Raw genomic sequence first — 67,590 nt, 5'->3', positions numbered from 1 at the left:
ATTCAAATTAAGATACCACATGATTTGCGGGTAGATTGTGCTACACAATTACTATTAGACAGAGCTATGACTTGGTGGGAGACAGTTCAGTTGAGGAGGGCTACAGAAACCCTATCCTGGGATGATTTCAAGACAGAGTTTGAGAATCAATATTACTCCAAATATCATCGGAAGATGAAGGAACAGGAATTCATAGCCTGGAGATAGGAGGGAATGTCAGTACTCGAGTATGAGATACGATTTCATGACCTCTCACTATTCGCACCACATTATGTTAAGGGATGGCTTCAAACAAGAATTGAAGCAGGGGTTGATTGCTTTACAATTCAAGACAGTAAGGGAACTGATTAAAGCAGCACAGGCCTTAGAGGTTTGTATGGAAGAAGGCCAACAAAGTCATAAGGTGCAGGAAAAGAAAGGATATGGAATTTTTAGGCTAGCCACCGCTTCCAAAGAAAGGTAGAGGCGAATAGTTCCTTCAATTGAAAAATAAAGGGGGGACATCAACTAACTCCCGAAAGGATATCGGTGGGAAGTCGAGAAGTGGTCAGACCCGCTCTAGGTCTATATCTACGAGGGGGCCTAATAAACAGAAGGAAATTGTTTACCCTCAATGTGCTCAGTGTGAACAAAAACACCCCGGGAGTTGCTTGGTTTCTCTTGGACGATGCTACATATGTCGAGGAGAAGGTCATAAGTGGAGAACTTGCTAGTACTTGGGAAGAGGATGTCATCACTGTGGTGAGAAGGGTAATTTTAAAAGGGAATGCCCCCAGTTAAACACTGAACAGCCTCAGAGACATAGGTAACAAAGTCAAAATCATCAGCAGTCCATCACAGTAAATAGATCGGGAAGGTCAACTCAGTTAGGAGTTAACTCAAATAAGGGACGACCCAGAGTGCAAAATGAAAGGGATCGAGGAAGCGTTTTCCATATGACCTAGGAGGATGTCAGAGCAGCATCAGATGTGGTAATAGGTATGCTGCAAATGAATGACTATCAAATGCATGTTTTGTTTGATTCTGGTGCCACTCACTCCTTTATAGCAAATAAAAATGTAACCAAATTGAGTAAGGAAACAAAAAGGGTAGAAAAAGAATTTATTATTGGGAAACCTTTGGGTGAAACTATGGAAACAAATGTTGTATTTGAAGGGGTAGGAATTAACATTAATGGGTGTGAACTAGAAGCAGATTTAATACCCTTAGAATTAGGTGATTCTGATACAATTCTAGGTATGAATTGGTTGGGCAAAAACAAGGCTCGTCTAGACTGCTTTACAAAAACAGTAACCTTCCAAGGGGCTATGGGTGAAACAATGGTCTTTAAGGGGGAGAGAATTTCCAACTTTACAAATATAATCTCGAGTATGGTTGCGAGAAAACTACTAAAGAAAGGTTGTACAGCATACCTTGCCTATGTGATAAATTCAAAAAAGGGTAAAATAGGATTGTCTGACATTCTAATTGTGAGGGAATTTCCGGACGTATTTTTGGAAGAATTGCCAGGACTACCCCTAGAAAGAGAAGTTGAAGTCACCATCGATATATTGCTTGAGGTGTCTCCTATAGCCCAACCACCATATAGAATGGCCCCAAAAGAATTGGATAAGTTGAAAATTCAATTACAGGAGCTTTTAGACAAAGGGTTCATACGACCAAGCAACTCACCTTGGGGGGCACTCGTATTATTTATGAAGAAGAAAGATGGAACATTGAGACTTTGCATAGATTACCATTAGTTGAATAAAGTGATAGTAAAGAACAGATATCCGCTTTCGCGGATAGATGATTTGTTCGATCAGTTGAAGGGTGCTAAAGTATTGTCAAAGATTGATTTAAGATTAGGATACTACCAAATGCCAATCAAAGGGTAAGATGTGCCAAAAACTGCCTTCAGAACTCGCTACGGACACTTCGAGTTCTTGGTGCTACCCTTTGGATTAACTAATGCTCCAACACTTTTTATGGATTTAATGAACCGAGTATTCCAACCATATTGTCGTATTCATCGATGACATCTTGGTTTACTCCAAATCCTATGAGGAGCATGAACAGCGACTGAGACAGACACTATAGACTCTGAGGAGCCGCCAGTTGTATGCCAAGTTGGATAAATGTGACTTCTGGTTAAAAGAAGTTACCTTTTTGGGGCATGTAGTGTCTTCAAAAGGCATTTTTGTGGACCCTCGGAAGGTGGAAGTGGTTTTGAGATGGGGAAGGCCTACTAAGGTAACTAAAATTCGTAGTTTTCTTGGATTGGCAGGGTATTATAGAAGGTTTATCGAAGGGTTTTCAACGATAGCAACTCCATTGACACAACTCACTAGGAAGAACATAAGATGAGAGTAGTCAAAGGAGTGCGATGAGAGCTTTCAAGAATTGAAGAGAAGGCTTACTACTGCCCCCGTACTAATCCTTCCATCCAGAACAAAAGGCTTTGTAGTCTAAGATGAACTTAGATTCATGAGCCTCTCGTAGCAACTTTTGTTTAAGGGCTTTGTTGTTAGGCACATACATACATCGCCCTAACATCACTATTCCATCATCCAGGTAGTACTAAGATGTGCCAGGATCTGAAACAGTAGTACTGGTGGCCAAATATGAGAAAAGAAGTGGTTCACTATGTGGCAAAATGTAGTATTTGCCAACAAGTAAAAGTACAACACTGAAAATCGGCAAGGCTGTTACAACCATTACCAATCCCTAAATGGAAGTGGGAGATGATCATAATGGACTTTGTGTCGGGACTACCCAGAGGAAAGAGGGGAAATGATGCAATCTGGGTCATTGTGGATCGACTAACTAAGTCTGCCCTTTTCCTGCCAATAAAGATGACAGATCCAGTTGACAAGTTGGCTAAGATTTATGTGAACAAAGTTGTAAGGCTTCATAGAGTCCCAACATCAATTGTTTCAGATCAAGATCCAAGATTTACTTCACGTCTCTAACCGAGCATACAATGTGCCTAGGGAACAAATTTGACTATCAATACTGCCTTTTATCCGCAGACTAATGGTCAATCTAAGAGAGTTATTTAGATCTTAGAGGATTTACTAAGGGCATGTGCTTTGGAATTTGATGGAAACTGGGAGGAGCACCTATCACTAGTAGAATTCGCGTACAACAACAGTTATCAAACAACAATTGGAATGGCCCCATTTGAAGCTCTTTATGGCATAAAGTGTAGGACACCCTTGTGCTGGGAAGAAGTTCAAGACAAAAAGCTGTATGGGGCAGAATTAGTACAAATCACTACTGAAAAAGTGAGGATTATTAAGGATCGAATGAAGGTGGCTCAAGATAGACAGAAGAAGTATGCAGATATTTGAAGAAGACCACTTGAATTTTGTCATGGAGATAAGATATTTCTGAAGGTAGCTCTATAGAAGCATATGCTGAGATTCGACATGAAGGGGAAGTTAGCTCCAAGGTTCATCGGACCATTTGAAATCTGAAAACTTATGAGACCTGTAACATATGAAATAAACCTGTCCTCACAGTTGGCCAAGGTTCACAATGTATTTCATGTTTGTTTGCTGTGAAAAGCTGATGTGGACCCTTCGAGAGTGTTACCTCATCAGTGGAGGTAAAAGAAGACTTAACACTTGAGGTAAGACCGATAAAGATACTCAATTGGGATGAGAAAGAACTTCGTAATAAGAAAGTTCCCATCATCAGAGTCTTATGGCGAAGCTCACAAATTGAGGAAGAAACATGGGAGAGAGAATAAAAAATGAGACGAAAATTCCCTAACTTGTTTATAAACTTAGGTACAACACTCAAATTTCGAGGATGAAATTTCTATTAGGAGGGGAGAATGTAAAACCAGGGAAAAAATAAATAAATAAAAGTGAAGAAATTCATACACATGGTTAAATAAAAACAGGAATTCAAAAATTTATGAATATAAATTTTTGATAGGATTGCCGGGAGATGAATTACAAGATTAGCTTCGGCTAATGGCATCCGTGATAGGATTGCCGAGAAATGAATTTCAAGATTAGACTTTGCAAGTTCACCTAGGTCATGCAAGTAAATAAGAGTATTCAAATTAAGAATATGTAAATGAGTGTTAATTAGGTTTAAAAGATTTACAAGCAAGATATAAGTTCTCTGTTATAATTCTTATGGATCCAATAGAAAATTAGTACTTCATTCGTATACATTACATGAGCATATATATATTCTTTATCAACATAATGGTATGTTTATTTATGTAACAGGTCCATCAAATATCCAGGGAAATCATTAGTTTAGGACTCTAATTTTTTAAACTTATTTAAATATTTAACTTAAACAAAAGGGAATTAACGTGTTTATGTAGTATAGTTGTGTAAACCTTGACATATATATATAAAAGTTCAGTTTAGCATGTAGTATTTTAGTTATCATGTAATTAACCCTTTTGAAATGTTTAAGAACACTTATTATGTTGTAAATGCTTTCTTTGCATTTTAGTTTTCCTTTTCTTTTAAATTTTATGATATGATATGTGGACCATGTTCATATTGAACTTACTTAGGATATATATATTGTGTGGATTGTATGAAGCATTGACTTATGATGTTTGATATAAGGTCCGAAATTATAGGACCTTGTGATGATGGGTTGATTGAGTAAATTGATAGTAATCGATAACTTGGGATGTTCTAAATGCAAACGAAACTCTGCCAAATTTTTGGTAAACTAAAAAAGAATTACCCTCAAATTAAGAGGATATGTTGGGATCTTTTAATATTGATCAAGTCGTACAGTCGGACTGTTACATATCAAGTTTATTACACATACACCTCTTCCTTTAGAAAAGACTGATCAAGAGTTGATTGGTTATCCATTTTAAAAACAAAACCTAGGGGTCATGTCGAGGTTGTTCAGGATGAAAACGAAGACACAAGTGTGATAGATGAAGTCTTTCAAGTTAGTGAGTTTATTGAACCATATTGAGTTGCTCCTTCGATTGACTTGGAAGAAAATTTGAATTTTCATGTTTTCGATGATAGTCTTGTTGAGTTGAATGTTATTTTGAACTCTAGTGGACTAGCAAATGTCGATGAAGATGATGATAAGCACATTGAAGAGTGCGATGGAGCTGATAACAATTCAATTGACGACGAAGATGAAAATTCTGACTAAATATGATCAGAACATGAAAGTGTAAAGCCTTTTTTTATAATGTAATATTATGGATGATATTTTGAAACATGAAATATTTATTTTATAATTGTTTACTGTTGTTATTGTGCTGTTCGGTAAGTTTGCAATTTAAGTATATGAGTAGGAGGATAAATAGGCAATACAACAAAAATATGTAAAAGTATGGCAAAAATACCAACATACACACTAACGGAAACCGTTCGCCAATATTTTACCGAGAGTTGCAAAATATTTACTGCATTTTCCACAATCATGAACGACCATACCAAGAATTGCAAAATATTTCCTGCCCATGCCACAATCATCGACATTGTTTCCACGGACAGACCATCGGTATATCATCATAGAGGTGCGTGCGACTGTCAGAGTGCTAGGTCTATCGGTACGGATACCTACGGAATCACCGATGAACACTGCAAATTCCAATGCGCGCGTGCACTGACACCTCTATATCGATGGATGTGCCGACAGACTTCCAAAAATCTGTAAAGATTTTTAAAATTTTAGTGCGAAATTCAAAATATACCAATGGAATTTACCAACGGAAATTTAATGCCACTACCATGAAAATATTATTCAAATGTCCATCGGTAAAGTCGTCGGTAAAATTGTAGTATAAAACCCACCACCCCTTTCATGGTTCATTTTTTTCTTCGTTTCTCAATTAACCTTCTCTTCTCCTCTCCATTTGTGTTTTGTTTTTGCAAGAATTGGTGCGGATTTTAATTGTTTTGATTATAGTTTTCAACATATTAAAAGATATGTATTTTCCTTTCTTTATATTTATCATAGTAATGGTTGTTATGTTATTTTTGTTTTGTTTTCTGTTTTGTGTATTATTCATAGATAAAATCTTGAAATCAACACACTATTAAGGTAAACATTTTTCATTCATAAAGTTTTTAGTTTTTTTCTTTTTATTGTTTGTATTGCCATAATAAATGAAAATTTTGTTAAATTTGAATTGTTATTGTTGAATTTACCTTAAAAATGTTAATTGAAATATAGAATTAAATTGAATTATTTTATCTTAATTTTATTATATTATTGCTTGTTATGTTTTTTATTATTTTTATTAATTTTAATTGTTATTTATGAATTTGTATAGATGTTAGTTGAAAATATATAGATATTAAATTTCTATAGATGTTAGGTTGTATATAAGATTTTGCAATGGAGTAAATTAAATTGGCTTGTGGATATTATCAATATTTGTAGGTATGAAAACTATGGGTAGTTTCTAATATAGGAGAGGTGCTAGCAAATGTTTTCAAAATAATTGAATTTAATTATATAATTATTGGTATAAATTTATGTAAATGTGTTGAATGAAAATTTAATTATTTTATTGTTTGTATTGTAATAATTATCTGAAAATTTTGTTGAATTTTAATTGTTATTATTGATTTTACTTTGAAAATGGTAATTGAAAATGAAGAATTAAATTTAATTATTTTATCTCAATTTTATTCTATTATTGCTTGTTATGTTTTTTATTATTTTGTCATTTATATATTTTTATAGATGTTAGTTGAAAATATATAAATGTTAAATTTCTATAGATGTTAGGTTGTGTATAAGATTTTCCAATGGAGTCAATTGGTTTGTGGTTATTGTAAATATTTGCAGGTTTGAAAATTGTGGGTAGTCTCCAATATAGGGGAGGTGCTACCAAATTGTTTTTAAATAATCAAATTTAATTATGTAATTTTTCATATAAATTTGTGTAGATGCGTAGAATGAAATCAACAAGACATCATTAGCAAACGATTGCAGCTAGTTCTTCTAGCAGCGAGGATGACTTATCCTTAGATGCTAATCAAGAAGAGGCACCTGCACCAACTTGTAATGCTGCCTCTTCTAGCGCGATTTCACAGCGCAGAGGTGTTGTGCCTTCATAGCGGGGTCAATTCACTCACAAGTACCAAGCACATTGGAAGGATGACCTTTCAATGTCAATTTATTTAGGTTTTAGTTTTTTTTATACTTATAACATAATTTATGAACAACTAATTAAAATTTTATTAATTTTATTTAATTTCAGGTTTACAAACATTAAGGATGCCTAGATAATAACATCAGCATTTAAATCGTCGCTGGAGATTCCATTATTTCAATGGAGTCAGGTTTCCAGACATCCTGAGTGGAGACCTAATATCGATGCATGGTTTCGATGATTTCAGGTAGGTGTTAACTTCTATTTTCTAACTTATTTTTAATAAATTATTTTTTTAATTTTATATCTTGTACTTTTTTATTTTAAATGAATTATTTATACACAACACAAATTTGCGTGGGATAGCGTGAACAACAATGTTGTGAGGAGGGTATGGAAGAATCACCCAGCAACTAGGTAACACTGAAAATAATATAATTTTTTGTTTTATAATTTTATGTTCTAAATTCTAATTTGTTACTATAGAAGTAGGTTGTGTAATTTTTTATATGATACAAAAAAAAAGCAAAAAGATATGCGAGAGATAACGGTCTAGAAGACTGGAATACGAGAGATATCTCGGGGGTTAAATGGACGTAATATATTGCGCACGTGATATCTGAGCGGTTCGCATGATGCTCACAGTCTGGTGCCGACAACCAGAACCAACAAATTCATGGTTCGGTGACCACGCTCATCGGCGACTCTGTTTCGTTCAGTGTACATGCGAAGTAGATGGTAAGATTAATTTAAATGAAATATATCGTTAATTGATTTGTTGTTGCTTATAAATATATTTAACTTGCAACATTTTTTTTCTTCCAAGCTACGTCTCTTGGACATGAGCCGAGCCCAATAGAGTTGTTTGTCGAGACGCACGTGCGGAGTGAAGATCGCCAAAAGGGGGTGCAACAGTTCGTGGACAACCATGCTCAACACTTCGTGATATGTTCATTCAATCATTTTATTTCATAAGTTATTATTTTCTTGAATTGAATATGATGATTTTTTAAAAAAATTTCAAAAGACCAATAGTAGCTGGTTGAAGGAGAGATATAGGGACGATCCTTCGAGCCATTTGGATTTCGATCCGGATTTATGGATGGAGGTAGGATCATCTAGTGGACCCAATAAAAATCGGGTCTACAGGCTCTCCAACACTACAGCCGAAAACTTGCGGGCGGCCCATAGTGTCTCAACCATTGGGAGCTCTCCATCAGTATCGAGTACCTAGTCTGGGGAGTTTATGGCCTTGAAACAACAATATGAACGACTCTCAAAGGATTATGAAACAAGTCACATCAAATCAACTTCAACCCGTTTTAATTTGAAACTCAGTCAGGTAATGGGTCTGCACAATGAGTCTTCGATGACATTTTATTAAAATTAATTAATTCAATATATATTTGGGATATTATTTTATCAAGTACCATTAAATTCTTTGTTTGTTTTTGAATGATATTATAATATAGCAAGCACTCTTTTTGTACAATTCTTTGTTTGTATTTCTTCTTTTGCTTGAATTTTATTCGGTTGTTTTCATATGCATCTTTATTTTTATTATTTCATAATTAAAAAAATAGATTAAAAAAAGTTTTTAAACCTAACTGGATCTATGACTTGGATCGTGAGTTTGACGACTTAACTTAGGTAAACGCCAGTTGATTCAAAACATCTTCTAAATGTTTTTTTCAAAAAAATTAAACAAAGTTGTCTTGAATTTTTTTAAGTCAAATTGTGTTTTAACCGAGTTGTGTTTGGACCTACCATGTCAACAGAGTCATATCAAGTCAACTTAAACCTGATTTAATTTAAAACTCGGGTCAAGCAAGGAACCGAGTATAAGGGTCTTTAAATTGCCCTGCAGAGCTAGACTGGATTTGATAAATTAGCCAAAATGTTCTCTGAATAAACACACAATTTTCGTATCATTCTTATATATATTTTTAATGCATTTGTGTTCAAATTATCAAAACTTTAGTTTTTTTTTTTATTTTAAACTTCCTTTTATGATTATGGTGAGGTGTTGTAAAAAAATATTATTATAATAAATGCTAAAAAAAAGGAAGCATGTTAATAAGATAAAGATGTTTTAATTACAAAGATATTTTTTATCCTTCTTTCAAATCTTTCATTTTTTATATTTATTCAATTTTTTTATTTTATTAAATAAAGAATATAGAAAAAAAAGGGAGCAGTTGACTGGGTATCTAATGATGAGGGCATTCAATGCACAATTGCTCAAATCTTTCTCAACACTCAAAGAGTCTCCCCCCATGAGATTGTTGAATCCTACATATTTATTTTCTTATGTTGGCAACTCGAGAGGCTAGGAAATACTTTTCAAGGAAAATCTTCTTCATGTCATTCCAAGTTCCAATGGAACATGTGAGAATAGATAAAAGCCATGTCTTTTCTGCCCTTTTAAAGAGTAAGGGAAAGCTTTCAACTTAACTTGTTCTTTGTCAACTCCGTTTGGTTTGATGCCAACACAAACCATGAGAAACTCTTTGAGATGAGTATAAGGATCTTCTCCGGCAAGTCCATTGAATATTAACAATAAATGTATAAAACCAAACTTGAGCTCGAAGTTGGCATTGTTGTCGATGTTTATGCACAATGGCTGATTCTCCACATTAGGAGCACCAAGCTCCTTGAGTGTCTGTTGTCGTGTAACAACTATAGTGTTGATGCGAGCTTCTTTTCATAACCTATGTAAAGTGTTTTCTATTTCAAGATCTACATGCACTTGTCTCTGGTTAGTAGAACGGGTTACAGGCATAAATTGTTAAGAAAACTCAAAAGAAACCAACCACACACGAGAATTAAAGTAGTGCAAATTGAATGAAAATCCTACGCTAGAACACAAAAATTGCTTAAAAACCCTAGAAAAAAGCCGAATTTGGCCTTAATAGGGTGGAGTTAGTATAGCCACCAGTCTTCTTCAGAACATCGTTTCCCTTAAGGACATAAAAGGCCGAGACCTAATTCCACCAAAAAATTAGTTTTAAGCAGTACCGGTCGTACTGTATAGTACCATCGCAAGCAAAAAAATTTGTTTCTTTTTTTTAACAAAATAAATAACAATCACATCACAAGAATGAATTAAAATCACTTTCCCGACAATGACACCAAAATTTGGTGTGGTGTCGTGGTCGCATAAATTAATTACCTTAGCTTCAATAAACAAGATAGTATAGAGCAAGTAAGGGATCAATCCCATGAGGAAGTTTTAGTTCAGATTTTTATATTATATGATATGCAATTAGGGGGAATTTTGAGATTATCTAGACTATAGCAGAATTAAACAATCAAGCTAAATTAAATAAATAAAAAAATTATCAAGAGAACAAATCTTGGTTTCAAGTAAACATTCACCTACAGAAATCAAAACCGATCATTAAAACAAAACATCAATTTATATTCTGAATCCTTATCTTTTCTTAACATTGGTTAGTTAACAGATTCGCCGTATAACTAACCATAACCATCAAACAATCACGGTGTCCGCACTAGTAATTAAAATTCAATGGCAGCTTTAAGAACTAGATAAGTTGATTAATCTAGACAACATAATTATCCGTCATTCATGTTTGGTTTGATCGAATGTTCTTCTTAAGATTAATAATGTAGATCTGCCATAATTATTAAACTCAGTTGCTTCACAACTTTATATATCATAACTCTGGTTTTGATAGCAAAATTAGCAATAGATTATTCACAAAAATAACTTAGAGTCCGCTCTACAATTAAAATAAATAATCATAGGAAATAAGCATAAGAGAACAAACATATTCATTCATCATATAAACAAAAAAGAAAAGGTAAAATAAATCTCACAGTTCTTGAAATCCGAAGGTTTTTGTGTCCTTGCAACCAAGAAAAAGAGTTTAGCCTTGCATGTCTATTGAACAACTAATCAAAAACGAAGAAGAATGCATGATTTTGTGTTTTTTAGAGGAAGGTGCATTTTTTTCTCTCTTGGTTGGTCGCCCCCTCTTCCTTTCTCTCTTTCTTTTTTATTTGATAGGAAACCATAATATCTCTTTTCTAAAACATAATCCTTACCTAAGTAGACAATTTATATTTAAGTAGTTCAATAACTATTTTCCTAAATAAGGAGAAATAGTCTTGCATAAAATCCTCAAACTTTGATTTTGGACTTATAAGAGTTAAATTGCCGAACTAAAGACTTGGATGTCGGTTTGGATGCTTTGGGAAGTAATTTGGACTTGTTTCTTCACAAAACCTGTTTGCTGGCAGAATTCATATGGCATCTTAGAAAACTCATATGAGCTCATTTTCTAATGAAATTTGGTATGATGATAGGTCTTTGAGTCAGGAATTCAACCAAATTGAGTTTGCATTAAATGAATTTTTCTAACTCAAGATATTCAAGTCGTAATAGCCAAAGATCAACACTGGCAGAATGCAAGATTTGTCTTTGAAGGCTGTGACCTCTATGTAATTTCTCTTTTTATTTTTCTTGCCATATATTTATAGAAAAGTATGGATATTAGCTTTCTAATGCCACTGGAATCACTTCGTTTCAACCTCTAGAGGTCAAGTTCTGTACAAAACATCGATCGAAAGTCAAATCTGCCAATTATCTCCAATTTACTTCTTTTTGAATCTTACATCCAAAAGTGCCTTCAAAACATAAAACAAAAAATATTAAGGCATTTTATATATAAAACATAGGCAAAATACTAGTTAAATATGAGTAAAACTATCAAATAATATGGTTGCATCAAATACCCCCACACATAGCTCTTGCTTGTCCTCGAGAAAGAAGAGAGAGAAAGTTGTTGTTTACACCGATCCCAACAACAAAAATGATTGATCTTCGTGGCAATGGCTTTCATTTGATGAGAGAAGATTGATTTTGGTTGTTTAGAATCTCAATATTTCTTAAAAAATCAGATTGAAGTCGAAGAATTTTTTTTACCCGGTTTTATTGTGTTTTTGGACCTTTTTTGGGTTTCCTAGGTTGATAAATTGATTTCTAGATGTTTTAAGGTTGTTTACAAGGTATTTTTAGGTTAAAATGGGTTGAAATATGAGTTTTTAGGTCAAAAAATACTTTACCCTAATTTCTCAGCTACCACTATGGTGGTCGAAATTTGAGCATCATTTAATTATTATTTTTTATAAAAAAAGGTTGAATGACAAGTCATTTTCCCCTTAATAAGATATATAAAAAAATAAAATCAGGTCTTCGTGCGCACGCCTAAGTTTGAAGGCCCACATGTTTAGGGTTTTTTTTGGCATTTTTTGTTTTATTTTTTAAAAATTTTATTATTTTATCTTTAGGTAAAAAATAAATTTTAGAAAAAACATTATTAAACCTAACTGAGTCTATGACTCGAGTCACAGGTTTGACAGGTTAATCAATAACATTCGGGTCAATTTAATAAATTGTTGTTTCAATATTTAAATATGCCATATTGAAAAAAAAGGCATTTATTTTATTTTGAATTTGTCTTCATGATGTGGTTTGTTTTTCTTTTTCCTATGAAGTTAATTTGTTCAAAATTGCTTTTTATATGATTATTACGGTCTCATGTTCCTTCTCATGGATATAAAAATTTAACTTTGGTTGACCCGGGCTACTTCAATATGTCACAATGTTAATGTTTTTTCTAGAAAAAAAGTCATCTTGCAAATTTATTTTCCTCTATTTTTTTCTTCCATTTTCAAATTTTAGTTTTTTATTTATTATTGTTTATCCTAAACCTAGTGAATTCCATGACCCAGATCGTGGGCTTAAAAGGTTAGGTTGGCCGCATAGCTCGTGTTGATAAAATTTATTTTTAAGCATTTGAGTTATTTTGAATTGATCATTATGATACGTTTCATTTTGATTTTTGTATCATTAATTGATTTTGATATGTTTTTTTTCCTATAATTTAATGACACTGCTTAAAAATTTCCTATAATTTTGATATTTTTTCAAGATTTTAAAAATCTTAGCTCAACCACGGTGAAACACAATTTAATGAACTAATGCATTCTAAAAAACATTTAGAAGGAACATGTTTTGAACCACTAGTGTATCCTAGATAACTTTAGCTAAGATAGATAGCACGAAAACATTTACTACAAGTACTATAGCTTCTCACAAAAATCACTATGGAGTTACAATGTTTCCCTACATTGTTTTTTTTCCCCTTAAACACATGGTTCTTTTTTTTTCCTTTTACTTTTCTTTTTGTTTTTTTTTCTTATGATTTTTTCAAAGATATTTTTGTCAATTTTATTTTTTTAATATTGAGATGGTTTAAAATTTAGCTTTATAATTTTTTTTTCTTTTTATTTTATCTTTCTATGAGGTTAGTATGGTTTGAAAGTTTGTCGAGGTAATCCAAGTTGCCTCGGTTTATGGATTTGGTGGGTTTGTTTTAATTGAACTTGGCTTTTTTATATTCTATTTTTTCTCATATAGTTAAAAAAATAGTTTTAGAGAAAGGTTAAGTTCTTAAATTTTATAAAATAACAAAAATTTGTTTACATGTTCATGTTTCAACATACCATGGCCTCTTGTATGATCCATACTTGTTTATTTTAACATGTAATACATGCCCCCCCCCCTCCTCCATCTCCTTCATGTTTGGATGAAGGCTTTCTCTCCTATTTCACACTCTATTTTCACTTCTATCTACCTAAGAAAAATCCTCAAAAACCTTAATCTAAGAGACAACTTTTGTACAACACTTACCCAATGTATTAGAAATTGTTCTAGGAAGGTTTTAAGTTTATCATAGTTGCGTTTTCTACTCCCTAAAAACTCTTCTCCCTCATATTTTCTTGGTCTCTTTCCACTCCTCCTTTACTGTCGCTAGCCTCTTGCCTTCCTTACCCTCGATTTATTTTGCTTTTGATGCTTTAATCTTCACTCAAACCTCTTAATTTCTCTTATGTGTTTGCTTGCATGTGATTTTCTCCACCTATTCTTTGGAATAAGATGTTGAAGAGAAGAGTGTCTCTTCCTTTTCCCCTCCTCTCTTTTCTGCCATCAGCCCACTTATTCTTCTTAGGGCTAATAGGATTTTTTCTTTTTCTTTTTTCTTTTGTCCCTCATTTGTTTATATATTTTCAGTTTAGTCCCCTCACTCTTTTGTCTTTCTCATATTAAATCCCAATTTCTCCTTATTCACTTATGTGTGTTTCATACTTCAAGTTAGAGCTATTGTCTTTTACCAATAGGTTCTTCTCTATTTACTAAATCTCATGCATTCATGTTTTAGAAGTTCACAAAAAAGTACCCAAAAATGCATGCCTATTTTTTTTGTCTTTTTCTAAGGGTGAAGATATTTTTTTTACTATATTCTAAGAAACAAAAAGACAAACAAAAATATTGGTAAACAATTCTAATTTTTTTTTATATTGGGATAAATAATTCATCTTACTGTGTAAGATAAATATACCCTTTATTAATTTTCTAATAATTAATGAGCCATTAAAATTAGATCGAACTTGTAACACCCTCGATTTAATTTATGCAATACTCGTTGAAAAATTAGGATTTTGTTTTGCATATGAGTGTGTGTGTGTATCATGATCCTTGATCCCTAACTATCCAGACAACAATTTTTAAGCTTATTATTATTATTATTATACTTGCTACTGAAAATTCAGCAGAGTCTCCTCTATAAATTGATCTTTTCAAGTGTCGACATCAACTTAAAACACAATTTATCCTACATAGTTATGATTCAACCATTCTAGAACATCTTGAACAAAAACTGAATTCTCATCACTTCATCCACTTCGACTTATACCTTCACCATTTTCCATTCTAATAGTAGTGTCATATATCTTTTCTCTTCATACATGATGTCATTAAAACAAAGCATATTATAAAGTTAGCTACATGCATACTAAAATTCTTTAATGTCTACACAAAAGAGATTTAATTATCTAAAAAGTGGTATATGACTAAACATTAATTACAAGCCCAAAAGATAACTTCAAATCCTTATGAACTAGAATATTACATAATCCACATACCCAAAATATACCTAGTAAATAACTACCCATAAAAGAAGAGAATCAAGGTTGTCCTGCGGTATGAAAATGACCTATAAGAATGCAACACAATTTATTTAGTAATACTAATTTAATTTATTTACACATATATATAGTTCACACACATTCTTCTTTTTTTCTCAATATAATCTCTAATAAATTTTCTGTAGACATATCCTCTAACTTTGGTTACTTGAGATGACTTCTAGATTACCAAGCTTCATAGTTTGGTTATAAAGTTTACTTCTTTTGACACCATGGTCTCCATCTTAATGGCAACCAAGTAATGACACAAATAATCCAGGTCTTCATCAATTCTTGATCAAATTCATTAGCACCTTAGCCATTTCATATATAGATGACTAAATTCTATATCCACACCTTAGTTTATGTTCATACGGACAACTAAGTCATCTGTCCGTACCACTTTAGCCATGCCTCTGCAAATGGCTAAGTCTAATATTATTCACCTTAGCTTTCCACCACTTTAGAAACTATGTCAAAATCAAATGTTTATATCTCATTAGTTTATGACCATTTAGATAACTAAGTCATACTCGTTATCTTTTATATTAATTCATTTCATTCATCAAATAATTCTTTTCATTCTTAACCATGTGTTTTCATTATTCTCTTACATCTATAACACAGTTCAGTTCTAATAATTATCAAATGTACATAATAAAGACAACCCAAATCACATATAAGAAAACAAAAGAATAACTACAATAACTTTACATAGTTAAAGAGCGAAACACCTACCTGCAGCTCCAAGTGTTCGAGCTCGCTCCACTAAAGTTTCTGCCACAAATTCTCCTCCTATAAATAAAAGGAAGGCATGCTTGTTACAATATTCATATCCAGAATTGAAACAAGTACATAATTTCATTGTCACGTTACATATTTCAACATTACATGTTCCAATAATTTCTCGTCTCAACATTAATTCCATTCATACTAATTAATTCTTCTGTTGGTATCTCTTATCAAAAATACATATTTTCCTAACTTTTTTTTTTATCAAATGTTAGAATTTTATAGATCAAAGAGCAAGATTAGCTGGAAAACCAGCATGACAAAAATACATATGTACAGAACAAGCCAGTGAAAACAGGCTCCCAACAAGCGCAAACAAAAAATACAACCTAGAGAAACAAAACTTCTCATACATAGAGAGAAGGTACCCTCTCTACAGGTGCCAAGAACCCAAAGATATAGGTGCCAAAAATAACCGGGGGAAACAGAAATCCACAAGCCATCAAGACAAAAATGCTTAACTACATTTACCCAAAATTCCAAAAGCCATAGATAGAGACCACAAACAAAAGCAGGTGGACCCGACAACAAAGTGATGCACGTGTAGCCAATCTGCATGAACCATGTATTCACGAAGCAGCATTTCTCTATGGGAAAACCATAACTGAGAGTACTATCTTCAAAATTCCAACACCCAAAAATATGTGAGCGCACAGCCACCCAAAGACAAAGCCTAGTGGGCCAAGAAAGGAGAACCTGATTTGAAGAACAAGCCACAAGAGCAAGCATCAAGGCGACAAGGAGTTAAAACAGCTACAACAGCAACCAATCACTTTAGGAGATACAGAGGACACAAAACAGCAACAGGAGCTCAGAACTAGCCGAGAGCAGCGACAAGCTTTGACTCCTCCATGCAGAGACAGAGGCAGTAGCTAAGAAACAGAAAAACAACACCTCCTCCATGCAGGGATGAAGAAAGATTCGGTTCATCCATGCAGGGACAAAACCCAGTCATCCACGCAAAATGACGACTATGCAAATTAATTCACTAGCAGCCAGGAACAGTGGATAATAGCTATCCATGCAGAGATAAGGGACCGACCAAAAAAGACCAGCACATTAAGCATGCATGGCCAAGGCTTCCCCATGCAGTCACATAGGGGAAGGGAATCGATTAGCCTTGCTCATGCAGCAACGTGGTAAAGAGAGTGGTCTTTTTCATGGAAATGCAAAAGTGTGTAGAAAAGAATTTGGAATCTTCGGAATGTGGCATCTACAGAGGCTGACTTGTGTGCAAAGATGCGGTTGTTTCTTTCATCCCAAATCAAATACACAAGCAGGGCAAGGGACACACGTCTCATTCTTTGCGTCAGCTCTATTCTCCTACCATTGAGACCGCTGATGGCACTGGAAAGTGTAGACATAGGCCGGTTGATTCTTAACCAGCTCTTAGCATGATTCCATAGTAAAGAAGTCCAGTTGCAAATGAAAAAAAGATGGGCATGTGTCTCGTCATCACTATTGCATAAAGAACAAAGAGTCTATGTGGAGAGGTAGCTGAGTCGGTCCCTTGTTCGGAGTCTACCGAGGGCTGCGAGCCAAAGAATGAATTTAGTCCGAGGCAGAGACCATTCCTCCCAAACAACCCTAGTCCACTGGACCCTCTCACCTTTAGACCTAAAGAACTCATGAGCATTAACAAGAAATGTCCCCGAACCAGTATCCCAACTTTCAAGAGTATTGATTGCGGCAAGAACGCCTCCACATTGTTCTACCAGCTGGTTTTTTAGAGTGCAAATGGACTTCCATAGAGGTGATGAAACGCTCCATACACCCACATCCCAGATTATGGTATGAGAAAGGTAATAATGTGCCACCCAATGAATCCACAAAGAGTCTGTTTTAAGGTGAAAGTTCCATAGCTGCTTAACTAAAAAACCTTTGTTATGAGCCAACCTTTGTTATGAGCCTTGATATCTAGGAGAGCCAGGCCTCCTTCCTGTTTGGGAAGACAAACCTGGAATCAGATAACTTAATTTCCCTTAAAATGCATCTTTTATTTTCGGTAGTAAATACCTTCAATCCTCATTGATTTACACTTTTATACTTCAATTATTTCTTTTTGATAACTCCTTAATTAAAATTTTTTTTTGTTTATATGTGATTTACTAAGCATGAAAAAATAACTATGTCATATGATCATCCAAATAAATCCTCACACCATTCCTTATACCTTCATAATTAACTAACTTCATGAACATATAATTTAATACTCTTTCCAATAATTTGCAGTGCAATACATTAATTTCTCTACCTATACATATTAGCATGCATTGACATTAACCATATATTTACTTAACTTTTCCACATATTATGATATCCATATATACAACTTAATCATTTATGCATCAACACACCACAATCACACACAATTATACAAGCTTTAATACATTCCATGTTCATCCTCATTTTTTTTTCAAATGTGACTGCATTGTTGTTTTTCAAAACACCAAATTTTTATCTTCCATCCTTCATTATTTAGCATCATTATCAACCTATCCTATATCACAATGTATCAATTTCAACAATTTCATGTTTTTTTCAAATTATCTCCTAAAAATCCTAATTCAAGAAATCTAAGAACAATGCATTAAATCTATTTCTTTCCACCCAAACATGTTTAAACAACTTTGAACTCATTTCCCAACACTAAAATGAACTTCGAAAGCTAACCTGGTGATGCTTTTTTTTCCTCCCTTCAATTTTTCTTCTTTGCCATGACTTACAACCCCTTTGTCTCCCTTCACCCTCACTTAGTTTTCTTCTTAAATCCTTGCTTGAGGGAGTGATTTGTTGTTTTACCCCTTTTAGATCATTGATTCTACACAATTTCTACTCTTTTACTCAAGGTAAGTTTTTGTTTCAAGCATTTTTCCCTCCTTCTTTTCTCTCCATTCTGTTTTATTCCTCTGTTACCTCTATTTCTGGCGTCAAAAGAAGGGAGAATAAATTGTTGGACTTTGCCAGCTCATCAGATTATTTACAAAACTACCATTGAAGAATTTTATGTTATTTACAATCCGACTATTAGAATTTTTTAAAATATATTTCCGAACTCGGATTGCCCTAAAATTTTAATCGAATGTAGAACTATATGTTTTGAAATTTCTTGTAAAAGTTTAGTTCGATCTAACAGTCGGATTGAACGTTCTGCTCAATAACATAAAACTAGTCAATATGATAAATATTTTATTATTATTATTATTTTAACATTAACCATTCATTTTAATCATTTTCTTTTCAGGCTACAGTAACAATCAATGATAATCTATAAAGTGATACAGTAAAAAAACCCCACACTCAATATATCTTTGGTAATGATATGGATTCGTAGGCACATTTACAATACAAGAAGTTTCAAGGTTCGGACACGTAATCCCTTTGCAGTTTGCAGCTTTGAGAGTACCTTATAAACCATGAAAACATGGCGGGAACTTCTGGCACCATCAAGTGGAAATCCCTGCCATGGGCGAGTCTCTCTCTACTTAATCCCCAAGATCTCTCCCATTTCTCATCTTCTCAACTCACATTTTGTTATCATCTGAACCCTCAAGTCCTCAAAATGCCCCAAGCAAAATTATGAAACAACAACCCTGAAATCAAAGAGCCTTCTCATGAAATCCCCAAGCTCTAACAAAATGGTGTTCACAAAGCCGCTCCAATCCCATCATCTCTCTTGAAAGTGGAAAAGCTATCTGAAAGTGTTGCTTTGCCCTCTAGATGCTCTCTGCTTGCCATTAGCTATGATCTCTCTAGGATTAAGCCAAACCCTCTTCTAGTGTTTTTGTTTTTTGAAGGATGCAGGATTATTTGCAAATTCATGGGTTTTTGTTTCTAATGTTCTGCAGTGCCTCATAGATAGAGGTTCTAGCTAGAGGAAAAGCCCTTATCCTAATAGATTTGAGCATTGCTATAACTAAAGGAACTTATGCTCATATTGGTAAATCTTACTTCGTACCTTTTTATTTATGTTCATAAATGGTTTGGTTTTGTTTATAAAATTGAGTTTTGTTGTTTTAGCACCCAGATCGGGATTGGCATGGAAGCATTCGATTGATGTGGGTGCTGGTGTCATAGATGATGATTACAGAGGCCCTGTTGGAGTTATCTTAGTTAACCAATCTACTGTTGATTTCGAGGTAAAGGTTGGCGATTGAATTGCGTAATTGTTTTTTGAGAAAATTGTAACTTCTGATGTCATGGAAGTTGAGGATTTGGATGCAACTGTGAGAGGTGTTGGAGGGTTTGGATCTACTAGTGTTTGAGCTTCCTGTGATTTGTAATTTTTTTTCTTTAATGTTTCTGTTTCTTGTGTTTAAATTTAGCGAATAGATGGCAGACTAAACATCATGTAAAAATATTCACTATTCCACCAACAAAATCTACCAAAATTAGGATTTCTATACTTATAAAGATCAAATTTCTTCCAAATGAGCCAATTGGTTCAGATATAAAATATATAAAAAAGTCACAATGTTGAATAATAATAATAATAATTTTCATTCTTATTAGGATATATTCTTCAAATAGAAACCAAATAGAAATCAAACCTATAACCTTTATGTAGGAGTTAGATTATCTAGAATATTCTTAAAAATTGATTTTAAATTAATTGAAAAAATCTACTCGATAAATCAAAACAAAAAAACCAATTAGAAGATTTTAAAAAAAAATTGGTTCATTTGATTTTGGTTTTACATTTTAGAAACCAACAAAATTAAACCAAGAAATCACACCCAAAAAACCAAAACTATATATAACGAAGCTAAACAAATCATTTTTTCTCTCAAGGTCTGAGTTTTTTTTTTATTATTATTAACCAAGTGTACCTTTGAGGTAACGTAAAATGCGCTTAACGGCTCGGAGGTGAGCATCACGTGGAGAGTGCATAAATTGGCAGACTTATTAAACAAAATAAGATATATATGGTCGTGTATATGTGAGGTATTGAAGAGCACCACTAGACGTCGATATTCGTGAGGATTAGGTAACAAGTGGCCATTAGACATGGAGAGTTTGTGAACAGAGATGACAGGAGTAGGTTGTGATTTACAATCAAGCATGCTAGCAGACTTAAGTATGGACAATAGATACTTAGTTTGATTGAGCTAAAGTTGAGTGGAGGTGCAATGGACCTCAAGACCAAGGAAGTATTGAATGTCACCAAGGTCTTTCGTATGAAAGCGTTGAGAGAGTTGATTGACGAAGTGGTTAACAAGAGAATATGAAGAACCCATAATAATAATATCATCAACATAGACAAGAAGCAATACAGTGCCAACATAGGAATGATTGGTAAAAAGAGAATTATCAGCCTTGCTAGATTTGAAGCCAAGGAAAGTTAAGGCTTGACTAAAACTCTAAAACCATACTCGTGGTGCTTGACGCAAGCCATAAATTGATCGGTGTAATTTACAAACATGGTTAGGAAAAGAAGAGTGGATGAAACTAGGAGGTTGCGACATATAAACCTCTTTAGTTAAAGCACCATGTAGAAATGTGTTTTTGATGTCAAGCTGTCGAATGCTCCATTGACAAGAGAGACCAAGTGAGAGAAGGATGCGAACTGTTGTGGCTTTAGCAACTGGACTGAAAGTGTTTGTAAAATCAATGCCTTGCTCTTGATTGAAGCCTTTAGCTATAAGACATGATTTGTAACGTTCAACGGAACCATTAGCTCATTCCTTGATTTTGTAAACCCAACAACAACCAACAACGTTCATAGAGGATGTACAAGGCACTAAAGTCCAAGTCTAATTATCAAGGAGTGCATGATACTCATCTGTCATTGCAGAATCCCAATGTGAATCGAGGCTGGCAACTTTGAAAGATGATGGTTCACGGGGTATGGAGGATGTAAGCAGTGCAACATAGCATTGGGGTAAGGGATAATTACTGGCACAAAAAGCACGAGGTTTGCAGACGCCAACTTTTGCATGAGTAATCATGGGATGATGATTGGAAAGTATCGGAGCCGGAGTAACCGGTGGGGAAGTAGGCGGTTGGATGGCAGGCTGGTTGGGTGCAACACAACTATTGGAAGTGGTAGGGGTGAAGGAGCAACATGTGATGTAGATTCCACACATGGGGCAGTAGTTGGTGCTTTAGGAGGTTCAATAGCAGATAGTGAAGGTGGTGATGTAGATTTCACACGTGGGGCAGTAGTTGGTACGTTAAGAGGTTCAACAACAGATAGTGAATGACTAAGCAAGGCTGGCTCAAAGGCCAAAGCCAAGGGTAATTGTGATGGAGGAACATGTAGGGAAACAATAGTGGGTAAAGCAGAAGATAACCCATAAGGAAATTCAATTTCATTGAACACTACATGCCGAGAAATGAAGATACGACCACTATAGGAATCCAAGCAACGATAACCTCTATAGATAGTGCTATACTCAATGAAAATACAACGGCGTGTTTTGGGAGTAAGCTTGTCTTGACCATAGTCACCAAGAAACGGGTAACAAGAACATCCAAAAGTTTAGAGAAAAGTGTAGTCTGGGCGAGCACCAAAAAGAGCCTCATAAGGGGACCGTCCTGAAAGGACCGGAGTTGGCAGCTTATTATTTAGGAATACAGGAGTAAAGAAAGCTTCAAGCTTAAAATGTCACGGTAGCAATGCCTGGTGTAAGAGAGATAAACCAATTTCCCGAATATGACGATGCTTTCTTTCAGCAATACCATTCTGTTGAGAAGTATGGGGCATGAAACTCTTAGAGAAATGCCATTTGTATCTAGAAATGAATGAAAAACTCCTTCAACAAGTTATTTAGCACCATTATACTGAAATAGTTTTAAGCACTGATGAAATTGATTTTCACCCATGTTTTTAAAGGTGATAAAACAGGCAAGACTATCAGAGCGATGCTTCATAGGATAAAGCCAATAGTATCTGTTATAATCATCAACAAAAATAATGTAATAAGGATAAGTAGAAGTAGTAATAGTAAGAGAGGGACCTAAAATATCACAATGCACCAATTCCAAAACATGAGTAGAAAGTCTACTGGATAAATGAAAGGGCAAGTGTTTGCTTTTCCCAGCTTGACAAGCATCACAGAACATCATAGAGGAAATTTTATCTGAAGTACAAATTAATTTATTAGAAACAAACTGTTGCAAGACTTTAGAATTGGGATGGCCAAGTCGGCAATGCCATGTTAAACTAGGAGCAGCCTTAGCAGTGTGAGAAACAAAGGTTGTGTTATTGCAGAGAATTTGGAAAGAGAACAAGAGAGTGCATGACCTGGTATTAGATAGAGGTTGTCTTTAACTGGTCACTTCAAAAGTGTCACCCTGTTGCCAAATCCTTTATAACGAAGTCCCATGGAAAACAAGCAAAAACACAATTGTTATCTTTTGTCAGTTTAGCAATAGAGACAAGATTTTCCTTTAATTGCAGAACCACTAGAATACCATTCAAGAAAGCGATTTGGAGCCCATTTTGATTAAAGAATTACCAATATGTGAAATACAGAGAGAGTCACCATTACCAACATACACACCTTAGGTACTAGTAAAAGGAATAGGTTGTTAAACTAGATCAATGTGAGAAGCCATGTGGTTTGTTGCACCTGTATCTCCAAGCTAAAGAGGTGAGACACAATTTAAGAGAAGTCTTTATTGATGCTGGCGAATCAGATACATGAATGCCCAAACTAAGTAGATATATTATCATTGTGATTTGAATCAGGGCGAATATAATGATAATTGCAATTGGAAGCAAAATGACCTTCCAATTTGCATATTTGACAACAGCCATGGTAACGTGACCTGCCAAACCGAGAACAATTGTATCCATTATTAAATCGGTGTTTACCATTATGCAAACTATTACTAAAAGTTTTATCAGGGAAGCCATCAGGAGGTGAAGAGGTATGAGTAGGATACTGACCAAGTATGCTTGTAGAGGAACTACCAAAATTTTGAGAAGCAGTACCTTGCTTTGGACGATTTGACCGACGAGAGTTTCCATGAGTAGTATTACAGAAAGGTTGATAATGTTGTTGGGCGACCAAAGCATGATGTGAGAGTGGAGTCAATGGTGGAGTTGCACGTCCATGAATACGTTCACGTTCTTGTTCATGAACAAGAAGTCGTGCACGAAGCTCTGTAAAGCAAATTGGAGTATGCCAATTGGTAATGCCTTGAGCAAATGGCTGATACTCAAGTGTATGAGGAAGGCCATGAAGAGTCTTGTTTACTAATTAACTGTCTGGAATCAGTTGGTTAATGGCAGTAAGTTGATCTGCGATACCTTTAATTTTGGCGAGGTATGCTTCAATGGAAAGATCATTTTTGTAAGTGTCAAGAAGGGTATCATGCAAGATATCAACACGAGATAAAGTTTGCTGATGAAAGAGCATTTCTAGTGTCCCAAACATCCTTGGTGACATTTTTTACCTAGGACCTCCATGCAAGTGATTGACAAAAGTGTATTCTTAATACCACCTACAACAAGTTGATCAATCTTAAACCAGCGAGCATATTCTTCAGCGTAGTTTGGATTTGGAGAAGCAGTGCCGTCAACAAGAATGGTTTTTGGAGGGGGCGGATCAGTGCCATCAATATGGCTATAGAGGTCATTGCAGATGAGGAGGGGAGTGATTTGATCACGTCAAAGCAAGTAGTTATCATCATTGAGGTGGGTGGAAAAGTTATTTGTTAAAGCAGTTGGAGAGATGGGAAGGTCGAAGAAGGTGACAGAGACAAAGGAGGGATTTGTAAGGGTGGTCATTGTGTGAGAAAGAGATTTCCTTTAAGAATACGTAGTCAGAGCTCTGATACCATGACAGAATAGAGAGAATATTTTGAAAGAATAGCACAACCCTTAAAGGTTGGGATTTTGTTATATTTATAGTCATCATACAAGGCGATGCAAATTTGCAACAGTTATACAATATCATATTGTTTGTCTAATTTATAGCCTAGATGTTAGCTAAGAGATATAGTCAATTGCCTAAATTATAGCTATACAATCTATCAATATCTTGAATCATATCAATGATAAAATAAAAATATTTGAGATGTAATTTATAATTAAGTAATACAATTGGAGTTAAATTTAAGGTATTTCTAAAACGTATCAAGTTTTAAATTGACTATCGAACTTCAAAAAAAAAAAGTAAAAAAAAGAATGGTATTCTAATATGTTTAAATATGTTTGTAAATGAGTGAGTAATATTATTTATCCAACATTTATTAAAATGAATTCTTTAAAATGCCTTGTTAAATTCCAATCTTTAATATATATATATATATATATATATATATAAACTAATTCTTTAAAGGTGTTTTACTAGTACGCTTTAACACTATGCTTCTCCTCATAAATCCCAACAAATTTCAATAATGCTTTTTTATTATTATTTATTTCATGCAAGTACGCTACAACACAAAATTATTATCATATGAATCAAATAAATATATTGAACAATGAAGTACCAAAATATAATAACAACCACCAACAATAGATTTAAATTGACCCAATGATTCATAAATTAACTTAACCAACTAATAATTCAAACTCTAAGTCAGGTTAGGTTGGATCTCGAATTACATTTAACAACTATATTAAGAACTATATAATCTCTATTATTTTTTTTCTATAATTTTGAAGATGTATTGTTGTTTTATGAAGTGTGTGTTTGAGAGTGTGATATGATAAGTTTTTTTATATATATATAAAACTCGCATAAAAAAAATAGGAAAAAGTATGAAAAACTTGCTTTTAATGATGATGTTTTGTGCATTAAAAGGATTGTGCATTTTAAAAAAAAACTATCACGTCCAACAACACCACCTTTCTAAAAGATACTCAAATTCTTACCTTTAAAGATGGTTTTTTTTTTGGGAGGAAAACAAGTCTAGTACTTAAGGAAGTGCAAAGCTAACCTAAGTTTGGTGAAATTTGGGTTTCAGTTGTTTAATGAGATGTCTTTCTTGCAAGTGAATGACTAATTCATGAAGAGATCTAGACAAGAGACAATTTCTGTTGTTGTTTTGTGTATACAAATCATAGCTCAAACCAATTTTCAGAAGTTTACATAGCAATTCGATCTATGGATTTCACACCAATAACCCTTTGTGAGTCTCAAAAAAGAGGAAACCTTCTTGTCTAAATAAATTTTTTATTCACATAATATATTTTATATATTTGTATTATATAAAAGAATGTTTTAACAATAAATTTTTTTCTTTATTTTAAATTAATTTTTTTAATTTTTTTCCTCTTGAATTTTTTTTTCAAAATAAAAGCATTCAGAAAAATTATAATTCTAATATTGCCATATTAAAGTTGATGGAGCTCTAAATAAATTATTTATTCACATAATATACTTTATATATTTGTATTATATAAGAGAATTTTTTTAACAATGAAATCCATTAAAAGAATTCATAAATAATATAATATAATTGTGAAACCCTAGAAATTTATAATTTAAATATGCAGATGTGTAAAGTTTCATGTAAACGTAAGACTGAAAGTGATATGATCTCAATAAGTGATAAAAACCAAGATAAGAAATAATAGATAAATAATGATATATAATGGAGGGGATGACCTCCATAAAATAAATTTTGGTTTGGAATTCACAAGTATAGAGAAACTGGTAACTAATTTTGATGGATAAAATAATGAGGAAAATGATCTAAGGAATAAGTGAGGTAATAAATAATAAATTATAATAAGGGATGGTGCAATTAAAATGGCAAGACTGAAGGTGCAAGCACCGATTAAAAATCAGGGACGCTACTTTGAAATAAAGGTGGAATTTTAAAATGAATACATTCTAAAATAATAAAATGAGCTTAAAGGTTTAGAAGGATAATTGATATGATTTTATGTGAAAATTAAACAAGAAAATTTGGATCGTTAGTGAAAAGTCATGAATTAATCAATTTTACATTAGAAAGTAGAGCTCTCAATCCAATCATTGGATCGGGATGAAAATTTACATGAAGTCTATTAATATGTTTTCCTATCTTGATTAAAGATTTCATCCCAATCAAAGTTCGATAAAGACTAAAGATTTCATCCCAATCAGATTTCGATAAAGACTAGCGATTTAAGTAGAAACAAACCAAATAGTTTACATGAAAAATAAAATAAAAGACATAAAGGCATAAATGAGGGGGAAAAATTGTAATTAGGGGTAAAAATGCCTCTAAAACAGCAAAGAGGCCACCAGTTAAAAAAAAAGGTGAGAGACAATAGCGAAAATTCAGCTAGAGAGAGAAGTGCAGAATTTAGAGGAGCCAATAATTCTCTGATGGCTATATCTCTGGAATCCATTGTTGGATTATACTGATTTTTGGATATACTGTTCTTATCACACTCCTCTACTAACTGACAGGAGGGATTTTAAGGCACACAATGCGTTTGTCAGAAAGCATTATTTGACATTTCCTAAAAAACAAAAGGAAATAAACCTGTAGGGTAGTTTTGGTTGTCGATTGATTGCTCTCTCTTCCATTGTTGGATCATGTCTATTTTTGGATATGTGGTGCATCTAGATGGTGCCTTCATTCTGGATGGTGGAGATTGGAAACCCACTCTCTGGCAAGGGTTCGTACATGTTTAATAGTAGCTCGTCAATTTTCAATTTAACTCGGTTTTATTCAGATCTAGGGAGCTCCAACCGTTGGATTATTTTGATTTTGAAATATATTATGCACAACTCTAAGCTCTGTGTTCTGACCGTTAGGTTTGGAAATAAAATCTAAGGTGGATGACGTATTGCTTTTTAAATCGATTGCTAGTTTTGGCAAAATTTAGGAAGCTTGATTAAATACATGTTTTGATGAAATGAGAATTGTGTGGGTGTTAGGGGTTATGGAAGATGTAATGGTAAAATATGTTCTTGTTATTTGTATTGTTTAGATTAATTGTGTATTCTTTAAATAAGGGGAACAATTATTATTGTCGCACGTCAACCGCATGGCGTCCGTTTGGCGATTTTTCGTTTCGTTGCTTAATTGGTTCTTGGGAGTCGTCACCTAGTATTTCATTTAGGGTTACTAGGAAACCCGAGTGTACTGGTCTTGTCAGAGATTCACGGGTAAGGGACTAGTTGTGGTTAGGGAAGGTATTAGCACCCCTAACGCACCCTACCTGAGGTAAGCTGCTTCGTGCAAGGTTGTTAAAATCGTGATTCAACTCGTAAAATCATACGTTTTTACGAGTTGAATCAGGCTTTACGTGCTAAATCGTTTGCGAAACTCGGAACCGGGTAAAATCGGGTCAAAATCGGGTAAAATCATTAAAATCGGGTGAAATCGCTTAAAATCGCGATTTCACTGTCGATTCAACGATTTTACCCGCAGGAAATTAAATACAATTCAGGAGCCACGTGTCGACCGCCTATTGGATATGCCAAATCAAATGCAATTCATTAATCTCTCTTCACCGAATCAATCAATCTTCTCTCTTCTCTTCACAGTTCACATTCATTGTTCAAGACTTCAAGTTCATAAATCCCTAAATTGAAAACCCAAAATTCAAAATCCTCATCGAGGATTCCTCAGTGACTCGGTGTCTCGGACTCTCGGACTCTCGGTCTCTTAATCTCTTTCTCTCAACCAACAATCAACCACCATCCACCTCCATAACAACCCTCGCCAGTCGCCCCTGATCTTTTTTAATTTTCCATAATCGACGACCGACATCGTCCATTTCAGCAGCCACCGTGAGAAGCAGAGTCCACACAACAACAACGACGTCTCTGCAGTCTTCACCAGGTAAGTCTTCACCACAACCACTGGTTCTTTTTCCCTGTTTGTGGGTGCTTATTTTTCCAGTGCCAGGGGTGCTTTTTTTTTTCATTTCTCCATTTCTTACTCTGATGTAGTGATGTTAATATTAGTTTGATTGGATTCGCAGGCTCCAACTTTGACTGCAATATTGAGCTGCATCTGCTCAGCCTCCAAATTAACTGCTCAGAACAGAGGTAAGCTTCATTTCTTTACAGTGAGGATTTCAGAACAGAGGTAGCGTGTGTGTGACTCTGTTTTTTCTTGCACTGAATTTGGATGCTGAATTGTGAATTTGTGACAAATGGATTTTATTTGAAGAAAAATGTAATTGTGAGTCTGTTTGGATTTCAGAACAGGGGTGCACTGACTCTGTTTGGATTTCGAAAACAAAGTCTGTGAGTCTGTGATTGTGAATGGTTTGAGAGAAAACTAGGTTCTGATTTTGCAAATGTTTTGTTTATTTTTAGAGCTTACGAGACAGAGAGGAAAACACTACAAAGTTTGTGAACAACAAATAAATTATTTGGAGAAGAAAAACGTAAGTCTTTTTTGATAGCTGGATGTTTAGTATCTAAAATGTTTATGAATTCAGTATTAGTTTCTGAATGCAGTATTAGTTTCCGAATGCAGTATTAGTTTTTTTTTTATAGCTGGATGTTTAATATTAAAATTAATTATAATCATAAAATGTTTGGATTGATTACAGGGTTGATTGAGTTGATCTTTGAATTGTTAAACTTATGGCATCTAGAAAAAATGCTTCTAGTAATAGGCTTGATGTGGGATGGCAGCATGGTATAGATGTTGATAAAAATTCTAGAAAAGTTTTGTGCAAGTATTGTCAAAAAATTATTAGTGGAGGTATATTTCGTTTCAAACAACATTTGGCTTGCACTCGTAAGGATGTTGAGCCATGTCAACAAGTGCCAGAAAATGTTAAGCAGATGATTTTGGGTGTTTTAGTGAAAAATCTAGAGGCAGCTGAAAAGAAAAGAAAGGCCCTTCAATATAGTGGAAATGATGATGATGATGATGAAATAAAAGAAATTAGCTCCAAGGACAAAGGAAAGAGAGTAGCTAGTGGGAGTGGAAGTACACAAACAACTCTAAATCAATTGCTAAAAAATGATATTAGAGAAGAAACATGTCGACAAATTGCTAGGTTTTTCTACACTAGTGCAATTCCATTTAATTGTGTAAAAAACCCTGAGTTTATTAAGGCACTTGAAATGGTTGCAAAGCATGGGCCAGGTTTCAAGCCTCCATCCTACTATGATATTAGAGAGAAGTATTTGAAGCAAGAAGTGGATCAAACAATGAAATTGCTTGAGGAGTACAAGCTAGAATGGAAAAAAACAGGTTGTTCAATAATGTCTGATGGATGGACAGATAAAAAAAGACGTTGTATTTGTAACTTTTTGGTTAATAGTCCTAAAGGGACAATTTTTTTGTCATCGGTGGATACTTCTAATATGTCCAAGACTGCTGATAAGGTATTTGAGATGTTAGATGCCATTGTGGAGAGGATTGGGGAGGAAAATGTTGTTCAAGTAGTCACCGATAATGCTGCAAATTATAAGGCAGCGGGACAATTATTAATGGAAAAAAGAAAGAGTTTGTTTTGGACACCATGTGCTGCCCATTGTATTGACTTGATATCATAAGATTTTGAGAAGAAGTTAGAGGTTCATCAAGTAACTATTGCTAAGGGGAGGAATCACCTCATATATTTATTCAAGAACCATTCTTATTTCCATGCTAAGGCATTTTACGAAAGGAAGGGATTTGATTAGGTCTGCTGCCACTCGGTTTGCTACTGCATCTTTGACTCTAGGATGTTTGAATGATCATAAAATGCAACTGATGACTATGTTTACTTCCAACCAGTGGAGTTCATGTAGGTTTGCAAGAATAGAAGAAGGGAAACGAATTCAAAATTGTGTTCTGGACAGCAGGTTTTGGCATGATGTCACTATATGTATTAAGGCAGCATATCCTTTAATTAAAGTGCTTCGATTAGTTGATTCAGATGAGAAACCATCTATGGGTTTTATATATAAAGCAATGGATGAAGCAAAAGAGAAGATACAAGTGAATTTTGGTTCTGTGAAAAAAAGGTATATATCTTGCTAATTTTTATTTCAAATGTTGTCATCTATTAATATGAATGTTTTTCAATTGAGATATTCCTATATTGTAATGATATTTTTATTGTTTTGTTTTTATAGTTATATACCTATATGGAATATTGTTGATGCAAGATGGGAACTTCAACTCCATAGACCTTTACATGCAGCAACTTATTATTTGAATCCCCATTATCATTATAATCCCAATTTTAAGGTTAATGCCAACATTAAAATTGGATTATATCAATGCTTAGAAAGGATGGTGCCTAATGTAAATGAAAGGTGCAAAATTGACTTACAACTTGAATCATTCAAGGATGCATAAGGGTTGTTTGGCATTGACGCTGCCAAGACAGCAAGAGATAAAAAAAACTCCAGCTCAATGGTGGGATTCTTATGGGGATGAATGTCCAGAATTACAAAGATTTGCAATCCGAGTTCTAAGCTTGACTTGTACTTCATCTGGATGTGAGCGTAATTGGAGTGCATTTGAAATGGTAATTTTTTTTGTTTTTTAGTTTAAATATTGAAATATTTGATAAAAATCTTATAAATTTGAATTGTTTATTTAGGTTCATACAAAACGAAGAAATCGTTTGCACCAGAAAAAAATGAATGACTTGGTATTTGTAATGTGCAATCTGAAATTGAATGATAACCAAGTCAAAAAGCAAGCTGGTGATTTTGGTATAGAAGATGATCTTTCATCTGATGATAATTGGATAACCGAGGGAGAAAAACATCCAAACTTTGATTTGCTTGGTGCTATTGACAGTGCAACACGAAGACAAAATGGTGATGAAGATGAAAGTGATGAAGAAGAAATTCCTAATGATGTTGAAATGGAGATTCATGGTATTGAAGATGATTTGGATATTCAAATTGATGATATTGGTGTTGGTACTAGTAGTAGCACTAATGTTCATAATATTGGTGTTGGTACTAGTAGTGATACTAATAATCCTTTTGATGCTAATGATATTGATGAATGCTTGAGGAATGATAAGGAAGATGAAGGGAATGAAGCTGGTTTTAGTTTACATGACACACCAGCAGATTGTTTGTTTTAAGTTTGTTAATTCTTAGTTAATGAAAAGTTATTTTAAATTATGTATGACTTTTATTTGAACCATGTATTTTAAGATGTTTAAACTATGTATGAATTTTTATTTGAAGGCTTGAAATATGTATGAATTTTTATTTGAAACATGTTTTTTAAGGTGCTTGAACTATGTATAAATTTTTATTTGAAGCATGAATTTTTTTTTAATATATTTTAAAATTCCTTACGATTTTATGATTTTACGATCCGAGTTTGTGTGTAGCTTTCTGTGCCGTGTTAAAATCGTGATTTTAACAACCTTGGCTTCGTGGCTTTGATGTGTTAAAGAAGTTTTAAAAATTTTATCTTTTCATCGGATATTAGAAATATGACTTACGTGTAAGTTCATAATTCTTGACCGTGATCAATTCAAAATATTAAATTCTTCTTTATTCTTTGCAATTTTATCATAAATAAAAAAAATCCATAAAACAAATACAAACACACACATACACTTTTACTATATTTTTTTTTCTTTTTTTCTTACACACTACAAATTATACAAAATTCAAAAATTGAACAAAAATTACATTAAACACTTTAAAAATTACAAAACAAGCCCTAAAACTCCAGGAATTGCAGGAAGGTTCTGTGAAGCCTCAGGGATAGTAGGAACAGTGGTAAGTAGACTTCTGGAGCCGCAAGACAGTTGTGGACCGTTTGCTGCACACGCCACCGCCACTAGCGGCGGGTGGGTCCACACGCCGCCACCAAAAAAAACAGGCAAGCAAGGTTCAGTCACAGCTTGCTCCCTTCTTCACTTTACTGCCGGCGGTGAGTGGGTCCACACGCCGCCACCAGAAAAAACAGGCAAGCAGGGGTCAGTCACAGCTTGCTCCCTTCTTCACTTTACTGCCAGCGGTGAGGATCACCGTCACCTGCAACAAGAGAAAAATGCACAAAGTTGATTTTAATTTTATTTTCTCATTCTCAGATCTGGTTCTGTCAGTTTTTCAGGTCCATCTCATTTCTATTTTCTCTCTTCCTCCGGTGCTAGGTCTGGCGGTTGTCGTCCGTGGCCGCTGAAGCCGCGGTGGAGATGGGCGTGGCTCTCCGATCAGGGGGAAGGGAGAAATGGTGTCTACGGCTGAAGAGGGAGACTGTGGGTCTGTCGCTGATTGAAGAGGGAAGATCTGTTGGTTGTGCGTTGCAAGGTGATGCTCTCGGTGGTTGAGAGAGATGAGGGGATTTTGTTCTGTCAAAGTGAAGGCGCGGCTTCTCTTTGGTCTTGGCTGGATGCTCTAAGTCGGCTGAGGGGGGAAATGACTCTGGTTTTAGAGGGTGAGAGGCTGACAGTAGGGAGAGACAGCCGAGAGAGGGAAGATGACGGGGAGATGGGGGAGTGCAGATGTGGCTGCTCTGGTTTGGGAAAAGAAACTGGAAATGAGGGTTGTGTGTTGATGACCGGGCTTTAGGAGAAGGAAGGAAAATGAGGGCTGGTCTTCTTCTCTGTCGGCTTCAGGGAGAACTAAAGGAAGTGAGGGGTTGGTCTTGGTTTTTTTGGCTGAGGAGAAGGGGCTAGCCGAGAGGTTGTGTGCAGGGAGGAGATGGGGGCTACGACTTTATTTTTTAAAAGGGAGAACGGCGACCTCTTTTCATTTGCTGGGAGAGGGGAGCCTGGTGATGTAGTGTGAGGGAAGAGAGACCGAGGGGCAGCAGTTCTCTTCATTTTTGGCCAAATGGGGGGCGGCCGGGTGTTTTGGAAAAGATGGGTTTGCAGGGTTAGAGTTTTTTCTTGTTTTTTTTTTAATGTTTCAAAATTACCCCCCTCCTCTTGTGTGAATTATACACCCATATTAATAAGTAAAATGTTGCTTGAGCCTCAAAATTGGTCCCTCAACTTTTTTTTTTTGTAAATTTTGATTTTTCTTGTTATTTCTTGTATTTTTGAAAATGAGCAATATCAATGTCAACTCAATGAGGAAAATCAATGCTTTTAAAAATTACGTGTGAAAAGTCGAACGCGTTCTAAACGCATTTGAAAATTTAAATTTTTTTAGACGACGTTGAAAATGCGAAAAACGATGCAAATATATTAAAAACATATTTTTTTGGATTTTCCAAAAATTTTATCAAAAAGGCGGGTCAAAAAATGGTTAACAACAGATGCCCCCTCTTTACAATGCTTACGAAGCGAAACTCCTCAATGTTTTGCATAGTAAGCTTTGTAAAGAAAAGAGAAAAAAATGATCTCATTATCTTGGGCAACCTGCCCCTTTTAAAGAAAAGTGGTCTATTTTCAAGGGCAACCAGCCCACACACTCACACTGATTTATTTTCACGGGCGACCTGCCCCTACAAACTCACACTGGTCTATTTTCACGGGCGACCTACCCACACACACTCACAATGGTCTATTTTCAGGGGCGACCACCCACACACACTTACCCTGGTCTATTTTGTGGGCAGCTGCCCAAGTGAAAAAAAGGAAGAGTGGTCTCATTGTACTGGGTGACCTACCCAGGTGGAAGAATGGCTTCATTGTAATGGGTGACCTACCCAGATAAAAAAAACAAGGAGAATTGGTCGCGTTGTAATGGGTGATCTACCCAGAAAAATGTTGGTCTCATTGTAATGGGTGACCTGCTCAAGAAAAAAGGAATGAATGGTCTCATTATAATGGGTGACCTACCCAAGTGGAAGAATGGCCTCATTGTAATAGGTGACCTACCCAGATAAAAAAAACATGGAGAATTAGTCGCGTCGTAATGGGTGACCTACCCCGAAAAATATTGATCTCATTGTAATGTGTGACCTACCCAGAAAAATATTGGTCTCATTGTAATGGGTGACCTACCCAAGAAAAAAAGGAAAGAGTGGTCTCATTGTAATGGGTGACCTACCCAGATGGAAGAATGGCTTCATTGTAATGGGTGACCTACCCAGATAAAAAAATATGGAGAATTGGTCGCGTTATAATGGGTGACCTACCCATAAAAAATGTTGGTCTCATTGTAATGGGTGACCTACCTAAGGAAAAAAGAAAAAGTTGTCTCATTGTAATGGGTGACCTACCCAAGTGAAAACAACATGGAGAATTGGTCGCGTTGTAATGGGTGACCTACCCAGAAAAATATTGATCTCATTGTAATGGGTGACCTACCCAAGTGAAAGAGTGGTCTCATTGTAATGGGTGACCTACCCAAGTGAAAAAAACATGGTGAAATGGTCGCGTTGTAATGGGTGACCTACCTAGAAAAAATGTTGGTGAGGGCTCAAAGGCGCACTCGAAAGAAGGTAGGGTTAGAAAACGCATTACCTGAGAAGTGAGGGCTCAAAGGCGCAGTTGAAAGGAGGTAGGGTTAGAAAATGCACTACCCTAGAGATGGTGGCTCAAAGGCACACTCCAAATGAGGTAGAGTTAGAAAACGCACTACCTGAGAAGTGAGGGCTCAAAGGCGCACTCAAAAGGAAGTGAGGGCACAAAGGTGCACTCGAAATGAGGTAGGGTTAGAAAACACACTACCCAAAAGGTGATGATGAAACACCGATCAAACAATGTTGAAAGCAATGCATTATGATCAATATGCATGTATACTTACTTGAGAAATATAGGTCCCCATTCCTTCATGGTGTCTTTCTTTTCTCAAAAGTTGGAGTATTAGCAGTAGACTTTGATGGCTTTTTTGCTCTTACTTACTCGAGTCATCTCTTGTGATCTTGACCTCTAGGAAAGACTTGATATCATCATACTTCTTTGTCTTCCGCCCCTTTATCTCAAGGGTTGCCAATTTTGCCCGACATTTTTCTTAGGAAGGGAATCACGGAGCCAACCCTATCAGGAGTTTTTGATTGCCCCCTATAGTGATCATGCCCCCAAGTATTCAATGCGGGTTTAGGGATGAGGCTATGTGAAGGAATGTTTGACAAAGAGTTGTTTACATGTAGAATTTTTGGAATTTCAAAGCTATTCCAGACACAGAAATCATTTTGAAATCAATTCAAAGCAAACTCATTCTGAAGAAATTCAAGTGATTCCTATGAAGAGGTTTTCAAAAGTGATGAAAACTCTTTGTTTTGCTTTTGGTGAAAAATGTGAAGTGACGTTTGGTTGGTCAAAAAATGGTTCAAAATTCAACTTGAGGGTTATAGAGAACCAGTGTTCAAGGCATTCATTTTATTTGCATGAATAATAATTTGGTTTGCATGAGAAAGCACTGCTTACCGATCTAAATTGCTTGCCTTTGATCAGAAAGGGCTTGATTAGGCACGTAATGTAGGCTTGAGCTATTGGTTATGAAGAAAAATGATATTTACAAGCTCAAAAGGTGTTTAAGGGATTTCAAGACTAAGTATCACTTGTGCTTATTTCTTGACCTTTTTGTCATTTGAATGTCTTTCCAAAATGGTCTATCGTGCCCCCAGTGTTGGGCTTAGGTTTTTCATTTGTTTTTTTCTTTCTTCACTTAGTTGAGCATCATTATATCAGTTATTTTTGTGAGAAGCTCAATTCTTTTGGACCCTTTGGTTTTTTTTTTCTTCATGCCCCCAGCTTTGTTTGGACACTTTTAATTATTGAGAATTTTCTTTTATGCCCCCAGTTTGCTTGGACACTTTCAATCATTGAGGTTTTTTTTTGTCTCTTGCACTTGCCCTCAGTGTAGGGTGTGATCCTAGCCAAGGTTATTTTCAAAAACAGTACTAGGCTCAAAAGAGGACCGCGAAGGATATATTTTAGCCTCGTGAAAAGATTATCAAAGATGGTCTTTCTTCATTCCAAATGCATGCATTTAGGATCGGTAAGCCTTGCTTACATGCAAGTATGCAAAGTGATTTCTCATTATTCATTCAAATGAAACTCAACTTTTAAGTCACTTCATGGTGTTTTTTTGTTTTTTTTTTCTCAAATTTTTTTTTTCAGGTTTTCTAGGTGTATGGTTACCTTTCTAAGGAATCACTTGAATTTTCAGAACTTGTTTGTTTGGACAAACACCAATATGATTTCTGTTTTGTACTAAACTTTGAATTCCCAAAAATCCTTGTGAACATGTGTGATCATGCATAGTTTTGGAAGAAAGAGGGAAACACACCAAAAGATTTTTGGCGCAATAGTTTCATGCTTAAAGGTTATGCTCAATGTGTTATTTGCATGAAATAGCAACAAAATGAAGGTATGTTAAGAACACAGGAAAACACATGATTTTATTAACAAGAAAGGCTCATTTGACAGAGAAAGTCTCATTTGATAGAGAAAGTCTTGTGGCATTATGAGCTTACCAATAAGACTGAAACAGGTTGAAACAAAAAACAAGAAGCTTTGAAGACATGATCAAACAGAGGTAGTTTTTTTTTGGACAGAAAAAGAATAGGCTCCATTATGCAAATGTGGTGCAATTCCCCTTCGATCAGCCTTCCCACAAAAGCTTTTGCAGAAGTTTTGGATTGTGTTGAGGCTCTTGACCATGTTTGCCCCCAATTTCTTCAGGTTGAGTCGTTGATGGATTTGAACAAAGATGATAGGTCGATTGGAAAGAACATTCCTTAGAGTTATTTTTCAGTATTTGCTGGAGGAAGCTAGAGGTGAGTCAAGCTTGTCTTCAGAGACTCAAACTCTTCTTGAAAATAGATGTTATGGTGAGCACGCTTTTCATCTTTCATGTTTCTCGCTCAAAGTTGGGTGTTGTAAACTCGTGGGGGACCTATTTTTCATCCCGATACATGGATGATAAATATATGACATGTAATATATATGATAAACTCGCTCTTTGAGGGGTGACATATGATCATAACTATTGCATTATGAAACAAGAATCTTGATTCCTACCCAAACTCTACAATGGAAATTTTTTGAGTGACGATCTTTGTGTTACCCACAAGTCTTAAGTTCAAGATGCTTCAAGAAGGGTTTGCCCTGATGCAAATAAAAATAGCACATACAACCTAAGGACAGGTTTTATTCATTATGTGAACATGGGTAGGTTTTCTACCTGCTCTCAAAAGGGTCTCATATCTGCCTAGTGACGATCTTCGTAAAGACAGTATAGGGGCGTTGCAAGAAATGGTTAAGGCACGTGTACCCACCATTACCAAACAGGCACTCAGATATGAGTTAGGTGTTTCACGCATCTGAACCCTGACCAATAGTTATAGGACAGATCGCTAGTTCCCCACCTAACCTAGAAGCTTGTGTGTGCTTTCAAAAAATAAAAACATATGATGCATGGGACAGTTCTACAAAAATGCATGGAAAATACATTAACAAAAAAGAGACAAAAAAGCAAAAACTTAAACACATCAAATACACAAAGCTTAGTCCAATATTGTCAGAAACAATACCTTCCTCAGTGGAGTCGTCATTTTGTCGCACATCAACCGCGCGGCGTCTATTTGGCGATCTTTTGGTTCGTTGCTTGATTGATTCTTGGGAGTCGCCACCTAGTATTTCATTGAGGGTTACTAGGAAACCCGGGTCTACTAATCTTGTCAGAGATTCACGGGTACGGGACTGGTTGTGGTTATGAAAGGTATTAGCACCCCTAAATGCACCCTACCTGAGGTAAGCTACTTCTTGGCTTTGATGTGTTAAAGAAGTTTTAAAAATTTTGTCTTTTCATCAGATATTAGAAATACAACTTACGTGTAAGTTCATAATTATTGACCGTGATCAAATCAAAATATTAAATTCTTCTTTATTCTTTGCAATTTTATCATAAATAAAAAAAAACATCCATAAAACAAATACAAACACACACATACACTTTTACTATATTTTTTTTTCTTTTTTTTTCTTACATACTACAAATTATACAAAATTCAAAAACTGAACAAAAATTACATTAAACACTTTAAAAATTACAAAAAAGCCCCTAAAACTCCAGGAATTGCAGGAAGGGTTTTGTGAAGCCTCAAGGATAGCAGGAATAGTGGCAGGCAGACTTCTAGAGCTGCAAGACAGTTGTGAAGTGTTTGTTGCACGCGCCACCGCCACTGGCGGTGCGTGGGTCCAGGCGTCGCCACCAGAAAAAACAGGCAAGCAGGGGTCAGTCATGGCTTGCTCCCCTCTTCACTTTACTGCCGGCGGTGCTCTTCTTTTTTGGCCAAATAGGGGGCGACCAGGTGTTTTGGAAAAGATGGGTTTGTAGGGTTAGGGTTTTTTTGTGTTTTTTTTAATGCTTCAAAATTGCCGTTTTTCTTCGATAATTATAATATTTTTCTTCAAATTTATTAACTTAACTTAATAACAATAACAACAAACACAACAACAATTTTACCCTTGAAATCAAATCTATGTTTTTTTTTTCAAAATTATTGATATATTTTTAAAATTATTTAATTATGATATTAATAATATTAATTATAATAAAAACAATAAAATTTATAACACATAATAATATTTTTAATATTAACAATATTGATTATAATACAAATAATAATATTTTTAATATTAATAATATTAAAAATAAAAATAATTTTAATATAAATAATAATATTTTTAATATTAATAATAACAATAAACTTACCTAAGTTTAAGGGAGTCTGACTATAACACCAAGACCAAGAGCTTTGGACCATCTAAAATGAGGGACTCAGAAGCCTTAATCCATTAGAGCTGGGTGAGGATGCAAGATCCAAAAGCATTAGGTCCTAATGCGGACCCGTTAGCCTAAGATCTGACACTTAACCTAATTATCTTGGGTTAGGTAGGGCTGCAATAATCAAGAGCCTTGGGTCTGCCCACTGCTACTCCTTTATATTAAAATCAAGGGCCTTGGGTCAGGTAGGGCTGCAACTTGGTCCTCGCATGTCCTTTCAGCCGCAAGTTAATAATAATGAAAATAATTAATTTTACCCTTCAAATCAAATCTATATTTTTTTTATACTAATAAAATTTGTTTCAAATTTAATAATATTTATGATATTAATAATAAAATCAAACTTAGTTGACCTAAGTTTTTATAGTTTTTAATAACCTCAAATAAAACTTATTTTGTTTCTTCAATTATAATAATAATTTACTTCAAATTTATTAATTTAATAATAATAATAAGAAGAATTTTACTCTTCAAATCAAATATGTTGTTGTTTTTTGAAAATTAATGATATATTTTGAAAATTTCTTAATTATGATATTAATAATATTAATTATAATAAAACAATAAAATTTATAATACAAATAATAATATTTTTAATATTAACAATATTAATTATAATAAAAATAATAATATTTATAATACAAATAATAATACTTTTAATATTAATAATAACAATAAACTTACCCAAATTTAAGTGGATCCGGCTACAATACCAGGTCTAAGAGCTTTGAGCCCCTCTTAAATGGCGGATCCAAAAGCCTTGGGTCTGATTACATTATGAATCCATCAAAGGTGGGTAAAGACGCAAAACCCAAGAGTATTGGATCCTGACGCTGACCCATTAGCCCAGGGTCTGACTACTGACCCAATAATCTTGGGCCAGACAAGACTGCAAGACCTAGGGGACGTGGGTCTGCCCCCTGCCATTCCCAAGCAATGTGGGTCTGGCATGCCCTTTTAGACCCAAGTTAATTAAAATAAAAATATTTGATTTTACCCTTCAAATCACATATATGTTTTTTTTATAGTAACAAAATTTATTTCAAATTTATTAATATGAATGAATTTAAAAATATTTATGATATTCACAATAATATTAAACTTATTTGATTTAAGTTTTTATAGTTTTTAATACCCTCAAATAAAACTTATTGTTTTTATTTGATAATAATAATATTTTTCTTCAAATTTATTAATTTAATGATAATAATAATAATAATAATAATAATAATAATTTAACCCTTGAAATCAAATCTATGTTTGTTTTTCAAAATTAATGATATATTTTCAAAATTTCTTAATTATGATATTAATAATATTAATTATAAAAACAAGAAAATTTATAACACAAATAATAATATTTTTTATATTAAAATTAAAAATATTTTTAATACAAATAATAATATTTTTAATATTAATAATAACAATAAACTTACCCAAGTTGAAGTGAATCCGGCAACAATACCAGGCCAAAGAGCTTCGGGCACCTCTTAAACGAGGAACTAAAAAGCCTTGAGTTTGGCTGCATTCTGAACCCATTATATTTTGGTAAGGATTTAAGACCTAAGAGCATTGGATGTTGAGGTGAACGCATTAGCCTAGGGTCTGACTCTTAATCTAATTGTCTTGAGCCAAGTAGGGCTACAAAATTCAAGGGACTTAGGTCTAGCATGCTCTTCCATACCTAAGTTAATAGTAATAAAAATAATTGATTTTACCCTTCAAATCACATATATGTTTTTTTTGATAGTAGTAAAATTTATTTCAAATTTAATAATATTTATGATATTAATAATAATATTAAATTTATCTTACCTAAGTTTTTATAGTTTTTAATCCCCTCAAATAAAACTTATTGTTTTTTTTCGATAATAATAATATTATTCTTCAAATTTATTAATTTAATAATAATAATAATAATAATAATAATAATAATAATAATAATAATTTTACCATTGAAATCAAATCTATGTTTTTTTTTCAAAATGAATGATATATTTTTAAAATTTCTTAATTATGATATTAATAATATTAATTATAATAAAAACAAGAAAATTTATAACACAAATAATAATTTTTTTAATATTAAAAATATTAAAATTAAAAAAAAATATTACAAATAATAATATTTTTTATATTAATAATAACAATAACCTTACACAAATTTAAGTGGGTCCGACTGTAACACAAGGCTCAAGAGCTTTGGGTACCTCTTAAATGAGGGACTTAAATGTCTTGGGTCTAGCTGCAATCAGAACCCATTATATTTGGGTGAGGACGCGAGACTTAAGAGTATTGGATGCTGAGACGGACCCATTAGCTTAGGATTTAACTCTTGACCCAAAGGACTTGGACTAGTTAGGGCTGCAAATCTCAAGGGACTTGGTCTTCCCGTAGTCTCTTTCAAGCAATTTGACTTTGACATGCCCTTCCAGTTCTAAGTTAATAATAATAAAAATAATTAATTTTATGCTTTAAATCACATATATGTTTTTTTTTATAGTAATAAAATTTATTTTAAATTTAATAATATTTATGATATTAATAATAACATTAAACTTATCTTACCTAGGTTCTTATAGTTTTTAATCCCCTCAAGTAAAACTTATTGTTTTTCTTTGATAATAATAATATTTTTCTTCAAATTTATTAATTTAATAATAATAATATTAATAATTTTACCCTTCAAATAAAATCTATGGCTATTTTTCAAAATTAATAATATATTTTTAAAATTTCTTAATTATGATATTAAAAATATTAATTATAATAAAAACAATAATAATATTTTTCCCCTTCAAATAAAATCTATGGTTGTTTTTCAAAATTAATTATATATTTTTAAAATTTTGTAATTATGATATTAATAAAAACAATAAAATTTATAATATAAATAATAATATTTTTAATATTAGGAATATTAATTATAATACAAATAATAATATTTTTAATATTAATAATAACAATACAATTACTCAAGTTTAAGTGGATCTGGCTGTAACACCAGGCAGAAGAGTTTTGGACCCCTCTTAAATAACGGATCTAAAAGTCTTGAGTCTTGTTGCATTCCGAACCCATTAGAGTTGGGTAAAGACGAAAAACTCAAGAGCATTGGGTCTTCATGCGAATCCATTAACCTAGGATCTAACTCTTGACCCAATTATCTGGTGCTAGGAAGGGCTACAAGACCTAGGGGACAAGTCTATATATATTTTATTGCTATTTGCATTGATCAAATCACACTATCTTGCCGCTTAACCTCAAGCATTACTCAGTTGTAAGAAACTTGACCGACTAATTTCACAAATACATGGAGGATAGGTCGTTCAAGCAAAAGATATTGTATGAACATTTCTTTGCAAGCTTACACGCACACACTGAATCTTCCTAATTTACTAGTAAAAAGATGATGGCTTCACCATTTTAAGTGAGAAACTTATAAAATAGAGAGAAAAACCTTAACCTATCTTCATCATCTCTTTACAACTTCATATTCTAAGTTTGCAAGTCATAAAAGAAAAGGTGAAAACCAATGAAGTGTTGGTTTAGTAGTTAGGCACCGTTATATCCTTGCAAGGGTGAGAATATAAATTTGATTCTTGAGAAGCGTGCTTGTTGGGAGAGGCAGCCACAAACCTCGAATGAGACTAGTCTCACTTTTTAAAAAGGGTGCGAGGATACCCAAGAAACACCAAAAAAAAAAGACAAATCAAAGAAAGTCCCATAAACCCATATAACAAACCTAAATTGAAAATCCTATTTAAATATACTTCGTTGCTACTGTTGTTGCCTCTTCTGATGCTGATGTTGTTCGTGCTCGTGCTCGTGCTCGTGCTCGTACCAGTGCCTGTGCTCGTGCTCGTACTCGTGCTGCTGTTATTGTTGCTTGTGCTGGTGTCGGTGCTGGTGTTGGTGGCTGCTGCTTCTAGCGATTGTGGTGCTGCTGCTAGTAGCGGTTGTGCTGCTGCTAGTGACTGGTTCTGTTTCAATAAATTAATTAGGTTTTTGCATGTGAAATATGCAAGAATATGTTGGATTTATTTGTCTAAAAATAATAATTTCATGTATTTCAAATATTGTTGATAAAGATATTAGATTGAAAAATTAAATATTTCTTTTTATCTTTTTTTTATCATTATTAATAGAGATACATAGAGCGATTAAAAAGATTAAAAAGTTGTTGTGGGCTGGGTTTTTTTTTTGTTAATTTCGTAACAGATGAAGCCTATTCCAAAAATCATAATGTTTAGGATAGAAAATCAGGATTTTTTTTTGTTCAGAAGTTAAGTTCAAGGGGTTTTTTTTTTTAGTACAATTTGGCCTTTTTCTTTCCTGAAAAGGAACTGTCCATTCTGTTAACAAACAAAAAGCGTAGTGATGTTTTAAAACCCAACCAAACACAGAAATTTAAATGCCAAATCAAAGGAAAGCTCAGGAATAGAACACTTGGCTGTTGAAAACTCGAAATACCAATGAAATGCACGTAAATTTTGTTCTTACCTGGCTACTTGTAGAGAGTCCAACATCATAAACCATGGTGAGATCAGTCTTGAAAAGTCCAAATGATCGCTCAGAACCAGGTCCAGGTTTCAAGTCTTCGTCATAAAGAGCAAAGAGGTATGTATCCACTGATTTTCCTGGCATGAGTGGAGTGCCCACCATCGATCGAAGGTGTGCAATCAAATTGCCATTGTAAGCCTTGGCATTCTCAATGCTTGGCCCTACGTCGTTGTCATCTCCTTTAAATGGCCATCCAGTCTCAGCCACCACAATCTCAACATTCTTAAATCCCATAAAATTCAGTGCAGAATAAACTGCATCCACCTGCAATTGATTAAACCACTTGTCAGTAACATTTTTATTCGATCATCTATTGATACAAAATTTACGCACTTGCAATTTGATTTACTCTCACCTGAGCATCGAACATGTTCATGTACTTGATCTTAGTGTTTCCATCCGTTCGTCCTGCATTCGGCTGGAAAAGGCAGAAAGCAAGAGTCTCAGGCCTTGTATCGCTTCTGTAGGCATAGTAAGGGTAGGGATTGATTGCGAAAGGCGAACCATTCGCACTATTAAACTTCAACAAGCCCTTCATCAGATCCCCATAACTTGGATCAAAGCTTCCAGAAGAAGGTGGCTCAGACTGCTTAAGCACTCCCATCGAATGAACTGTGGAGACCTTAATTTTACCCCCGAGCGATGCATCATTTAGAGCATTCTGTACATTTTGCATTGCTGGTAAGAGCTTGTTCATGAGATTCTGGTCATTGGAAGTCATGACCTCGTTGCCAACAGTGATGAGGATGATATTGCTAGCTGGATAGAAGGGAAGCACGTTCGTGTTGATCCAGCTCTTGGAAAAATTGGGATCAGAGGCTAGTCCTGGAATGTCACCATTTGCAGTGCCGATAACAATTCCAATTCCGGTGTTGGCTAAGGCTTTGATTATGGCGGGGTCCGATCCATATAATCGGACCTTTTGGATTGAAGTGGATTAAAGAAGCTTTGCGGTGGATGGTGGTGGTGGAAGGTTGTCCGCAACTTGGCCATAGTTTATACCGATGAATGATTGCGAGCCTGCACAAAAAGCAGCAAAATTTAAAGCAGATGATGAAACATCAATTTTTAAACGACAAAACAGAACAACAACATTTTTTGTTTTCATAGACTGAAATGAAGACAGCTCAGTTAAGGTAAATTCTTTAGAAATGGAAGGAGGTAATTAAAATAGAAAGAGACGCAAACTTACTTGCGATTTTTACAGTCTGTAAGGAGGAAAGGAGTAGGAAAGCAACAGTATAAGGAAGCATCACCATGGCTCGGGAGGAGCGGTTTCTATTCTGCATTTTTTGAAACTGGAGTGGGCATTAAATATAGAAGATGCTACAAATCGGGGGCAGAAGCGTAATAAACTTCAAGTTAAATTTATATAAACTAATTCTTTAAAGGTGTTTTAGTAGGGCCCTTAACATTATGTTTTAGGAATTAAATTTTTTATTTATTTCATGTGATTTTTTTGAGTTGAGGATCTCTTAAATTTATGTATTCTTGGAAGCAAAGTTGATGAGATAAAGTTTAAATTTATAGCATAAAAACATATTTAAAAGAAAAAATACCAAACATAAAAAAATAGCATGGCTTTTCTAGAATTCGTAAGAAAATGTACTTTTGCCTTTTATCGCATATTTATTTAGTCAAACCGAACTGATTAATTATTCTATTCATTAATTTTTTTTTATTACCTTGGTTAATCCTATATATTCGAATCTAATAGATAACTATGTTTTCAACCATTTTTAAAGTGTATTTTTAAACAGATGCAACGGTTGTGACAATGCCTAGTGTTAGTTGTTAGGGCTGGAGGAACTATACGTTAACAAGCCAGCTTTGAAGTGTTTGTCATCGTTCCTTAACTTTCCAATCGATTTGAGTTCTCTGCCTTTCCCTCTTCTTTTCCACATAACCAAAAGGCAGGTCAATGGTTCTAAGAAAAAAAAACAACTACAAATACACTTTAAAAATGGTTGAAAACATAGTTATCTATTAGATTCGAATATATAGGATTAACCAAGGCAATAAAAAAAAATTAATGAATAGAATAATTAATCAATTCGGTTCTTTTAAAAGACTAAATTAATATGTGATAAAACTGAAAAGAAATAGAAATAATAATTAGAACTAGATGGATTTTGAAGAGACTCGGTTGCACAATCTTGTCAGTTTGATCATTTTTGGTTTTGTTTTGAGTAATCTTCGCTTTATTTTTGCAAATCTAGTATTTTTTCTTCCTTTTAATTTCTACAAATCTGGTATTTCATCTTCTCTTTAGTTTTTGCAACTTGATATTTCATCTTCTCTTCAGTTTCTGGAACTTGGTATTTGCATTTTGTTTCTACATTTTTTTGTTTTGGAGTAATCATATAACTTCGAGAAGATATTTGTTTAGTTTTTGTGATATTTATTCAGTTTTTGCAATTTGGTATTTTGTTCTTCGCTGCTTTTGCATTCTAGTTCTCTGTAATTGTTGATTATGGCTACTAAAAGAGATGATTCGCTTCAGTTTGTGAGTGTGAGGTTGGATGGGAAGAACTATTCATATTGGAGTTATGTAATGCGAAATTTCTTTAAGAGTAAAAAGATGTGGGAATATGTTAGTGGAACCTATATGGTACCTAAGAATACTGAGGAAGGGGATGTTGCTTTGATAGATGCATGGGAAGCAAACAATACAAAGATTATTACTTGGATTAACAATTTTGTTGGGCATTCCATAGGTACACAGTTGGTGAAGAGACAACGAAGGAGGTTTGGGATCATCTGAAAAGTTATTCATGCAATCAAATTTTACAGAACAATATTAATTAGAGAATGACATACGAGCTCTTCACTAGAAGAATATGAGTATTCAGGAGTTCTATTCTACAATGACAAATCTTTAGGATCAATTGGCTATTATAGAATGGGCAGAATTAAAGGCATTTAGTGCCTATATTGATCGTAGGAAACAACAATGATTGGTACAATTTTTAATAGCACTTCGCAGTGATTTTGAAGGACTTGGAGGTTTAATTCCACATCATTCTCCACTACCTTCTATTGACTCTGTTGTTAGTGAGTTATTGGCTGAAGAAATACGTATCCGGTCTTATTCTAAAAATGAAATTCTTTCTAATTCAAATTCATTTGTACTAGAAGTACCCTCCAAGCCATTCTCTAATCATCAAAATAAGCCTTACACGAAGGTTGCCTTCGACGAGTGTAGTTTCTATAAGTAGAAAGGTCATTGGAAGGCTCAATGTCCCAGGTTAAGACAATAGAATCAAGCTTGGAAATCTGGCAGCCAATCACAATCTAATGCTCATAGACCACCTCAAAGTTATAAACAATTACACAACAATACTACAACAGTAGTTTCATCAGGTCCTATCACTGATCCTAGTACTCTAGCTAAGCAATTTCAGAAGTTTCTCTCCTTACATCCACAAGCAATGTCCGCATCTTTTTTTGTAGGTCAGTTGCCTCATAGTTCTTCAGGTATGTCAAATTTTGAATAGGTCTTGGATTCTGGTGCTTCACATCATATGTCTCTATATTCTTCATCTTTTACCTTTGTGTCCCCTTCGCCCTCCATTCCTGTTATAACTGCTTATGACACTTCAATGCCCTTAGCAGGTGTTGGTTCTATTGTCACACCTCACTTATCTCTCCCTAATGTTTATCTTATTCTGAAACTTATATTGAATCTTGCTTCTGTTGGACACTTATGTGATTTTGGTGATTATTTAGTCATTTTTTCCTCTTTCTTTTGTTGTGTACAGGATTTGCAGTCTAAAAAGCTAATTGGGATAGGCCGTGGGGAAAATAGACTATATATTTTGGATTAGTTTGCCAAGATCTACATAAATGAGGTGGTACAACTCCATGGGATTCCAGTGTCCATTCTATCGGATCGAGATCCCAAGTTCACTTTTCAACTTTGGTCGAGCATACAGCATGCCTTGGGGACAAGATTAGACATGAGCACCACGTTTCACCCATAAATTGATGGCCAATTGAAAAGAGTCATCCAAGTCTTGGAACACCTATTACAGGCATGTGTGCTAGAATTTGGAGGAAACTGGGAGGAATAAACAACATTGGTGGAGTTCACGTATAATAATAGTCACCAAGCCATATTAGGGATGGCCCCGTATGAAACTTTTATGGTAGGAGGTGCAGGACTCCTTTATGTTGAGAAGAAGTTGGGGACCAGAAGTTGTATGGCACAGAGTTGGTTCAAGTCACCACAGAGAAAGTGAGAACCATTAGGGATCACATCAAAGCCGTACAGGATAGATAGAAGAAGTATGCTAATGTGAGGAGGAGACCTCTCGAGTTCAGTGCGGGGGACCAAGTGTTCTGAAGGTAGCCCCGTGGAAGAACATATTACAGTTCGAATTGAAAGGGAAGTTAACTCCCCGTGTCATTGGACCCTTCAAAATCTTGTAGCGAATGGGCCCAGTAGCCTACAAATTGGACTTGCCCCCACAATTAGCCAAGGTCTATGATGTATTCCATGTCTCCTTGTTAAGGAAGGCTGACGTGGACCCCACCCGGATCCTACCTCAAGTTCCAGTAGAAGTCAAGGAAGATTTAACACTTGAATTGAGGCCCATAAGGATACTAGATCGGGAAGTGAAGGAGCTATAAAACAAAAAGATCCATCAGAATCTTATGGCAAAATGCTCAAATAGAAGAGGAAACTTGGGAGAGGGAGTCTGAAATGAGGAAAAAGTACCCTAATTTATTTGAACTAATAGGTATGGATTATGAAACCTCTTAAATTTCGAAGATGAAATTCATGTTAAGAGAGGGAGAATGTAAACACCCAAAAAAAATGAAAGTCCAAACAACCCCATTGTCACTGCCGATTTCTGGATCGACAACGACGCTGTTTTCGCTGCCGATTTCTGCATCAGCAACAACGCAATTTTCATTGCCGATTTCTGAATTGACAGTGACACAGTTTTATGGTTGATTTTTGAATTGGCGGCAACATGGTTTTTGCTACCAATTTTTAGATCGACAACGATGTAGTTTTCGCTGCTGATTTCTGAATAGGTAGCGATGCAATTTTTTTGGTTGATTTTTGAATTGGTAGCAACACGATTTTCGTTTCTAATTTCTGAATCAGCAGCTATGCAATTTTTGCTACCGACTTCTGAATTGACAATGATGCAGTTTTCACTGCCGACTTCTGAATCGACAGCGACGCAATTTAATTGAAAGTTTAGGAAACAATCAAGTTGTCTTAAGGAGCTAAGAGGGAGGGGTAAACCCGGTTTTGGACAGGCCAAAACAGGGACAAAAGCACATCTAAACCAACTCCAAACACCCCCATCTCATTTAATGTGAAGTATAAATGCAAAGAGAGAGAAAGAAGGTAACCCTTCCTCTACCCAAAGTCTGCCAGTAGCAGCTGCATGTCTAGCTGCATACTTATCTTTTCTTTTGCCTTCCCATCGAAAACTGAACCAAAACTAGCTGAAAGTACCTCTGTGAACGTGTGAGAGAAAGAGAGAGTTGGGATCTTGAGTTGAGGCTGAACAAATGCTTAGAGGGAAGGGAAAAAGGGCTGGAATAGGTGGGAAGGAACTAACTGAAGAAAAAGAACCGAGAAAGAAAAAAAGAGAAGAAGAACTAGGAGAAGGAGAGAAGGAACTCTACCAAACTGTCCAAATAAACTTAGATCCAAAAGGTATGGGTCATGTAGTCTCCTCCCTCTTGTTTTTGAAACTCAGAACCAAAAATGATGAAGGAGTCCCTAAGAAAATTGACCTAAGACCCCTAAGCTAGTTGTAAAGGAAACTGAAACCAACTAAGAGGATAAAGAAACAGAGACAAAATAAAGCAAATTTTCATAACATCTAACGAAGAAAAATGTATAAAATGGAAAGAGCAAAACATGGTAGGGGGGCGACCTTAGCTATGGGGTTGGCAAAATGCATTTGTGTGTGTTATGCTGGGATTTGATGAAAGATTATGTGCTGGAATTAATGATTTTAATGTGTGTGTTGTGCTGAGATTTGATGAAAGATTATGTGCTGGAATTCATTATTGCATGTGTGTATTCTGCTGGACTTTTGTGACAGATTATGTGCTGGAATTGATTATTGTATGTGTGTGTGTATGTTCATACAAAAATCATGTGACTTTGCTGGAATCTAATGTCAAATTGCATTATCTGCAGTGAATTTTTAAATCGCTACTGAAATTGATTCGCTTGTAGCAAATTAGTATTCACTGTCGAATTGTATGTACTGCAGCGAATTTAGGGTTCGCTACCAAAGTTGTATTGTATACAACAAATTTGTAATTCGTTGTCGAAATTGAGTTGTTTGTAGCAAATTAACATTTGCTGTCAAATTATGTGTTATGCAGCGAATTTGTAATTTGCTGCTGAAATTGAGTTGTTGCAGCGAATTTGCATTCGCTGCTGAATTTTGTGTTCTGCAATGAATTTGTGATTCAATGCCGAAGTTGTATTATTTGCAGTGAATTTGTGATTTGCTGCTGAAATTGTGGCACTAGCAGTGAAACAGTTTTCGCTGCCAAATTGTACGGCCTGCAATAAATCAGTTTTCGCTGCCAATTTCTACAATAGGCCTCCCAGGCAGAAATGACTCAAATGCTTGTAACAATTTCATTGTTTAATGGTGTAAAATGTGGAACATATGAACTCTTGAAATAAGTATGGTGATGAATGTGATTCAAAGATACAAATGTACTGATTTGTAACCATTGATGTCTTAGGTGGTGCGACCGGGATCAGACCATCATCAGGACAAGAACAACTCACAGGTGGAGCAAGTAGGTGACTTCCACCTTCCTTTTTCATAACATTGATTTATGAAATGCTTTATCATGAATTGTTATCATATTGTGTTAGTATAGTGACACGACCAAAAGATTGATGTCTTTTTCCAAGTGTAGGAGTGTCGAAGTAATAAATAACCCGGCAAGACCGGGGTCGAATCACAGGGAGGTTAATTGTATAAATTATAAACAACAATAATACAACAACAATAGTAACAACAATAACAATGACAATAATAATAATAATAATAATAATAATAATAATAATAATAATAATAATAATAATACTAGTAGTAGTAGTTGTAGTAATAATAATAATACCAATAATACTATTAATAATGATAATAATAAAGATGATGAAGAAGAAGTTGATGAGAACTTTGAGATGGAAGATTAACGTAAGGATTAAACAATGATAACAAAAAAATGTCAAGGTTAGAGGATCCACTAATGGTATTTTAAATAAGTATAGTATAAACTCTTATTATTCAATTGGAAACCACACACAAGGAGGTTCCAATCAGATTATAAATTGTTAACATGATTACATTATTTATCTTATTCGAATAATGCTAATACTTGTAAATGTTGTCAGGCATTCATGATTATAACTTATGTTAACAGCAAATCAAGTTCCTTTCATAGCTCAAGTGTCGGTTATACCATACAGTATGGGCTATGAAAGTGCCAAGTATTTGTTTTACCAAGTGTTATACAACAAAAATCTAGATTAACCATTTAACAAGCAAAGTATTAAAAGTGAACAAGATAACAAATTGATGCAACCATATTATTCAATAGTTTCACCCACATTTAACCAGTGTTTTGCCTATGTTTTATATATAAAATGCCTTGATATTCTTTGTTTTATGTTTTGAAGGCACTTTTGGATGAAAGATGCAAAAAGGAGTAAATTGGAGATAATTGGCAGATTTGACCTTCAGTCGATGTTTTGTGCAGAGCGTGAGCTCTAGAGGTTGAAATGAAGTGATTCCAGTGGAATTAAAAAGGTAACATCCATACCTTTTTGGACATCTAAGGCAAGAAAATAAAATAAGGAAGAGCATGGAAATCGCAGCCTTCAAAGTCAAATCTCGCAATCTGCCAGTGTTGACCTTCGGCCATTCCAACTTGAATATCTGGAGCTACAGAAGTCCAATTGATGCAAACTCAATTTTTTTGGATTCATGACTCAAAGTTATATAAACTCTCAAAATTTCAGCCAAAAATGATGTCATATGAGGGAGATATGATTTTTCAAAGATGACATCTGAATTCTGCCAGCAAACAGGTTTCGTGAAGAAACGAGTCCAAATGACATTCCGAAGCATTTAAACCGATATCCAAGTTTTTATTTCAGCAATTTAGCTCCTCTAAATCAAAGCTTGAAGATTTCATGCAAGGCTATTTCTCATTTTTAGGAAAATAGTTATTGAAGTACTTAAATGTAAACAGTCTACTTAATGGAGGACTATTTTGTAAAATAGAGACCTAGGGTTTCCTAGGATATAAAAAGAATGAGAGAAGAGAAGGGGAGCAGCCAGCCAAGGAGAGAAAAACGCCCCCTTCCTCTAAGAAACCCTAAATTATGCATTCTTTCTTCTTCTTGATTAGTTGTTCAACAAACATGCAAGGCTAAACACTTTTTCTTGGTTGCAAGGACACGGAAACCTTCGGATTTCAAGAACTGTGAGATTTATTTTACCTTTTCTTTTCAGTTTATATGATGAATATGTTTGTTCTCCTATGCTTATTTTTCCTATGATTGTTTATTTTAATTGCTAGAGCGGACTCTAAGTTATTATTGTAGACAATCTATTGTTAAGTTTTGATATCAAAACCGGAGTTGTGGTATATGAACTTGTGAAGCAACTGAGTTTAATAATTGTGGCGGATCTACGTTATTAATCTTAGGGAGAACATTCAATTAAATCAAACATAGACTGCGGACAGTTATGTTTTCTTGATTAATCAACTTATCTAGTTCTTAAGGCTGCCATTGAATTAAATTACTAGTGCGGACACTGTGGTTGTTTGATGGTTAGGGCTAGTTATACGGCGGATCCGTTAACTAACCAATGTTAAGAAGAGATAAATATTCAGAATATAAATTGATGTTTCGTTTCCATGATCAGTTCTGATTTCTGTAGGTGGATGTGTGCTTGTGACCAAGGTTTGTTCTCTTGATAATTTTCTGATTTTATTAAATTTAGTTTGATAGTTTTCTGTTTTCTTTTGCTTTAGCCTAGATAACGTCCAACCCCCCCCCCCCCAAATTGCATATCATCTAGCATAAAAATCTGACTTGAATCTTCCTCGTGGGATCGACCCCTTGCTTGCTCTATACTATCTTGTGTGTTGTGTTTGAAGCTAGGGTAATTAATTTGTGCGACCGCGACATCGCAACACAAATATAAACCATGTTAGTATCCAACATTAAGGTCCATGTTAAGTTATATTATAGTTATTCTTACACCATTAATGTACCCTTTTCACCTGGACATAATTAACTTAGTTAAACATAATGAAAGAAAGAAACATAAATAAACAAGATAAGAACATAAATGAGAAAGAAGTTAACTAAGTAAAGAAAATGAAATGAAAGGCATAAACAAGAAATTAATATAAATAAAACTTAAGTATTACAAAAGAGAGAGCAAGAGCATGATCTTGATCTGAACACTAAGATGCCTAAATACATGGCAAATGCCTCCTTTTATAGGCCAAAATTCAAAACTATTGATTTGTTGACTAATTGATGAGTGGGTGGCCACATCTTGACATGGTGACAATTCTTATCTTCTTGTCTGTCAAAAACATCATTGATAACGTCATAATTTGAATAGACTTAAATCATGAAAGTTCTAGGAAATTGTTTCATCTTTCCAGGGTAAAACTTTGAGATCATTTGGAATTCTATAACTCAAGATATGGGCTAAACACTGAACAGTGTCTGGGCTGCAGGACAGATTCAGACTTCTTCGTTGTTGCTACAATTTGGACTTGAAAACGGCCTTCTTAAATCTTGGACTCCCTATAAAAGTTGTAGGCCTATGTCTTACCTTTCCATCCATATAAAGTAGACCTAAATCCGAGATCTACAGCTCCAAATACGACCCGATTACTGAATAATGCTCCAGTTTGGACTGCACCAACATCTCTTTCCTAAGTTTGGTCATCTCTTTGTCCTTTCAATTTCAGTAATTCAACTCATCAATTAGTTCTTTCATTTATGTGATAGGCCTGCATTTAAAATGAACATTTACCATAAATTAAAGGTATCTTATATTATTAGATATGTTATTATAAAACATGCTTTAGTTAAGGAGTTATTGATACTTCAAGTGCAAAATGATGATATAAAACCTTGATAAAAATGCACTTTTAAGTACTAATCACACCTCCCAACCAGCTTATTACTAGTCCCTAGTAATCAAAGCGTTAAAATAGAAAAACAATTTGCAACTTTCACAAAGCAAGGCATTCATCATTCAACTTCCATTAATCTATCCAGATAAACAAACTCTCATTAAATTTATATATCTGCTCAATACCTTTTAAACAAGATATTAATAAACCTTTCTCTTGTGCTCAAAATATCAACATATAGTTATGGGGCTTTACTTGGAAGAAAACAATATTTTGTTCTAATGTTTAAGGTTAACTTCCTTGGGTTGGGATTATTATTATTATTTTTTTCTTTCTCTTTTTTTTAATATATATATATATATATATACACAATGCATCTTTAACCCATGTCGCACCCTCCCGAGAGCTCGACGTCGCGGCGACACTTCCTTCGTAGCGAGGATTTGATGTTGGGTCTTTCTGTTGTGAAAAAGGGAGTCGCCACCTAGTATTATGGTCACTAGGAAACCTAACTGGTCTTTCTGAGATTCTAAGGCAAGGGACTGGTTGCGTAAAGGGAAGGTTTTAGCACCCCTAGTACGCTCTACCTAAGGTAAGCTGCTTGGTGTTTGATTTGCCTTATAATTGTTATGGTGTTGATGTTCTCTAATCCCATCAGTTTCCTAGGATAAGTCTGCTCTGATGAACGAAATCTAGGGTGCTTTAAAAACCTATTTTTTTGTCTCGTAAACCATGGAGTAAAAAAAATTGAAATGTCCTCGATTATAATCAAGGATTCTTTCAAGGATTTGTGCGGATTTATTATTCCTAGAAAATTATTTTGGATATTTACCACTCCGGGTTTCTTTATCCAAATATTAACAGTGAATAATAGCAAATTATTCCCAATAATATTTTGGATATTCGTCCTTTAAGGATTTCTTTATCCAAACATTAGCGGTGAATAATAGATGAATTCCCACCAAAATAAGATTTTTATATTTTTTGGAATATTGGCCAATACCCTTTGGAGTTTTACAAACATGTTGTAAAATCCAGAAATGCAAGAAAAATGATTTTTGTTGTGTTTAAGAAATCCATGCGAAAACACATTTTCAAAACTTCAAATATTTGTTTTTTTATATAAAAAAACATAAAAACAATGTTAGGGTATTGGCCGTATGCAGGAAAACAAAACATTTTTTATTTTATATTTTTTTTGATGTCTCGACGAAAACTGGGTATTTTCATACCGGACTTGTATCTTTACCATATAAAAAAACAAGCAGATATTGATAAACAATGCATCAACAAACTTTCAGAAAATCACATATCTAAATAATTCTTTTAAAGAAAAATTTTCTAACGGGCCAGACCCGGCCCACAAAGAGACTGGGCCGAAATCAGCCCAACATAAAATGGCCCACTTTCTACAGGGCTGGACTCAGCCCAGCCCAAACCACATGACTGGTTACTGTTCACAGTAACACGTTAATTAATTTTCCTGTACTGTGCATATGCACAGTAACCCCGTTTTCACACATTAACAAAGCAAATTACATGCAAAAGAGACCACGTTACTGTTCAAGTGAATTAAATTTCACTTGAACAGTGCAAACACAAAGCAAAAGATTACACAGTGCAGGTTACAATTCAATCAAAGTTGGCGGATTAACTGTTCAAGTGAATTAAAACTCACTTGAACAGTGTAAATGCAAAGAACCCCTGCGCACACAAGGTGAAGAGAACAAACCTGGAGATGAAGAAGCTGTCTGCGTTCGTCTGTTTCAAATCTTTTCCTCCGCTCCGCGTTCGTTTTTTCTGTTTTTCCTTTCCTCTATGCCATCGTCACTCTCTCTCCCGGTTTTCTGCTCTTTCTTCTTCCCTGCTCTGCAAATGTTATATGTAAAAAATTGAAAGCAAAGACCGAAAGAGATGATGAGCTGGTGCGGTTGGTGGTGTTGCTGCGGCTGCTCTTCCTCCTCTCTAGTGTTGTTGCTGCTGCCTTTCCTCCTCGTCTGTGCAGCTGCTGGTGTGGTTGGTGGTGTTGTCGCGGCTGCTCTTCCTTCTGGTGTGGCTGCTGCTGCTGGGATGGAGGAGATGATGAGGTCGTTGGCAGCGCTGGTGCGGCTCCTGGCGTTGCTGCTGCTGCTGCTCGTCCTCCTGGTTTCCCCGTGGGCTGCTGCTGCTGGGATAGAGGAGATGATGAGGTTGTTGGCAGCGCTGGTGCGGCTCCTGGTGTTGCTGCTGCATGCTCTTCCTCCTGATGTGGCTGCTGGTTCGGATGTAGAAGATGCGGTGCAAACAGGGGTGAAAACCTTTGCTTTACTGCCTTTGAAACCTGAAGAAAGCCTTCCTTTTTTTCCTCTCTCGTTCTCTTTGTTTTTTCTATGCCAACCCTCTCTGCTCTTTACTCTTCTCTTCGCCTCCTCCTCCCTTTGTTGGAAGAAGAAGAAAGCAGTCTGTTATATATGCCAGAACCGGAGACCACCCTCACATTCTTTCATCTCCACCGTCTCTGTTTAGGGAAACAGTCCCAGTCCTTAGAGGATGATGAGGGCGTTGGCAACGTTTGGCAGAGAAGGTTGTTTCATGTGCAGGGAAGAAATGGCCGAGAGAGGGGAATGGCCAGGGGGGGAACTGGTTTTGGGTGTTCTATCTTTCTCGTTCAAAAACTGAACTCTCTCCCCTTTTCAAAAAACTCTCCTCCCCCTTTCAAAAACTCTCCTCCTCCTCTTTGGTTAATTAATTGTGAGCGGTATACATAGGCACAAGTGGAGGGGGGCAGCAGCATGCACATGGGGAGCAGGGGACACCAAGCCAGGGTAGCCTGCGCTGCTCCCCACTCTTGAGGGTCTCGGGCAGCGGCATGCACATGGGAGGAACGGTGTCTACACTATTTTGGTTTTTTTTTTCTTTTTTCTTTTTATTTTTGTGGGGATCCAAAAATGGGTTACGACAACCCATGTAATGAGTTTTCGGCTAATAACTCCCAGACCAATTGGTCTTAGGGCATTAGGTGTTGAGACACCCCTACGAGCTTAGTAACTCGGGTTGCAGATACTGATACGTAGATAGTGCAATGTTTGATTCCCTTAAGCTTTTCTCCTTAATCCATGTAACAAGCTTTGGGCGAATAGCTCCCAAGTCAGTTGAATTTAGGGTATTAGGTGTTAAAACACTCCTTCAGGCTTAATTGCTGCTACAAAACTATACTTATCTGCGTTTTTATTATCATCAATTTTTTTTCTCTTTTTTTTTGAAAATTATATACTATCCCTATCCCTTAGTTGTTACCTTTAACAAAAGAACATAAATAATGTAATATTCTAATACGTAACCCACAATCATATGTTAAAGTATGTGTGTGAAAATGAAGGTTTAAGAATACTTGTTAAATGAGTATATGAGCAGAATTAAGTGATATCAATGCAAGAGTTTGTAAACCTGAATATTTCAAGAAGTATTCTAATAGGCCTTGTTATGAATATTGCAAATAACCATTAGAAAATGTTTACTAAGATGCGTCTCAAGAGTCAATAAAATTCCCCCTTACTCTACCATCCTAATAATAACAGTTTTGCCAAATGGTTTTTAAAAACAAAAATAGTTAGTTGGTTAGTTTTTTATTTAAATACTACTACCCTCTCCCCCCAATCAAAACGAAACATTGTCCTCAATGTCCTAAGGTAGAAAGATAGAGTATAGAAGACATCACTTGAAACAACGAATACTGACAAACCTGAAACACACTTAAACAAATATAAGAAATAACAGAACAAAATACTATGTTAGAAATAAAACCAAAAGACACCAGGATTCACAAACGAAGGCTCAAATCCAATCTAAGCTTTTTACGGCTTTCCTTAGCTGACCAATTTATGCGACTCATGGAAGGATCAATTACAGGGGTGAAAGATTGTAGTTTGTCGATCAATTGTTCAGCAGTAGCAGCAAAGATTATGATTTGTCGTGCCAAAGATAGAAATTCCTGTTCCACAGCTTGATCAAGAAAAGACAACAAATTATCATAAAAACCATTAACATTGAGCAAACCTATAGGTTTATGGTGAATGTGAAGTTGGGCCCAAGAGGAAATATGAAAGATCTCTTCCAATGTGCCCAGACCACCTAGTAAGGCAATAAAGGCATCAGCATTGTCGCGGGGTACGCGGCGTCGCGGTGATCGTCCACCCTCAGGTGTGTAATGGGGGGATATATATCAGGTAAATATGGGGAGACAAGGAGTTCTTTGTCTCTTAGCAATGACAAAAAATGGTGTGGGAGTCGCCACCTAGTATTTTGGTCACTAGGAACCCTAACTGGTCTCAGAGATCAGGCACGGGGACTGGTTGCGTAAAGGGAAGGTATTAGCACCCCAAATACGCCCTACCTAAGGTAAGCTGCTTTGTTTATTTGTCTGATAAAATTCAAGGTCCCGTTGTGTTTCCTAGTTGTTGGTCCGTCTATGGTTCAAGAAAAGTCCTCCTTAATAAGGAGGTCCTTATCTTATCGAGTAAAACCTAACCGTTCTAACGTCTATATATGTTGGTCCATCTATGGTTCAAGAAAAGTTCTCCTCAATAAGGAGGTCCTTATCTTATCGGGTAAAACCTAACTGTTCTAATGTCTATGTAAAAAAAAAACCATATTTAATATCAGGAATACGTTTTATGCATAAATTCGTAATCCCAAATACTGAAAGAAAACAAAAAGATTTTTTTAGAATTTTTGAAATATTGGCCTAGCTCTCATGGCTTAAATAAACCGGTTATTAAAGCCAAAATGCATGCTAATACATATATTGTTTTTGACATTTTCTTTTGTTGTGTGAAAATATGATGTTATAATATATATATATATATATATTGGAGAGACTAGGCCATATTTTAAAACAAAACATTTTTTAATTATGTATACATTTTTTTTTTGATGTTTTGACGCAAATCGGGTACTTTAATACTGGGTTGGTATTCTTACGGTATAAAAATAAAACCAAATATTAATCCACTTTGATAAAAATATGCAGAAAAATCAACAATTTTTTAAAGATATTTAGAAAATTTTTGAAAGCAAAAGACATTTTTTTATTTTGAAAATCTTTGTTGTTTTGATGAAAAACCGGGTATTTTAATACCGGATTTGTATTTTTACAGTATAAAAATACAAACTGATATTAATCAAAATACAATAATAAAATTACAGAAAATCATATATTTTTAAAATAATTTTTGCAGAATTTTCCAAATTTTTTTTTTATATATATATCTATATATAAATAATACAAAACAATATAATACATAATATATAATATTAAATGGGCTGGGCGGGTCCGCCCACCCCACTGGGCTAGGCCGGACTCAGCCCCAAAGGTGTTGGGCCGATTTCGGCCCAAAATGGATTGGGCCGATCTCGGCCCAAAATGGATTGGGCCGATCTCGGCCCGAACAATTATCCTATTCTGGGCCAGGCCCGACCCAGAAGAGATGGCTGGGCCAGGATCCGCCTGGCCCAGCAGCCCAAAACGGGCGGGGGGAATTAATTCCCCCCCACCCCTCCATGCAGAACGCTATTCGTTCTGCATGTAGATAAGGAAAAAAAACGCTGGAGATATAGGGGAAGAAGGGTCACCTGGCGGGGCTGTGGCGGAGCGTTGCTGTGGAGGCTGCTCTGCTGGTGGTTCTGCGGTGGAGGCCGGTGGCGGGGTCAAGCAGCGGCGCTACCCTTTCGGCCGGCGGTGCAGGGGCTGTCGCTTTACAAGTTTTTCTACCCGTTTCTAGCTTTCCCTTCTCAAATTTCGGTTCCTCTCCCTCTCGGTTCGTGCTCTGTTTTTTTTTTCTTCCTATTTCGGGTCCTTTTTTTCTTCTCTCTCTCTCCTTCGTTCTCCCCTCCCTCCTCTCTCTTTCGGTCTTCTCCTCTTTTTTTCGCCTCTGTTTTTTTCGTTTCTCCCCCTCCTCCGTTTTTCCTCCCTTGTTGCTGCTGTGTTGGTGTTATTTATAGAGCCAAGTGAGTGGCTTTTCGCTGTGGAGCATGGGGAGCAGCCGGCTGGTCGGCCATGGGCGCGACTGCCCAGGTTCGGCCCCCCCTGGTTTTCTGGCAGGTGCGCGGCGGGTGGTCGGCCATTGTGTTCGGTCGGTGGGCTCCAGGCGAGAGAGAGGGGCCGGCAAAAATTAAAAAAAAAAGCACCCTTTTTCCCTTCTTCCCCGCTGCATGTTCGAGGGGAAGAAGAAAGATGAACAGTGTCGTTCAAAACGACACCGTTCTGCTCTTTTCCTTTTTTTTTTTTTTGAATGCATGAAACGGCGTCGTTTTGGAGAAAACGCGCCGTTTCATTTAAATCCTGCAAGACGCCAAAACGCGTCAATTTGCAAAGCAGCCCTCAATTATCTTTTGTCCCTTCAATTGCATCCCTGCCGAATTCGAACCCCGTCCCTATATTTGGCCGCGTTTTTCACTTTGGTCCTTGGCCTCTGAATTATGCAATTGAGCCCTTAATTGATCAATAAACTTCCAATTTCTTCAATTAGGCCCCTGAATCAATTAATTCGCGCCCCTATACTTACGCGCCTTCTTCAATTTGGTCCTTGGTTTCGGATTCCTTCAATTAAGTCCCTCATTGGCCCTTAAACTTCAATATTTATGCAATTAAGCCCCTGATTTGACCTAATAAATTCCTAAAAAATATATTTTGGCCCTAGAACTTAAATTTCTTCTAATTAAAGCCCAAATTGACTTAAAAATCAATTTTTCTTGCAATCAAATCCCCTATAAATTCATTTAAAAATCCAATTAAGTCCATAATCATCCAAATTTGGGCTTTTCTCCTCAAATTTCAAATTTTCTTTCTGGCGACCTCCAAATACTTGTCTTTTATAGCAAGCTCAACTTGGAATCCCATCTGGCGATTCCATTTAACCAACATGAAATATGAGGTCCCGTCTGGCGACCTCCTTTAACCAATATCGAAATACGATATCCCTTCTGGCAATCTCCTTGAACAAAAGATCTTAGAATCCCATCTGGCGATTCCTTGTAACCAATGTTGAAAAATGAGGTCCCTTCTGGCAACCTCCTTGGATGAATATCAAAATACGAGATCCCTTTCGACGATCTCCTTTAATCAAGCTGGAATCCCATCTGGCGATTCCTTTATTTATCTTCTCTCTTTTTTTTTCTTTTTTACCAACATGAAAATACGAGGTCCCATCTGGCGACCTCCAGATAGCGAAACACGAGATCCCTTCTGGCGATCTCCTTCAACTTGGAATCCCATCTGGCGATTCCTTTTATTCAAACGGAAAATGGGGTCCCATCTGGCGATCTCCTTTATTCAACTTGGAATCCCATCTGGCGATTCCTTTTAACCAACATGTAATACGAGGTCCCATCTGGCGACCTCAAATAGCGAAACACGAGATCCCTTCTGGCGATCTCCTTTAATCAACTTGGAATCCCATCTGGCGATTCCTTTTATTCAACATGTAATACGGGGTCCCATCTGGCGACCTCCGAATAGCGAAACATGAGATCCCTTCTGGCGATCTCTTTTAATCAACTTGGAATCCCATCTGGCGATTCCTTTTATAACCAACATGAAAAAAACGAGGTCCCATCTGGCGACCTCCAAACAGCAAAACACGAGATCCCTTCTGGCGATCTCCTTTAACTTGGAATCCCATCTGGCGATTCCTTTTATTCAAACGAAATACGAGGTCGCATCTGGCGACCTCCAAATAGCAAAACACGAGATCCCTTCTGGCGATCTCCTTCAATCTTGGAATCCCATCTGGCGATTCCTTTTATTCAAACGGAATATGAGGTCCCATTTGGCGACCTCCAAATAGCGAAATACGAGATCCCTTCTGGCGATCTCCTTCAATCTTGGAATCCCATCTGGCGATTCCTTTTTATTCAAAGCTGAAATACGAAATATGAGGTCCCATCTGACGACCTCCCAATAGCGAAATACGAGATCCCTTCTGGCGATCTCCTTCAATCTTGGAATCCCATCTGGTGATTCCTTTTGTTCAAAGCTGAAATACGATGTCGTTCTTCCTGATGGCAGGGTTCAAAACTTTTCATTTTCTCTCTTTTTCTTGTTCTTCTTGTTGTTCCAGAATCCACTACGGTTCGAAACCGTGATTCTTTGCTATCACCCACTATGATTCTTTCTTCGTCTCCAATCTTGCTGGAATGTATTAAGAACTCCTCCTGTAATGATCCAGAAAGCATATATGCAATGATTTATGATTAGATGCCATGCATGCATTCGTACCTGGTTTTGAAACATAGGCCCCATCCTCCTCTTCTAGTTCATGAAGCTCTCTCTTGTTTGAGTTTGCTTTTGAAGTTGTATGCTGGATTCCTCTCTCATGTTGTCTCTGACTTTCTTCAAGTGGTCCTTTTCCCAAAATATATGACTTGTCATTGCTTCTTTGTCATGCTTTTGTCAAATGCTTTAGCTTGGTTTTCAAATCTATATGCTTCCGTAAAACTTTTCATGAAAACATCTCTTATTGCCCCCAGTGTAGGGGTGTGATTTTAGTCTAGGCTTTTCTATAGAGAAGAAATTCGTTCAGCCGATGCTAAACGTTTTAGGTGCGATAACAACAAGACATGCACTATTGGGGATTAATGCAAAATGATTGTTGTGAGATCAATGCAAAAGAGAAAGAAATCAATGGCCAAACTTTGCTTTATTGATTTAGGAGCCTACATCAAGCATAATATCTTTTTACAGAGTCAGAATTCACAGGTCGAGCTAGGTCTTCTCCATCCATTCTAGCCAAATTCAGTGCTCCTCCTGAGAATGCCTTCTTTACTATGTAAGGACCCTCGTAATTCGATGCCCATTTGCTTTGATCGTCACCAGGTAACGACAATATTTTCTTCAATACTAGATCCCCTTCTTGAAACAATCGCGGTCTAACCTTTTTATCATACGCCTTAGCCATTCGTTTCTGGTAAAGTTGGTGATGACATATTGCAGCTATCCTCTTTTCGCTGATCAAGTTTAGTTGCTCATATCTCACTTTGGCCCACTCGGCCTCCTCTAATTCGGAATCTATCAATACTCTTAACGACGGGATTTCCACTTCCAAAGGCATCACTGCCTCCATACCGTACACCAGAGAATATGGGGTAGCCCCTGTCGAGGTCCTGACTGTAGTGCGGTATGCATGAAGAGCAAATGACAACATCTCATGCCAATCTCTATATGTGACTACCATTTTCTGAATAATCTTCTTGATGTTCTTGTTGGCAGCTTCTACTGCGCCATTCATCTTTGGTCGGTATGGTGAAGAATTCGAATGCTTGATTTTCCATTTAGTACACAGCTCTGCTATCATTTTGCCATTGAAATTCTGTGCATTATCTGTCACTATCTTTTCCGGAGGACCATATCGACAAATCAAGTCCTTCTCTATAAACCTCTTCACCACGTTCTGTGTTACGTGGGCATATGAACTGGCTTCCACCCACTTTGTGAAGTAGTCAATAGCTACGAGGATGAATCTATGACCATTGCTAGCTTTTGGGTTAACAGGACCGATCACGTCAATTCCCCACATTGCAAATGGCCAAGGGGATATTAGATTAAATAGAGGAGCTGGCGGCATATTGACCCTATCACTGTAAACTTGACATTTATGACATTTCCTGACATAGTCGATACAGTCTTTCTCTAGTGTCATCCAAAAATAACCAGCCCTTTGGATTTTCCTCGCTATCATATGCCCGCTAGCATGGGTTGAGCAAATCCCCTCATGGACCTCCCGTAATGCCTTTCTAGCATCTGCCTTATTCAAACACCTTAGCAGGGTTCCATCAAATGATCTTTTGTACAAAATCTCTCCATCTAAATAGAAGTCTATAGCCAACCTTCTCAAGGTTTTCTTATCCGTTTTAGAAGCTTCCACCGGATATTCATGATTTTGCACAAGGTTCTTGATATCGTAGTACCAAGGTTGTCCGTCTATCTCTCCTTCAACTAAGCAACAATGAGCTGGGTCATTTCTAATGTCAATGTGTACCGGTTGTACCTTGCACTTGAGATCAATGGTAGTCATAGCAGCTAACGTGGCGAAAGCATCCGCAAAATGGTTCCCTTCCCTTCCCAGATGGGTGAATCTAATTTCTTCAAATTCCTTTGCTAACGTGGATAGGTATTCCTGGTACGGCCTCAACTTTTCCTCCTTGGTTTGCCATTCCCCTTTAACCTGACAAATAATCAACATTGAATCTCCGTATACATCTATCTTCTTTATCTTCAACTCTAATGCCGCTTCTAAACCGAGGATACAAGCTTCATACTCAGCTGTATTGTTGGTGCACTCGAAATGCAGTTTAACCGAAACTGGATATTGTTTCTTATCGGGAGAGATTATTACCGCACCGGCCTAATTACCATATACATTCACTGAACCGTCAAAAAACATCGTCCACCAATCTGTCTTCTCTTCTTCTTTCTCTATTGACAATATATCTTCATCAGGGAAGTCAAAATCCAAAGGTTCGTAGTCTTCAACAGCATTATCGGCCAGATGATCCGCGATTGCACTTCCTTTCACGGCTTTCCTTGTCATATTCTGTCAATAAAACTTGCCACCTTGCAATTCGACTTGAGATAAAGGGCTTGTTACAAATATACCTCAGAGGATCCACTTTTGAAATTAACCAAGTGGTATAGTATAACATATAATGTCGCAACCTCTTTGCCTCCCACACTAACGCACAACAAAGCCTTTCTATCTCCGTGTATCTAGACTCACATTCAGTGAATTTCTTGCTTAAGTAATAAATGGCTCTTTCCTTCCTTCCGGTTTCATCATGTTGTCCTAATACACATCCCATGGCTGCTTCAGTTACTATGAGATATAATACTAGAGGCTTTCCTGATACCGGAGGAACCAATAAAGGTGGATTTTGTAAATAATGTTTGATTTTATTGAATGCCTCCTCACACTCCTCATTCCAGGTTCCAAGATTCTTTGTTCTTAGTAGTCGGAATATAGGTTCACACGTTGTTGTTAGCTGAGCTATGAACCGAGCAATGTAGTTTAACCTTCCCAAGAATCCTCTTACTTCTTTCTCCATCTTGGGGGATGACATGGCTTGGATGGCTCTTACTTTATCTGGATCCACCTCTATACCTCTATCACTTACCACAAATCCTAACAGCTTGCCCGATTTAACTCCGAATGAACATTTTGCAGGATTAAGCCTTAGTTCATATTTCCTCAACCTCTCAAACAACTTCCTCAAAACTTCAACATGAGCCTCTCCCCTTTTAGACTTGGCAATCATGTCGTCTACATACACCTCAATTTCCTTGTGCATCATGTCGTGGAACAAAGTCATCATTGCTCTTTGATAGGTTGCTCCTGCATTCTTCAATCCAAATGGCATGACCTTGTAGCAGAATGTCCCCCAAGGTGTGACAAAAGTTGTTTTCGCCTTATCCTCCGGAGCCATTTTTATCTGGTTGTATCCTGAAAAACCATCCATAAAGGAATATGTGGAACTCCGGGCAGCGTTGTCCACTAAAACATCTATGTGTGGTAGAGGAAAATCATCCTTGGGACTAGCTTTATTCAAATTCCGAAAATCCACGCATACTCTAATCTTCCCCTCTTTCTTAGGCACCACAACAATGTTAGATACCCATTGTGGATACCTAACTACTTCTAGAAAGCCAGCATCCCATTGCTTCTCGAGTTCTGTCTTGACCTTCATCTAGACATCCGGGTGGGCCCTCCTCAGCTTCTGCTTGACTGGCTTACAACCTTCTTCCAACGGTATCTTGTCCACTACAATATTTGTATCCAAACCAGGCATATCTTCATAGGACCAAGCAAAGACATCTGAATATTCTTGTAATAGGGCGATCATTTTTATCCTTTGCTCAGAAGTAATTAGGGTACCTATTTTTAACTCCTTCTTGAACTGATCACTGCCTACATTGATGGTTTCGAGTTCCTCTGCAGCAGGTTTCCAAGTCTGTTCCTGTTGTTCTACTAGCCTGGTGAATTCACTGATATTGCTTTCATCCCACTCTTCTTCTTCCATAACTATCACATGTTCGTTCAAGTTTGGCCATTTATTCTTGATGCTAAATGTATGTGATGTTGTAGGAGATCCGCTTTCAGGATTCCTGAAAGAGCGAAGTGTTTGGTGTAAATGCATAAGAAAAGAAGGCAATTTGTGAAAAGTGCATGATCTCATAATTTATTTGAAGAAAAGGTGGGCTCCATGACAAACATAAAATCTAGCTGACATCATGAGCCTTAATTGTCAACTAGAGGAAATAAAAACAAACATAAGCAATGACAAAAGCATGCTAAGGCAAACAAAGTTGGTTTACATTTTGAAAACCACTGGAGCTTCTTGGGTCACCCAGTTCTGAAACTTCTCGTCCTGAGCCAACTTGCGCACAAAGGTCTTGGCGAGGACGTCTTCTATGGTGTAGACCGTCAGTTGTGGGAGTGCTTCATTTCCCTTTCTTGCTACTGTCTTCGTGTCATCTTCTCCTATCTTGTTTTCCCCCAAGGTATTTATGCCCATGTTTGACAGTTCTTGACCAAGGCTTTTGGCTTCTTTATCATGTTGCATTATGTATGCAACTTTTGGGAATGACACGCTAAGGGGAGGGATTTCTAGCTTTTCTTCTTTAGGCTCTCTTCCTTTAATTCTAGCCATCCTTCTTGCCCTTCTCCACCCAACAGCCCATCGATAATCCTTTTGGCTAGGTTGATACCCTAACCCAAATCTTTGAGCAGCACTTTTCATCCTTGCCGAACTAACCCCTTCTGGTATCCCGATAATAAGGTTATACTGAAATGGGATCCCGCTGTTCAAGAAGCATAGACTTGCCATCCTTGCTGCTTCTGAGATCCTTGGCCTTCTTAGCACTGTGTTCTCCGGCACCCAGTCAGTGTTCACAATCTCAAAGGCATGGATATTGTTATCCTTGCAATCACCTGCTTCGATAAAAGGCACAGCCACATTCTTTATCATGGATACTGTCTCCTCGGCCTTGACAGTTACCAACATCCCGTTCATGATATACTTCAGGCATTGGTGCAATGACGAAGCTACTGCCCCCGCTGCGTGAATCTAAGGTCTTCCTAACAACATACTATAGGAAGGGTGGATATCCATAACCTGAAGTGTTACTAGGAAAAATTGTGGTCCTACATACAACTCCACTTCTAAAGTCCCACTTATTGGCCTAGGTGAGCCATCATACGCTCTGGCCATCATAGTACTCGGCTTTATATGGGATTCATCGATCGGCATTTCTTCCAGAACATGCTTTGGCAACACGTTAAGGGCCGAGCCATTATCAATGAGTACTTTTCCTATGAGGTAGTCCTTGCACCTAACCGTAATGTATAAGGGCTTGTTATGTCCGGTACCTTCAGCATC

At 35.8% G+C, this 67,590-nt stretch overlaps 2 protein-coding genes, 1 non-coding gene and 1 pseudogene across 3 annotated transcripts; 3 read left to right on the top strand and 1 right to left on the bottom strand.

Moving 5' to 3' along the window:
- Positions 1-9,301: 9,301 nt before the first annotated feature.
- LOC133684371 (small nucleolar RNA R71) lies at positions 9,302-9,408 on the top strand. Its single transcript, XR_009837877.1, has one exon. It is a non-coding gene; the product is annotated as a small nucleolar RNA R71 (small nucleolar RNA).
- Positions 9,409-19,361: 9,953 nt separating this feature from the next.
- LOC133682910 (deoxyuridine 5'-triphosphate nucleotidohydrolase-like) lies at positions 19,362-20,202 on the top strand. Its single transcript, XM_062106451.1, is given in 4 exon segments — positions 19,362-19,410; positions 19,591-19,715; positions 19,796-19,877; positions 19,958-20,202. Coding segments are annotated over 4 exon segments (501 nt in total).
- Positions 20,203-29,433: 9,231 nt separating this feature from the next.
- LOC133682909 (uncharacterized) lies at positions 29,434-30,357 on the top strand. Its single transcript, XM_062106450.1, has one exon. It carries the CDS (start codon positions 29,434-29,436, stop codon positions 30,355-30,357), a length of 924 nt encoding a protein of 307 aa, XP_061962434.1.
- Positions 30,358-32,745: 2,388 nt separating this feature from the next.
- Positions 32,746-45,305, bottom strand: LOC133682908 (glucan endo-1,3-beta-glucosidase 7-like; annotated as a pseudogene).
- Positions 45,306-67,590: the final 22,285 nt, after the last annotated feature.

This window comes from Populus nigra, chromosome 2 (assembly GCF_951802175.1).
Source record: "Populus nigra chromosome 2, ddPopNigr1.1, whole genome shotgun sequence".
Classification (NCBI taxonomy): domain Eukaryota; kingdom Viridiplantae; phylum Streptophyta; class Magnoliopsida; order Malpighiales; family Salicaceae; genus Populus; species Populus nigra.
This window is presented reverse-complemented; position numbering and strand designations above follow the sequence as displayed.

What these genes read in the sequence shown, in the direction of transcription:
- LOC133682909 (XM_062106450.1), top strand. Translation starts at nt 29,434, where the DNA reads ATGGCATCTAGAAAAAATGCTTCTAGTAATAGGCTTGATGTGGGATGG.